The 72,089-nt window shown below is 39.4% G+C and overlaps 1 long non-coding RNA gene across 1 annotated transcript; it reads left to right on the plus strand.

The window, feature by feature from the left end:
* Positions 1–760: 760 nt before the first annotated feature.
* LOC308638627 lies at positions 761–48,041 on the plus strand. Its single transcript, XR_014019891.1, has 3 exons — positions 761–853; positions 44,356–44,482; positions 47,926–48,041. It is a non-coding gene; the product is annotated as an uncharacterized lncRNA (long non-coding RNA).
* Positions 48,042–72,089: the final 24,048 nt, after the last annotated feature.

Genomic DNA, 72,089 nt, shown 5'->3' on the forward strand with positions numbered 1-72,089 from the left:
GTAAAGTTTCTAAGCTGGAAACCTTGAATTGAAATGTAAAAGATTAGATACTATTAAGTTCCTCTGTTACACCCAGATTCCTGAGATAGTTAAGACAACGCCCTACTGGCCATTCAGCCTAGGGCCCTGTGCAGTTTGTCACAGGGCCCGAACCAATCGGTTTGAATGTGTACCCAGTTTAGAAGTGACCAATCACCCCTGCCCAGCCTGTTCCCGCCAATAAATGGACTAATCATGTCTCAGAGTTGTGTTCAATTTTCCCGCGCCTCATGATGATTTGTTCTGATGTATGCAAAGCCCCCCCCCCTCTCCAAAAAGTGTACTTAAGCTCTGCTTGACCTCTGCTCTGGGCTCTGGGCTCTGGGCTCTGGGCTGCTCTCCCTTCTTGAGTGAGCACAGAGTCCCAGCGCGCTGGACCGGATCCAATAAATCCCCCTTGCCATTGCATGAAGCTAGTCTCGTGGTCTCTTTCTCCGACGTTTCGCCGGACAAAAGGAAAAGAAGAAACCTGCAGCCCAACCCTGCCATTCTGGCCTCCTTCTTGCCTGGAGCGGATATCACCCCTGTCACTTAGAAAGAAGGCTCTCTGGGCTCAGGCTGGGGAGAGCGAGACTGACGGACGCCCTGTCCAATCAGAAGCCCCTGTGCTGAGCGCTGACCAATCCTGAGAGCAGCCAGCGAGCAGGGGGCGGGCTTCCGCGCGGAAGTGGGGATTTATTTCTCGGCTCCCCGGTTCCACTCAGCTTTCTGCAGCTGGACTCCAGGCTTCGCTCCTGCCCGGACCCCGGGTGGCCCCGCCATGCAGGGGCCGAAGCTCCCCAGGGCAGGCTTGGCCGCCGGGCACCAGGAGACGGTGAGTGTGCGGTGGCCCCTGGCGCCTGGACCGGGAGGCTCGGAGGGAGGGGCCGCGTCTGGCGGGACTGTCCGGCGCTCTCTGCGGCCCAGGCCTGCGCCCCTCGGGCACAGCGCCCCGCAGTCCCCCTGGCCAGCCGGGCGGGGAGCGTGACAGTGGCCGAGACCCTCGGCCTCCCCTTCCCCGGGCGCAGCCTCAGCCCCGGCTCGGGTTTTCCGCGGCCGGCAGCGCGGTGCCCGGCGTCTTCCGGGCTGTGGTGATTGACAGGTGGCAGCGCTGGAAAGATCCAGTCTCCCAGCCGCGCGGTGGCGCTCAGCTGGCGTCCCCCAGGCTGGGGCGGGGGCGCTGGCGGCCTCAGCAAGTTGGCGAGCCACTTGGAGACTCAGGGAGACCCTGCCTGGAAATGAAATGCAAAATAGGGCTGGGGGTGGGGCTCAGGGGTCCAGGGCCCCCGAGTTCAATGCCAGGTACCCCCCCCCCCCCAAAAAAAATCCAATCTCCAAACCCCGTTTTCCTGCAGGAGAGGAGAACAGGGACCTCGCTGATTCCTGAGCTAGTTTTGGAATTTATTGTTTTGTGTTTTGTTTTGTAGTTGACAGAAGGTGCTTTACCACTCGGCCATGTCCCTGGTAGTTTTTAGTTTTTATTTCTGAGCGCGGGTCTAGCCAAGTTGCTGAGGGTGGCCTGGTTAGGTTTGGATTGATAATGACTTTTCCGTTGCAATTAAGTGTGTGATTTTTACATCCACGTGGGCTCGTGGGTGGACTCTGTTCACGCACGACTTGATTCCTTGATGACAATTGTAACAGTACAGCTTCCCAATCCACATATTACATAATAACTTCTTTTTTTTTCTCTTATAATTCAAAAGTTTCTTGGTTAAGTTTACATATATTTAACTTTGTGGATGAATTTTAGGACTGGGTGCTTCCATTAAGAGTAAAGCATGCTGGATTGTTTATTAGTGCATCAGAGTTACACATAATACCACCTGCATATGGCACCCTGTAAAACTGACCCATGGTATTTCATACTATTTTTAAGCTGTTGTACCATGACTAGTAATGTATCATCCTGGTCCTATGAACTGTTTGCAGCAAGTCCCTGCGGTGGGGGACTCTCGTGTGTCTTTAATAGCAAAACAGTTCCCACAAATAGTTAAGAAGCAGTTAAACTCCTTGAGTTTATTAGAATTCTTTTGTTTCCTATCTTCATTGATGTATTTCATTTTCTCTCTGATAGGGTTTTAGTTTACATTTCTCAGGTTTCTAAAGTTGTTGGATTCTTTTTATTCTTCTTATTATTGAACACACGGGTATCTCCTGTGCAAATTGGCAGCTCAAGTCTCCTCCCTGAATTTCTTCTGTGGTGGATTTCAGAGTGTCATGACCGTGAGTATCACCAGTCCGTGGGCCCTTTTCCAACCCGAGGGGGCTGGGATCTGCAGGGGTCTCAGGTTTGTCTTCCCCCTGAGCTTTACTTTATTTTGGGGGGGCGCATGGGGGACATAGTGGATTGAATGCAGAGGTCCTTTCCCACTGAGCTACATCCTTTGTACTTTTTATCATTTATCTGGAGACAGAGCTGAGAGACTGAGTCTGGCCTTGAACTTGGGCCCCAGCCTCCCGAGTGGCTGGGATTACAGATGAGGCCCTCCTGCCTGGGTCCCCCTGAATGTTCTAAATGTCAGGGAAGCAAAGTGTCAGATCCAGAACCCCGTCTCCCAGACGAAAGCTGTACACCTGTATCCATGAATTCCTCAAATTCAAGTCCCCTGTCCCCATTTCCAGGAAATATATTTGTGTGAGTTTGTGTGTGTGTTTGTGTGTGTGTACTCTCCCTTTCTCTCCCAGGCCAGACACCTTGTCAGAATGTCTTTGGGCTGAGTGTCCCCCCTCTGGACTGCATGTCCCAGGGGTCTCATGCCCTCTGTGATATTTTCCTGGTCCTGGTTTGGTTCTGCCTGACACGAGGATCCCACACCTGGCTCATCTGAGGTCTCTTGAGCATCTGGTAAATCTCAGCCACCTGTTGACCTATGAGCAGGTGCATTTAGGGGAAGTAGTTTCTCAGGGGAGTAGGTGATGGCCCTGTGGCTGGGAGGAGTCTCCTTATCCAGAAGCCACTTCAGATGTTCCCTCGTCCTGGCTCCTGTGGATCCTGGAACAGCGATGGGCGTGCAGCCATTTATGAACACACTGGTTCAAGTTCCTTTGGAAATGCGTCCAGAGTGGTTGTTACTCTGTTAGCTTTTAAAGAACTCCATGCTATGTTTAAAAGTGTCTGAACTAAGCTTATATTCTAGCCCCGTGTGAGCGGGTCTTTCTCCATGTCCATGTCATTGGAGGACTGGTTCCTTCACCTGTTTGATAGGAGCCCTCCCCACAGCTGGACCCAGGCTGCTGTAGCTCTCCTACTTGGCTGGGGACTGAATTCCTGATGCAATTGGTTAGGACCCAGGCTGCCTGTGCTCACTGCAGGAAGGTGGTGTGAGCCTATTCTAGAAAGAAACAGGGAGCAGGGGTTTTGACCCCTTTTGCTTCACTCCTGGGGGGGGATTGTAGTTCCAGGGAAGTACTCACACAGCAATGTGAAGCCCCTCCTTGCTGATCCAGGGGGATTTGCACATGCACAGTTGCCGTTGCTCCCAGAGCTTGGTGGGTTAGGATGGAGTCCATGAGATGGGAAAAATGTTGGGACTCTGAGTGCCTGGACATGCTCCTTCCAGAAAGAACTGGTCAGGCCTGGAGTTATTACTGAGGTAGGGGGGAGAGGGCTCAGGCAGGGCTGCTGCGTGGACTGCATTTGTCCTGTCTACCCTCAGGGACTGGCTAGAGAGGAGCTCGACTGTTGGCAACCACAGTTTGCAGATCATGCTGCAAATCCCTTCTAGGGATGAACTGGGACCCTTGATCTCACTCCCCTTCTGCCCTGGTCCCATGGATAAAGCTCATGGCCCTCCACAGCCATAGAAAACCACCCCTTTTCTCTTGTCCTGATACTTGTGTTTATCCAGCTCACTCTTCAATGAGCAGAACACAAATTGCGTTTCCAGCGACAAGTCATTTAGTGTCCCATGTGCTTCATTTGTGGCCCCAATCAGTCTTCCTCTACTCTGGGTGACACTGGATGGGGGTATTCTGTCCCAATTATGTAGCACATCGCTCAAGGCAGGACTAATGCCCAAGTGTCCCCCAACTTTGCCTGTCCTTCGGACAGTAGAGATTTTCTCAGTGGTCCAATGCATAGGTCTCTCAGTCCATTATAACTTTATTAAAACAGAAGTAGGTGCTTATTGGGTGTATCCATGTGTGGAGAGAATCCAGGAGCCTCCTATTCTGGTGTAGTTTTGAAACATCATCCTCCTCTATTTGCTTCTTCAGGGTGCTGGAGTATAATCCAGTACCACGCACGTCCTGCCCCCAAGCCCTACCAGTGCTCTGCGCCTCCAGTTCCCACACCTCCCTTCACGTTGGGTTGTCTTGTTCATCCACATCAAATCCTCTGCTGGAGATGGCTGCATTTATCTAGGCCTTTTCATTGCACTTCATAATAATAATGACATTTACATACATGCGGAGTCATCTATGAAATTTCTGCATTGTGATTTTCTTGGTCCTCAATTTACTGCAATATGATAATTTTATAACATGCATTAGTGCCTGGTAATGATAGCTCCTGCTTTTGCTCTTAGAGTTCAGAATTCCTGGATAATTTCATATCGATTCAACCTTCCAGGAGAATTTTCAAACTGTTTGCATTGGTCCCTTCTTCACTGAAAAGGAAATCATGGTGACATTTTGATGGGGTGTTATCCTAGATGAACCTGAGGGACGCAGCCGTCTTTATAAGGAGGAATTTTATCTTTCAGTCTCTTGTGTGCTGATCTGTATCTGCATTTCTTCAAATTCTGCAGATGTACTATTTAAGTGTGCTTATATGTGAAATGTGACATTTATATGACATCGATATAAAACTGACAGTGTTTCATAGTATTTGTCAAACTGTATGTAATATGGCAAAGAAAATGTGGCTGATTGTCAGAAATGGTTATTTTCCATATTCTTATTTATCTATTCCCAAAATGGACATCCTCTGTCACCAGGCCCTGGGTCTCGGCTCTGGAGGAGCGTGCTGTGTCCCCATATGAACAGGTGCTGTAGGGTCCACACCTGTTTCTGGGGGCCTTCATGATAACCCCACATGTTCTTCAGCACTGTCTCAATTTGTGTACAATGTGACTTTATGGTACAGTCCCTCCTTTCTAAGGACGTTGATTGCTTTGTGATGAAGGGACGTTTAGATACCTGCTGTTTGAAGGGGCTGTTCACGGCTCTTGCCTGCGTTTCTCTTGCAGTCTCTGTTCTACTGTCTTCTGAGTTGGGTTCAAGGTGAGGCAATTGTCTTCTTTCATCTGTCACTTCTCCTTGTTCTCTTTAATGGAGTCATTTGACGAATAGAATCTTTGTTTTCAATACAATTTATAAATTCAAAACTATTTTTCCCCTGTAATTTTGGGGGAAAAAATGACTATTTTTCTCTTCTTGTTTTGCTTTTGTGAAACAGGGGATTGGAACCAGGGTGTCCTATTACTGCACGATACCCTCAGCCCTTTTAAAATTTTTATTTAAAAGATTTGAATTTTTAAATTTTGTCTTGATTTTTTTAAAATTACTGCTACCTAATTTTTTTTTTTTAATTTAGGCAGGTTTCACCCCGTTGCTGGGGTCAGCTTAACAATTGTGGTCCCCCTGCCTCAGCCTCCAGACCACTGGGTATGTCAGGTGTGTAGCACCACACGCATCCTGTCTCACAATTTCTCTTTCTTTCTTTCTCTTTCTTTCTTTCTCTTTCTGTCTTTCTCTCTTTCTGTGTCTGTCTGTGTCTGTGTCTCTGTCCCTCTTTTCTCTCTCTCTCTCCCTCCTCCCCTCTGTCTCTCCGTCTCTCTCTCCCTCTGTCTCTGTCTCTCTTGATATTTTTTAGGTAATGATTTTTTTTAAGTTTTTTATATATTGTTTTTATTATTTTTTTAAATACATGACAACAGAGGAATGCATGATAATCCTTATTACACACAGAGCACAATTTTTCATATCTCTGTATATAAAGTATTGTAAAGGTCGGGCGGGCGTCAGAGGAAGAGACCACCCAGAGACTGTCTCATGCAACAGCAAAGGGTTTCTTGGGGATCCAGCATGCTGGGGCTCAGAGCTCACTTTAATAGAGCAGAGAGAGCCCCGGGAACAGCTTGAGCAGAGCTTATGTACTTTCCTTGGAGAGGGCAGGGAGGGAAGTTCATTGACGCTCAGGGCGAGTGGGCGGTTTGCGTGCAACCGGGTGAGGGAGTCCATTCTGCAGTTTGGCAGCTGGGGACAGCACATTCTGGGAACAAGATGAGCAAACAGTTCTCAAGATTTCAACAGTGTTTTGTTCAGCATACAGAAAATCAGGGAGTGACAAGTACCTATTTTATTAACCTTTCATTATGTTCACATCAATTTATGCCATTATACAGGTACTGTTTTGCATTTCAATTCTTAATACACATATAGATCAATTTTTGTATCGCTGTATATAATGTATGTTGACACCCAATTCAAGTCTTCATACATGTACTTTGGTTGATGATGTCCATCACATTCCATGACCCTTGCTAATGCCCTGCCCCTCCCTTTCCCTCCCTCCCCTCTTCCCTACCTAGAGTTCATCTATTCCTCTCATGCTCCCCCTCCCTACCCTACTATAGTCAGCCTCCTTATATCAGAAAGCATTCGGCATTTGTTTTTTTCGGGGGGATTGGCTAACTTCACTTAGCATTATCTTCCCCAACGCCATCCATTTACCCGCAAATGCCATGATTTTGTTCTTTTTTAATGCTGAGTAATATTCCATTGTGTATATATGCCACATTTTCTTTATCCTCTCATCCACTGAAGGGCATCTAAGTTGGCTCCACAGTTTGGCTATTGTGAATTGTGCTGCTAAAAACACTGTGGCTGTGTCACTGTAGTGTGCTGTTTTTAAGTCCTTTGGGTATAGACTAGGGAGTGGGATAGCTGGGTCAAATGGTGGTTCCATTCGAAGTCACTTTGTCAATTTTTTTTTATTGGTTGTTCAAAACATTACATAGTTCTTGATATATCATATTTCACACTTTGATTCAAGTGGGTTATGAACTCCCATTTTTACCCCGTATACAGATTGCAGAATCACATCAGTTACACTTCCATTGATTTACATATTGCCATATTAGTGTCTGTTGTATTCTGCTGCCTTTTCTATCCTCTACTATCCCCCCTCCCCTCCCCTCCCCTCCCCTCTTCTCTCTCTACCCCCTCTACTGTAATTCATTTCTCCCCCTTGTATTCTTTTTCCCTTTCCCCTCACTTCCTCTTGTATGTAATTTTGTATAACCCTGAGGGTCTCCTTCCATTTCCAAGCAATTTCCCTTCTCTCTCCCTTTCCCTCCCACCTCTCATCCCTGTTTAATGTTAATCTTCTTCTCATGCTCTTCTTCCCTACTCTGTTCTTAGTTGCTCTCATTATATCAAAGAAGACATTTGGCATCTCTCATTATATCAAAGAAGACATTTGGCATTTGTTTTTTAGGGATTGGCTAGCTTCACTTAGCATAATCTGCTCTAATGCCATCCATTTCCCTCCAAATTCTATAATTTTGTCATTTTTTAATGCAGAGTAATACTCCATTGTGTATAAATGCCACATTTTTTTTTATCCATTCGTCTATTGAAGGGCATCTAGGTTGCTTCCACAGTCTTGCTATTGTGAATTGTGCTGCTATGAACATCGATGTGGCAGTGTCCCTGTAGCATGCTGTTTTTAGGTCTTTAGGGAATAGACCCAGAAGGGGAATAGCTGGATCAAATGGTGGTTCCATTCCCAGCTTTCCAAGAAATCTCCATACTGCTTTCCAAATTGGTTGCACCAATTTGCAGTCCCACCAGCAGTGTACAAGTGTACCCTTTTCCCCACTTCTTTGCCAGCACTTGTTGTTGTTTGACTTCATAGTGGCTGCCAATCTTACTGGAGTGAGATGGTATCTTAGGGTGGTTTTGATTTGCATTTCTCTGACTGCTAGCGATGGTGAGCATTTTTTCATGTACTTGTTGATTGATTGTATGTCCTCCTCTGAGAAGTGTCTGTTCAGGTCCTTGGCCCATCTGTTGATTGGGTTATTTGTTATCTTATTGTCTAATTTTTTGAGTTCTTTATATACTCTGGATATTAGGGCTCTATCTGAAGTGTGAGGGGTAAAAATTTGTTCCCATGATGTAGGCTCCCTATTTACCTCTCATTGTTTCTTTTGCTGAGAAAAAACTTTTTAGTTTGAGCAAGTCCCATTTGTTGATTCTAGATATTAATTCTCGTTCTATGGGTGTCCTATTGAGGAATTTGGAGCCCGACCCCACAATATGTAGATCGGAGCCAACTTTTTCTTCTATCAGATGCCTTGTCTCTGGTTTGATATCAAGCTCCTTGATCCATTTTGAGTTAACTTTTGTGCATGGCGAGAGAAAGGGATTCAGTTTCATTTTGTTGCATATGGATTTCCAGTTTTCCCAGCACCATTTGTTGAAGATGCTATCCTTCCTCCATTGCATGCTTTTAGCCCCTTTATCAAATATAAGATAGTTGTAGTTTTGTGGATTGGTTTCTGTGTCCTCTATTCTGTACCATTGGTCCACCCACCTGTTTTGGTACCAGTACCATGCTGTTTTTGTTACTATTGCTCTGTAGTATAGTTTGAAGTCTGGTATCGCTATACCTCCAGATTCACACATCCTGCTTAGCATTGTTTTTGCTGTTCTGGGTCTTTTATTTTTCCATATGAATTTCATGATTGCTTTCTCTATTTCTACAAGAAATACCATTGGGATTTTGATTGGCATTGCATTAAACCTATAGAGAACTTTTGGTAATATCGCCATTTTGATGATGTTAGTTCTGCCTATCCATGAACAGGGTATATTTTTCCATCTTCTAAGATCTTCTTCTACTTCTCTCTTTAGGGTTCTGTAGTTTTCATTGTATAAGTCTTTTACCTCTTTTGTTAGGTTGATTCCCAAGTATTTTATTATTTTTGAGGATATTGTGAATGGAGTGGTTGTCCTCATTTCCATTTCAGAGGGTTTGTCGCTAATATACAGGAATGCCTTTGATTTATGTGTGTTGATTTTATATCCTGCCACTTTGCTGAATTCATTTATTAGCTCTAATAGTTTCTTTGTAGACCCTTTTGGGTCTGCTAGGTATAGAATCATGTCATCTGCAAATAGTGATAATTTAAGTTCTTCTTTTCCTCTTTCGTCTGTCTAATTGCTCTGGTCAGTGTTTCGAGAACTATGTTGAACAGAAGTGGTGAGAGAGGGCATCCCTTTCTTGTTCCAGATTTTAGAGGGAATGCCTTCAATTTTTCTCCATTCAGAATGATGCTAGCCTGGGGCTTAGCGTAGATTGCTTTTACAATGTTGAGGTATGTTCCTGTTATCCCTATTTTTTTGAGAGTTTTGAACAAAAAGGGATGCTGTACTTTGTCGAATGCTTTTTCCGCATCTATCAAGATGATCATATGGTTCTTATTTTTAAGTCTATTGATGTGGTGGATAACATTTATTGATTTCTGTATATTGAACCAGCCTTGCATCCCAGGGATGAATCCTACTTGATCATGGTGTATAATTTTTTTGATATGTTTTTGAATCCGATTTGCCAGAATTTTATTGAGGATTTTTGCATCTAGGTTCATTAGAGATATTGGTCTGTAGTTTTCTTTCTTTGAAGTGTCTTTGTCTGGTTTAGGAATCAGGGTGATGTTGGCCTCATAGAATGAATTTGGAAGTTCTCCCTCTTTTTCTATTTCCTGAAATAGCTTGAAAAGTATTGGTATTAGTTCCTCTTTAAAGGTTTTGTAAAACTCTGCAGTATATCCATCCGGTCCTGGGCTTTTCTTAGTTGGTAGTCTTTTGATGGTTTCTTCTATTTCCTCTATTGTTATTGGTCTGTTTAGGCTGTCTATATCTTCCTGACTCAATCTGGGCAGATCATATGACTTAAGAAATTTATCGATGCCTTCACTATCTTCTATTTTATTGGAGTATAAGGATTCAAAATAATTTCTGATTATCTTCTGTATTTCTGAAGTGTCTGTTGTGATATTGCCTTTTTCATCCCGTATGCTAGTAATTTGAGTTCTCTCTCTTCTTCTCTTCATTAGCATGGCTAAGGGTCTGTCGATCTTATTTATTTTTTCAAAGAACCAACTTTTAGTTTTATCAATTTTTTCAATTGTTTCTTTTGTTTTGATTTCATTAATTTCAGCTCTGATTTTAATTATTTCTTGCCTTCTACTACTTTTGCTGTTATTTTGCTCTTCTTTTTCTAGGATTTTGAGATGAAGTATGAGATCATTTATTTGTTGGTTTTTTCTTTTTTTAAGGAATGAACTCCATGCAATGAATTTTCCTCTTAGAACTGCTTTCAATGTGTGCCATAGATTCTGTGTTTTCATTTATCTCTAAGAATTTTTTAATTTCCTCCTTAATGTCTTCTATAACCCATTGATCATTCAGTAAGCTATTGTTCATTCTCCAAGTGATGCATGATTTTTCCTTCCTTCTTTTATCGTTGATTTTTCAGTTTCATTCCATTATGGTCAGATAAGATGCATGGTATTATCTCTACTCCTTTATATTGTCTAAGAGTTGCCCTGTGACATAATATATGATCTATTTTTGAGAAGGATCCATGTGCTGCTGAGAAGAAAGTGTAACTGCTTGATGTTGGGTGGTATATTCTATATATGTCAATTAAGTCTAGGTTGTTAATTGTGTTATTGAGTTCTATAGTTTCCTTATTCAACTTTTGTTTGGAAGATCTGTCCAGTGGTGAGAGAGGTGTGTTGAAGTCTCGCATGATTATTGTATAGTGGTCTATTAGACTCTTCAACTTGAGAAGAGTTTGCTTGATGAACATAGCTGCACCATTGTTTGGGGCATATATATTTATGATTGTTATGTCTTGTTGGTGTATGGTTCCCTTGAGCAGTATGCAGTGTCCCTCTTTATCCCTTTTGATTAACTTTGGCTTGAAATCTATTTTATTTGATATGAGTATGGACACTCCTGCTTGTTTCCGAAGTCCATATGAGTGATATGATTTTTCCCAACCTTTCACCTTCAGTCTGTGTATGTCTTTTCCTATCAAATGCGTCTCCTGTAGGCAGCATATTGTTGGGTCATGTTTTGTGATCCATTCTACTAGCCTGTGTCTCTTAATTGGTGAGTTTAAGCCATTAACATTTAGGGTTATTATTGAGATATGGGTTATCCTTCCAGCCATATTTGTTTATTTATGTTACTGAATATGGTTTGTTTTCCTCTTTGATTATTTCCCCCCCTTTACTGTCCTTCCTCCCACTGTTGGTTTTCATTGTTATTTTCCATTTCCTCTTCCTGTAATGTTTTGTTGAGGATTTTTTGGAGAGATGGTTTTCTAGCTGCAAATTCTTTTAACTTTTGTTTATTGTGGAAGGTTTTAATTTCATCTTCCATCTTGAAGCTTAATTTTGCTGGATACACAATTCTTGGTTGGAACCCATTTTCTTTCAGTGTTTGAAATATGTTATTCCAGGATCTTCTAGCTTTCAAAGTCTGTGTTGAGAGATCAGCTGTTATCCTGATTGGTTTACCCTAAATGTAATCTGCTTCCTTTCTCTTGTAGCTTTTAAAATTCTCTCCTTATTCTGTATGTTGGGCATCTTCATTATAATGTGTCTAGGTGTGGATCTCTTATGATTTTGCACATTCGGCGTCCTGTAGGCTTCTACGATTTGGGATTCTGTCTCGTTCTTCAAGTCTGGGAAGTTTTCTCGAATTATTTCATTGAATAGATTTCTCATTCCTTTGGTTTGGAGCTCTGTGTCTTCCTGTATCCCAATGACTCTTAAGTTTGGTCTTTTAATGTTATCCCATATTTCTTGGATGTTCTGCTCATGGTTTCTTAACAGTCTTGCTGAGCTGTCTATGTTCTTTTCAAGTTGAAATACTTTGTCTTCATTGTCTGATGTTCTATCTTCTAAGTGTTCTATTCTGCTGGTAGTATTCTCAATTGAGTTTTTAAGTTGGTTTATTGCTTCCTGCCTTTCTAGGATTTCTGTTTGTTTGTTTTTTATAACCTCTATCTCCCTGTATAGTTGATCTTTTGCTTCCTGGATTTGTTTATGTATTTCATTGTTGAAGAGATCTTTCATTGTCTGATTTTGCTGTCTAGTGTCTTCCTTGAGACTCCAGATCATCTGAAGCATGTATCTCCTGAATTCTTTATCTGACATTCCATCTGCTGCAGATATTACCTCTTCTAACGTTGAGTTGACCTGCATTGCTTGTGGTCCTTTCTTTCCTTATCTCTTCATACTGTTTGCGTTTCTTTCTGCTTACTGAGACTGTTGTGTTGTTGAATTTTCCCCCTATATATTTGTATTACTCTTGTATAGTTGCAAAGTCTCCCGCGCAGGCGCGGGCAGGGGCTCTGCTCCTCCTCCAATTGGGGCACTGTGCCTACCACATCGGCAGGCCGCTGGGCCTGTTCTGCTGGTTGGTAGCAGGTGCGCCTACCTTGCAGGCTCGTGGGGCGGCTCTGCCACTCCCAGGTTGCTGGGCCTGACCTGCTGGTGGGTTGCAGGTCCGGCTACCTTGCAGGCGCGGGGGAGGGCGCACACCTATTTATATTTAGACAGTTATGAAATGGAGGACGTAATGCTTGGGATGAAAGTTTGGGGGAAGGGGAAGGTAGGTGCTCTTGAAAAGAAAGAACGAGAGGGAGATAGATAGCATAGAGGAGAATGGAAAGAGCAGTAAAACTTGGAAGGGGAGAGAGAGAGGGAAAAGGGAGAGAAAAAATTAAAATGAAATAGGAAATAAAATTAGGTCTTAGAGATCCATTTTCTTCTCTTCCAGTAGGCAAAGCTGTGCCCTCTGGGCTGAGTTTTGACCTCAATGTGTCAACAGCAATCCCTGTAAGGCCGTTCCTGGGAGTCTCTCAATCCTGTTGGTCCAGAGCCATTGCACTTCTATGGCCCCTCCTCCCCTTCCTCCTGCCAGCCAGCCAGGTCCTGCTCACCGGAGGCAGTTCCCCAAGGATTTGGTTACACTTTCAGCCCCACCGAGTGCTCTATTTCCCTAACTACTGAGCACTCTCGCTGTCATTCATCTAAGCCCCAGTGCTGTGGAGCTGTGGTCTGGGAGTCAATTGTTTAATTTTTCCGGACCCCTTTGGTGGGCACACCTTCGGAATCTGGCAGCTAAGACCATTGGTGTCGCTGCTGCTGGTAATAGGAGTTGGGGGTCAAGGATCCCCTCTACTTCCCTCAGCCCCTACAGTCACAACCACACTGCTGGAGGTAGGAGGAGTTGAGGGTCTGGAGTGTCCTCTGTTTCCCTCCACCCCTACAGTCACACCCTCTCAGTTCGCGGTTGGGGGAGTTGGAGGTGGGGAGTCTTCTCTGCTTCCCTCTGCCCCTACAGTCACACCCTCGTCACTGGCAGTAGGGGGAGTTGGGGCTCGAGAGTCCTTTGGCCCTTACGGTCTCGCCCACGGAGAGATTTTGAAGGTTCCCGGTTGTTTGTATCTGGTGTTGGTGGGAGTCACACAGCTGCTAAAGGAGATTCCGCTGGGAAGGAATCTCTTTGGCCAAACTTTGGTGACTTCCCCTCTCTGCTATGGTGGACCGCTGGCTCCTTGCCGGAGTGTCCGAAGGGAGGGGTTGAACTGGCTTGTCTCTGGTCTGAGACAATCTCTGGTTTTAGTTCCCAGTTCACTATTTCTTAAAGGGTTGGTTAGATTCCCTTCACGCTGTCTCGGGGGTGGGGGAGCCATTCGCTGGGTGGGCGGGGCTGTTAGTAGAGCCGGGAGGGCACGGGCTGTCTGCTGGGCCAGGCAGGGACACTTCTCGCTGCGCCGGGCCGCCGGGGGCTGCCTGTAGGGCTGGGCAGCTGCAGCCGCGTGGCTAAGATCCGGGTGGGCAGGGTGGCCGTTCACTGAGCGAGAGCGGGGCCTCCCGGGACGGTGAGATGGCGGGTGCGGGCGGGCCGCGCCGCGCCTGTCGGGGCCACCTGCCGCTTTCTGAAACGGCTGGTGGCCGCAGGATTGTACCTCTGCACCCGCCGGGGGGCCGCCTGTAGAGCCGGGAAGCTGTGGCCGCGTGGCTAAAGCCTGGCAGGCGTGGTGGCCGTTCGCAGAGCGAGAGCAGGGCCTCCCCAGGACGGCGGGATGGCGGGTGCCTGCCGTCTGCGGGTTCGGGCGGGCCACGCGGCTCTGGGCCGCCGGCCGCTTGCCGAAGCGGCTGGTGGCTGCGGGACTGTACCCCCGCGCCCGCGTGGCCGGCCAAGATCCACTTGTCTGGGACAAACTGACACTTCTAATAAACCTACCAATTCCCGGCAGGTCCCCTCTTAACGGAATTTTGCTAGAATTTCCTCAGTAGGTAGACTGCCGCTGTTCCAATGGGTCTTTCTGATCCCGTTAATGTGGAGACATTGGACTCGCTGCTTCCTCGCCGGCGCCCATGTTGGATCCCCACTTTGTCAATTTTTAATTGCTTTTTTTGTTTCAATTCCATTGATCTCAGCTCTGATTTTAATTGTTTTCTGTCCTTTACTGCTTTTGGTGTTGATTCATTTTTCCCTGGGCTTTGAGATGTCATTTTAGGTCATTTTTTTGACTTTTTCTTTTTTTAAGTGATGAACTCCATGCAATGAACATTCTTCTTAGTAATGCCTTCATAGTGTCCCAGAGATTTTGACATGTTGTATCTGTGTTCTCATTCATCTATAAGAATTTTTAAATCTCCTCTTTGATGTTTTCTGCAAACCTTTGTTCATTCTCCAGGTATAGGAGTAGCTTCTATTTTTATCATTGATATATGATTTCATTCCATTATGATCTGATAGAATGTAGGGTAGTATCTTTATTTTTCCGTTTTTGCTTAGAGTTGCTTTTTGCAATAATATAGGGTCTATTTTAGAGAAGGATCCATTTGCTGCTGAGAAGAAAGTGTCTTCGCCTGTTGAAGGATGAAATAGTCTATGTATGTCAGTTAGATCTAAGTTATTGATTGTATTATTGAGTTCTGTAGTTTTTGTTTGGCTTTTGTTTGGCAGATCTATCCAGTGGTAAAAGAGGTGTTTAAAGTCACCCAGAATTTTTGTCTTGTGGTCTGTTTGGCCCTTGAACTTGAGAAGAGACTGTTTGAACATAGATGCTCCATTGTTTGGGGCATAAATATTTTTAATTGTTCTGTCTTGTTGGTGTATGGTTCCCTTAAGCAGTATGAAAGGTCCTCCTTTATCCCTTCTGATTAACTTTCACTTGAAGTCCGCATTATTTGATATAAGGATGGAAACCCCTGCTTGCTTCCACAGTCCATGTGAGTGGTATGTTTTTTAATATTTATTTTTTGTAGATGGACACAATACTATCTATTTTTATGTGGTGCTGAGGATTGAACCCAGGGCCTCACACGTTCTAGGTGAGTGCTCTACCCCTGAGCCCCAGCCCGAGTGATATATTATTTTTCCAACTTGTCACCTTCACTCTGTGGGTGTCTTTTCTTATGAAATGAGTCTCTGGAAGGCAGCGTATTGTTGGGTCTTTTTTTTTTTTTATCCAATCTGGCAGTCTGTCTTTGATTGTGAGTTTTGGAAATTAACATTCGGGGTTACTATCGAGACGTGATTTGTATTCCCAGTTATTTTTGTTGGTTTTTGATATTTAACTTGACTTGGTTCCTCTTTGATAGGTTCTTCCTTTAGAGTGATACTTCCCTTTTCTGATTTTTTAATTGTTCGTTTCCTCCTCAAGGATGTGCTGTAGTGCAGGTTTCTAGTTGTAAATTGTTTTAACTTTTGTGTATCATGAAGTTTTTTATTTTCTCATAAAAATAACATCTAAATTGAAATCTAATTGCTAATCAGAATTTAATTTTACTGGGTATGATTCTTGGTTGGCATCTGTTTCTTTCAGGGCTTGGTGTATGTTGTTGCAGGATCTTGTAGCTTTCAGGGTCTCAGTTGAGAAATCAGAGATCCTGATTGGTTTCCCCCATATATAATCTGATTCCTTTCTCTTGTGTCTTTTAAAATACTCTGCTTCTCCTGCATGCTACGTGTTTTCATTATGATGTGCCTTGGTGTGGATCTGTTGTGATTTTGTTCATTTGACATCCTGTGAACTTTTCCAATTCAGTCTTCATGTTTGGAAATTTTTCTGATATTATTTCATTGAATAGATTGTCCATTTCAGTAGTTTGGACCTCTATGCCTTCCTCTGCCATAATAGTTGTTAAATTTGGTCTTTTCATGTTATCCCATAATTATTGAATCTTCTGCTCAATCTTTCTTACCATCTTCACTGGGGTCAACTTTATTTTTCAAGATTATATATTTTTCCTTCAATGTCGGAGGTTCTGTCTTCCATGTGATCTATTCTGTTGGAGATGCTTCCTATTGAGTTCTTAATTTGGTTTACTGTTTCCTTCGTTTCAAAAACCTGTTTGTTTTTTCAGAGTCTGTATCTCCTTATCTCTTTTGCTTTCTGTATTTGCTTATGTAGATCTTTATCAAAATGTTCCTTTGCTGCCTGTATTTGCTCTCTTACATCATCCTTTAATTCACAGAAAATTGTGTATCTCCTCCACTCCTTCTCTGTCGTTTCTTCTGCTGTTCTGTCCCTGGATTCTAATAATGTAGCATCATTGTTTGGGCCTATTCTTCTTGGTTTTTCATGTTGTTCATGCATCTTCCCTTCCATCTGTGTTTTCAAGGTGTAACAATTTTTACCCTGTAGGCCTATAGTGTCCACAAAGGGTTCCAATTCCTTTCTTTTTTAAAAAAAATTTACTTATTTTTTAAATATACAACAGTGGAATGCATTACAATCCTTATTACACACATAGAGCACAATTTTTCATATCTCTGTATATAAAGTATGTTCATGCTAATGTATGCCATTATACATGTACTCATTTCTTTCTACGTTACAACTCTTAATACACATATAACACAATTTTTCATATCTGTTTGTATATAAGGTATGTTGGTACCAAATTCAAATCTTCATACATATGTTCTTGAATAACGGTGTTGATCATATACTACCATGCTTGCTAATCCCCTTCTCCCTCCATTTTCCTCCCACCCCTCTTCCCTATCTAGAATTAATCTAATCCTCCCGTGCTCTCCCTCCTACCCCACTGTGAGTCACCCCCATATATCATAGAAAATATTTGGCATTTTTTGGGGGGGGATTGGCTAACTTCGCTTAACATAATATTCTCTGACTCCATCCATTTACTGGCAAATGCCAAGTTTTTATTCTCTTTTATTGCTGAATAATATTCCATTGTGTATATATGCCACATATTTTATCCATTCATCCATTGAAGGGCATCTAGGTTGGCTCCGCAATTTGGCTATTTTGAATTGTGCTGCTATAAACATTGACCTGGCTGTGTCACTGTAGTGTGCTGTTCTTAAGTCCTTTGGGTATAAACTGAGGCGAGGAATACCTTGGTCAAATGGTGGTTCCATTCCCAGTTTTCCAAGGAATCTTGATACTACTTTCCATATTGGCTGCACCAATTTGCAGTCCCACCAGCAGTGTACGAGTGTGTCTTTTCCCCCACATCCTCGCCAACACTGTTGTTTATATGCATAAAAGCTGCCATTCTGGCTGCAGTGAGATGAAATCTTAGTGTTGATTTGCATTTCTCTAATTGCTATGTTGAACTTTTTCATATATATTTGTTGCTCAATTGTATATCATATTCACTTCCTTGGCCCACTTATTGATTGGGTTTGTTTATTTATTTATTTATTTATTTAGTGTGTGTGTGTTAAGATTGAGCTCTTCATATACCCTAGAGATGAGTGCTGTATCTGACGTGTGTGTGGTAAGAATTTGCTCCCAGCATGTAGGCTGTCTCTTCACCTCACTGATTGTTTCTTTTGCTGAGAAGCTGTTCAGTTTGAATCCATCCACTTACTGATTCTTGGTTTTAATACTTATGCAGTAGAAGGATGTTGGGGCCTAATCCAACATGATGAAGATTTGGACCTACTTTTTCTTCTCTTAGGTGCAGGTCTCTGGTTTAATTCCTAGGTCTTTGATCCACTTTGAGTTGAGTGCATGGTGAGAGATAGGGACTTAATTTCATTTTGTTGCATATGGATTTCCAGTTTTCCCAGCTCCATTGTTGAAGAGGCTATCTTTTCTCCAATGTATGTTTTTGGTACCTTTGTCTAGTATGAGACAACTGTATTTATGTGGGTTTGTCTCAGTGTCCTCTATTCTGTACATTGGTCTGCATGTCTATTTTGGTGCCAGTGCCATGCTGTTTTGTTACTATAGCTCTGAAGTATACTTTAAGGTCTGGTATAGTGATGTCCCCTGCCTCCCTCTCCTTCTTAAGGATTGCTTTGGCTATTCTGGGTCTCTTTATTTTTTCCAGGATTAATTTCATGATCCCTTTTTCTATTTCCATGAGGAATGTCATTGATTGGAATTGCATTGAATCTGTATAGTGCTTTTGAAGTATGGTCATTTTGATAATATTAATTCTGCCTATCCAAGAACAAGAGAGCTGTTTTCATCTTCTAAGTCTCCTTTAATTTCTTTTTTAATGTTCTGTAGTTTTCATTGTAGAGGGCTTTCACCTCTTTCATTATGTTGATTCCCATTTTTTTTTTTTGAGGCTATTGTAAATGGGGTAGGTTTTCTAGTTTCCCTTTCAGAGGACTTGTCACTGATGTACAGATTCCCTTTGATTGACGGGTGTTGATTTTATATCCTGCTATTTTGCTGAATTCATTTACTAGTTCGTTTTCTGGTGGGATTTTTTTGATCTTCTAGGTATAGCATCATGTCATCAGCAAAGAGTGATAGTTTGAGTTCTTCTTTTCCTATCCATATCCTTTTAATTTATTTAATTGCTCTGGACAGCGTTTAAAGGTTTAAAGAACTATGCTGCATAGAAGTGGTGAGAGAGGGCCTCCCTGTGTTGTTCCAGTTTTTGGAGGGGATGCCTTTAATTTTTCTCCATTTAGAATGATGTTGGCCTGGGACTTATCATAGATAGCCTTTATGATGTTGAGATATGTTATTGTTATTCCTAGTTTTTCTAGTGTTTTGAACATGAAGGGTGCTGTATTTTGTTGAATGCTTTTTCTGCATCTATTGAGATGCTCATATGATTCTTTAAGTCTATTGATGTGATGAATCACCTTTATTGATTTCCACATGGGGAGCCTTGCATCCCTGGGACGAACCCCACTTAATCATGGTGACAATCTTTTTAATGTTTTGGTATTCAGTTTGCCAGAATTTTCTTCAGAATTTTTGCGTCTATGTTCATTAGAGAGATTGCTCTGAAGGTTTCTTTCTTTGATGTGTCTTTGTCTGATTTTAGAATCAGGGTGATTTGGGCCTCATAGAATGAGTTTGGAAGTGCTCCCTCTTTCTCTGTTTCATGAAAGAATTTAAGGAGTGTTGGTGTGAGTTCTTCTTTGAAGGTCTTGTATCCATCCAGTCCTGGGATTTTTTTGCTTGATAGGCTTTTGATGGTATCTTCTATTTCATTGCTTGAAAATGATCTGTGTAACTTGTGTGTGTCATCCTGACTCAGTTTGGGTAATTGTATATGATCCTAAACATTTGTTGATGTCTTCAGTATTTTCTGTTTTATTGGAGTACAAATTTTCAAAATAAGTTCTATTCTGTATTTCTGTAGTATTCATGGTGATATTCCTTTTTCATTGTGGATTTTAGTCATTTGAGTTTTTCTCTCCTTCTCTACATTAGCATGGATAAAGGTTTATCAAATGTATTTTTTCAAAGAGCCAACTTTTTATTTTGCAAGTTTTTTTGAAAAAAAATGATAATTTAAAAAATAAGTGGCAGCAGAATGTATGACACAATTTTTCATCTCTGTATATAAAGTAGGTTGACACCAATTCCTGTCTTCATACATGTACTTTGGATTACGATGCCTATTACATTCCACCATCCTTGATAATTCCCTGCCCCCTCCCTCCCCCTCCCACCCCTCTACTCCACTCTAGAATTCGTCTATTCCTCCCATGCCCCCACCCCACCCCACTATGAGTCAGCTTCCTTATATCAGAGAAGACATTCAGCATTTGTTTTTTGGGGGATTGACTGACTTCACTTAGCATTATCTTCTCCAATGCCATCCATTTACCTGCAAATGCCATGATTTTATTCTCTTTTATTGCGGAGTAATATTCCATTGTGTACAAATGCCACATTTTTTTATCCATTCATCTATTCAAGGGCATCTAGGTTGGCTCCACAGTTTAGCTATTGTGAATAATGGTGGTAAAACATTGATGTGGCTGTGTCCCTGTAGTGTGCTGGTTGTTTTTTTTTTTATGTCCTTTGGGTATAGTCTGAGGAGTAGGATGGTTGGGTCAAATGGTGGTTCCATTACCAGTCATTTTGTCAATTTTAAATTGGTTCTTTTGTTTTAGTTCCATTGGTTTCAGCTCTGATTTTAATTATTTTGTGTCCTTTACTGCTTTTGGTGTTGATTCATTTTCCCCCCTAGGGCTTTGAGATGTAATTTTAGGTCATTTGTTTGTTGACTTTTTCTTTTTCTTAAGCAATGAACTTTCCTCTTAGTAATGCCTTCACAGTGACCCAGAGATTTGATATGTTGGATCTGTGTTCTCATTCACTTCTAAGAATTTTTTAATCTCCTCTTTGATGTCTTCTGCAACCCATTGTTCATTCACTAGCATACTATTTAGTTTCCAGGTGTTGGAGTAGTTTCTATTTTTATCATTGATTTGTAATTTCATTCCATTATGATCTGATAGAATGCAGGGTAGTATCGGGAGTATCTGTACTCTTTTGTATTTGATAAGAGTTGCTTTGTGGCGTAATATATGGTCTATTTTAGAGACGAATCCATTTGCTGCTGAGGTGTCTTCACCTGTTGATGGATGAAATAGTCTATGTATGTCAGTTAAATCTAAGTTATTGATTGTATTATTGAGTTTTGTAGTTTCTGTTTGGCTTTTCTTTGGAAGATTTATCCGGGGGTGAAAGAGGGGTGTTAAAGTCACCCAGAATTATTGTCTTGTGGTCTACTTGGCCCTTGAACTTGAGAAGAGTTTGTTTGAACATAGATGCTCCATTGTTTGGGGCATAAATATTTGTAATTGTTATGCCTTGTTGGTGTGTGGTTCCCTTAAGCAGTATGAAATGTTGTTGTTTATCCCTTCTGATTAACTTTCACTTGAAGTCCACATTATTTCACATAAGGATGGAAACCCCTGCTTGCTTCCACAGTCCAGGTGAGTGGTAAGATTTTTCCCAACCTTTCACCTTCAGTCTGTGGATGTCTTTTCCTGTGAGATGAGTCTCTGGAAGGCAGCATATTGTTGGGTCTTCTTTTTTTCATTCAATCTGCCAGTCTGTCTTTTGATTGCTGAGTTTTAGAAATTAGCATTCCCAGTCATTTTTGGTTTCTCATTGATAGGTTTTTCCTTTAGAGTGATACCTCCCTTTTCTGACTTTCATTGTTTTTCTTTTCCTCTTCATGGAATAGTTTGCCAAGGATGTTCTGTAGTGCAGGTTTTCTAGCTGTAAATTCTTTTAACTTCTGTGTATTGTGGAAGTTTTTTTTTTTTAATTTTGTCATTAGATTTTAATTTAGATGTTATTCTTAAGTTTAATTTAGCTGGATATGATTCTTGGTTGGCATCCATTTTCTTATAGAGCTTTGTATATCTTGTTGCAGAATCTTGTAGCTTTCAGGGTCTCAGTTGAGAAGTCGGCACACATCCTAATTGGTTTTCCTCATAAGTAATCTGATTCCTTTCTCTCGTGGCTTTAAAAATTCTCTATTATTCTGTATGCTAGTCATTTTCAGTGTAATGTGCCTTGGTGTAGATCTGTTGTGATGTACCTCCTCCACTCCTTCTCTGTAACTTCTTCTGTTCTGACCGTGGATTCTAATAATGTAGTATCTTTGTTTGAGGCACATTCTTCCCTTGGATTTTCATGTTGTTCATGCATCTTACCTTGAAAACAGAGCTAGAAGGGGTTATAGTTTTTACCCTGGAGGCTTATAGTGTCCCTGCAGGATTCCGATACCTCTCCTTTAAGGGGGAGATCAATACACACAGAATCCAATACACACAATATGAAGACTTAAAACAAATTGCTCCTATTAAGGTGTTTATGGCTTTGTCACAAGATACAGAAAAGGCGAGCTCAATCATTATCCACAATATAAACAGTAGGTTTGCAAAAGGGTCTGCAGTTTCTAGTGTGGACAAAGGGAGAACCACGAATAGGGTGTAGGATGAGATGTTGAGGGAGTAAGAGTTAAGGATATAGAGTTATTAGATCTGAGGAAGGGTGAAACAGAAATCAAATGAAGTTGGATAGTAGTACAAGAAAAGAGAGAAAGTGATTTGAGGAGACATGTAGGTGGAAAGACAGTAGAGAGAACAAAAAACAAGCATAAAAATTTTAAAAATGTAGAAATAGGAGATAAAAGAATATACAACACAACTGTAGTATACTATTCAGACCTCCCAGACCTCAGTAGCCTAATCCATGAGAATTTCTTGGTTTTAAAAATGTTGGGGATATGAGGTTGGAAGAAGAGGGAGAGAGAAAAGAGAAAAAGAATATCAAAGGAAGATACGAGGACTGTTTTTGATGTGTAAGTTAACAAGAAACAAAAACAACCCACCTCACCAAAAAATAAAAAACCTTTAATAACCTAATTTAAATATGGTAAAATACTTAGATTCTGCCCTAAAAATTAAACAAGTGTGTGAAGACATATAAAAGCAACTCAAGGTCACTTACTAGGCTAAATAAAATGATAATTTAGCTTTTCTTTTTCTTTTGTCTCACAGTATTATGGCTGCACACTCTCCAACATGCACAGGGCATCCTGAGACCTTGGTCAATTCACAAAATGCCAGGTTCTCATTTCCCCACATTGTGCTTGCTCATCACTCCATCTTAATTGCCAAGAAAGTCTCGAGCCTGGAAAACAACCAAATATAGATAAATTGCTAGATAATCACGAACTTTGAAAATTACCTCAGGAATCAAGAGAATACATTAGTAGACCCAGATGTGAAGAAATATAAACTAAACCAACAAATCAACATTTAACTTAATTGCAAATATTTTTGAGAAGTTGAAAAGCTGATATGGGAGCCATGCCACTAGTCCCAGCTACCTGTGAGGCTACAGCAGGAGGAGGATTTGGGCTAAGGAATGTGAGCCCAACCTGGCAAAAACCAAGCTCCCAAAATCAACCCACCAAAAATCCAAACAGCAATCATATTTTAAAAAGACGCCTTCACAGTTCATTTCTACCAAACATGTAATAAGGAATCAGTAACAGTAATTCATGATGACATCTAAAAATAGAAGAAAATGCACTAATTCTTTCTGTGAGGCCAGAATTACCAGATAACACAGCATAAGAATGGAAATGGCAGACCATCTTCCTATAGATGTTGACCCAGATATTCAAACCCCTAGAAAACTGAGAATAACAACAATAAAGATGGGACTTCATGACCAAGAGGGACAATATGTAAGTTTCCAAAAATCATTTTGATAGAGAAAAGTTTTTGGCAGATCACTTACCAAATTACTGTAAAACCTATGGCCAATTAAGACCAGAGAAAAATTCTTTTTCCATCCACTAAAGGGCAGCTATGAACTGTTTTCATATTTAATAGTGAGAACCTAAGTGTTTCACAATTTAGTTTTAGAAAAAAAGTATTGTTTTCTGACTTCTAAATATTGTTCTGAGAACATTGAATAGGATTTTACACATCAACAGTCAGCATATGCAGATGATTCTATTATTTATATGTTTCTAAGCAATTTCCATGCACTAAAGAAACATAAGACATAAATTGGTTCAATGGTCAACATTAACTCATGTAAATTATATACACTAGCAATGGGCAGTGTGAAAATCTAGGCATAAGTCCACTCACAAATATAGGAAAAATACTTTAAAACGAAAGTATTAAGAACTGTTCACTGCAACGTAAAGGTGAAAATAAAGTACCAAAAAAAAAAAAAAAAGGAAACAAAATTGGAAAACAGCTAATATCCAATGATCAAAAGTTTGATTTTGTTAAAACCACAATATTTCACAGTGGGTCTGCAGATTCAATATAATTAAGCCAAAATCCAAAATTCATTTTGTAAAAATTACCCAGCTTACTCTAAAAAAATCATAAAAATGCAAAAAAATAACTCAATATTAAAGTAAAAAAAGTGGTCTTTTAAATAAAAAATGTACATTGTAAGCAAAATACATTGTGTAGGATATTAAATTTGGGTAAATATTTCTTGTTGGGAGTCTCCCTGGCTCCAAAGACTAACTTCCCCATCCTCCTAGAAGAGCCGTCCAATGGTGAGCCCTGCTGGGCTCACATGATCCTTACCCACCAATCAGACTAGCCCTGCTGGCTCACATGATCCTTACCCACCAATCAGAAAGCACCCCATGCCAACTGTCAAGCCGCTCAACCATTAAACTGTCATAACTGTCAAACCACCCCCAGCTCTATAAATATGCAGAGCTGTTCCTCAATAAATGGACATTTTCTCCAATGATGAGCTTTGATCATTCTTTCATTTCTTAAACTGCTGATGAGCAGTATTCCCCATGCATGAAGTGAGGGTCTGTGTTGACCTAGGAAGAATTGGGCTGGGATTGACATTTGTCATCACAGCTGCTACCTGCTGAGCTTGAGAATGTCGATTGCTTTCATGATAACTTTCTTCCTCCCAGATTTTCTGCACCTTTCCTACCATCAATGTTCTGTCTCATATTTCACCCAAATATATCCCAGTAGGTATCATTATTGAAATTCACATATATTCCTGCTCTTCCTGCAGCTGACCTCTAGAACAAAAATGCAATTTAATGTCTTGGTGAGTGGTTGAAAAGATTCTTCCTTGATCCTCACGCAGGCTGAAGTGTATGTATTTTATTTTTATTGATTTTTTTAAATCACAGCAGAATGCATTACAATTCTTATTACTGTATACAGCAAAATTTTTAATATCTATGGTTATATAAATGTATGTTGTCACCAATTCATGTCTTCATACATGTACTTTGGATGATGATGATGATGTCCATCATATTCCACCATCCTTGCTAACCCCCTGCCCCCTCTTTTTCCCTCCCACCCCTGTTCCCTATCTAGAATTTGTCTATTCCTCCCGTGTTCCCCCTCCCTACCCCACTTTGAATCAGCCTCCTCATGTCAGAAAATATTTGGTATTTGTTTTTTTTTTTTTTTGGGGGGGGTGGCTAACTTCATTTAGCATTATCTTCTCCAATGCCATCCATTTAACTGCAAATGCCATGATTTTATTCTCTTTTATCAGTGAGTAAAATTCTGAGATACATATAAAATATATTAATTTTTAATCCATTCATCCACTGAATGGCATGTAGGTTGGCTCCACAGTTTATCTATTGTGAATTGTGCTGCTGTAAACATTGAGGTGGCTGTGTCCCTGTGGTATGCTGTTTTTAAGACTTTGGGGTATAAACTGAGGAGTGGGATAGCTGGGTCAAGTGGTGGTTCCATTCCTGGTTTTCCAAGGAATCTCCATACTGCTTTCCATAATGGCTGCACTAATTTGACGTCCCATCAGTGTACCTTTTCCCCCACATCCTCACCAACACTTATTGTTGTTTGTCTTCATAATAGCTGCCATTCCTACTGGAGTGAGATGATATCTTAAGAGTAGTTTTGATTTGCATTTCTCTAGTTGCTAGAGATGATAAACATTTTTCCATATATTTGTTGATTGATTGTAAATCCCCTTCTGAGACGTGTCTGTTCAGGTCCTTGGCTCATTTTTTTAATTGGGTTATTTTGTTTGTTTGTTTTTTGGTTTTGGTTTTGTTTTTTGGTGCTTGGCTTTTTTAGTTCTTTATAGATTAGTGCTCTGATGTGTGAGGGATAAAAATTGGCTCCCAGGATGTAGGCTCTTTGTTCACCTCTCTGATTGTTTCTTTTGCTGAGAAGAAACTTTTTAGTAGGATTCCATCCCATTTGTCAATTCTTGGTTTTAATTCTTGTGCTATAGGAGTCTTATTAAGAAAGCTGGGGCCTAATCTCACATGATGGAGATTTGGGCCTACTTTTTCTTGTATTAGATGCAGAGTCTGTGGTTTCATTCCTAGGTCCTTGATCCACTTTGAGTTTTGTGCATGGTGAGAGATAGGAGTTTAATTTCATTTTTTTTTTTTTTTTGCATATGGATTTCCAGTTTTCCCAGCACCAATTGTTGAAGATGCTATTCTTTCTCCAGTGCATGTTTTTGGCACCTTTGTCTAATATAAGATAATTGTAATTTTGTGGGTTTGTCTCTGTGTACTCTGTGCTATACCATTGGTCTACCAGTCTGTTTTGGTACCAATACCATGCTGTTTTTGTTACTATTGCTCTGTAGTATCGTTTAAGTTCTGGTATACTGATGCCACCTGCTTCGAATTGCTTTAGCTATTCTAGGCCTCTTATTTTTTTTTTCAGATGAATTTCACGATTGGTTTTTCTATTTCTATGAGGAATGCCATTGGTATTTTGATCAGAATTGCATTGAACCTGTATAGTGCTTTTGGTAGTATGGTCATTTTACTAATAGTAATTCTGCCTATCCAAGAACAAGGTAGATCTTTCCATCTTCTAAGTTCTTCTTTGATTTCTCTCTTTAGGTTTCTGTAGTTTCCATTGAATAGATCTTTCACCTCTTAAGTTGATTCCTAACTATTTTTTTGAGATTATTGTAAACGGGGTAGTTTTCCTCACTTTCTTGTCAGAGGATTTGTCACTGATATACAGAAATGACTTTGATTTATGGGTGTTGATTTTATAACCTGCTACTTTGATGAATTCATTTATTAGTTCTAGAAGTTTTCTGGTGGAGTTTTCTGGGTCTTCTAGGTATAGAATCATGTGGTTGGCAAATAGTGCTAGTTTAAGTTCTTCTTTTCTATATTGTATCCCTTTAATTTCTTTCATCTGTCTAATTGCTCTGGCCAGTGTTTCAATAACTATGTTGAAAGAAGTGGTGAAAGAGGGCAGCCCTGTCTTGTCCAGTTTTTAGAGGGAATGCCTTTAATTTTTCTCCATTTAGAATTATGTTGGCTGAGCTTAGCATAGATATCCTTTATGATGTTGAGATAGGTTCCTGTTATCCCTAGGTTTTCTAGTGTTTTGAACATAAAAGGGTGCTGTATTTTGTCAAATGCTTTTCCTGCATTTATTGAGATGATCATATGATTCTTATTTTTTAAGTCTATTGATGTGATGAATTACATTTATTGATTTCTGTATTTTGAACCAACCTTGCATCACTGGGATGAATCCCACTTGATCATCATGCACAATCTTTTTGATAAGTTTTTTTATTCTATTTGCCAGAATTTTGTTGAGAATTTTTGCATATACATTCATTAGAGATATTGGTCTAAAGTTTTCTTTGTGTCCTTGTGTGGTTTTGGGATCAGGGTGATATTGGCTTCATAGAATGAGTTTAGAAGGCTCCCTCATTTTCTATTTTCTGAAATAAACTGAAGCGTATTGGTATTAGTTCTTCTTTAAAGAACTTGTAGAACTCGGCTGTGTATCCATCTGGCCCTGGGATTTTCTTGGTTGGTAAGTTTCTGATGGCTTCTTCTGTTTCGTCATTTGATATTGGTCTGTTTAAATTGTGTATATCTTCCTGATTCAGTCTGGGAAATCATATGAATTAAGAAATTTGTCAATGCCTTCAATATCTTCTATTTTATTGGAGTATACGTTTTCAAAATAATTTGTAATTATCCTCTGTTTCTGTAGTGTCTGTTGTGATATTGCCTTTTTCATCATGTATGCTAGTAATTTGGGCTCTCTCTCTCCTTCTCCTTATTAGCAAGGCTAAGAGCCTGTCAATTTTATTTATTTTTTCAAAGAATCAACTTATTATTGTCAATTTTCAATTGTTTTGTTTTGATTTCATTGATTTCAGTGCTGATTTTAATTATTTCTTGCCTTTTACTGCTTTTGCTGTTGGTTTGTTCTTTTTCTAGCACTTTGAGATGAAGTATGAGATCATTTATTTGTTGACTTTTTCTTCTTTTAAGGAATGAACTCCATGCAATGAATTTTCCTCTTAATACAGCTGTCATAGTGTCCGAAAGATTTTGCTATGTTGTGTCTGTGTTCTTGTTTACCTCTAAGGATTTTGTAATCTCCTCCTTGTGTCTTCTGTAACCCATTGTTCATTCAGTAGCATATTGTTTGTTTTTTTTTTAGTCTCTAGGTGTTGGCAAAATTTTTATTTTTAATTTTGCCATTTCCAATTTCATCCCATTATGGTCTGTTAAAATGCACGGCAGAATCTCTACTTTCTTTGTATTTGCTAAGAGTTGCCCTGTGGCATTTTTGGGGGGATTATTGTAAATGGGGTAGTTTTCCTCACTTACTTGTCAGAGGCTTTGTCACTGATATACAGAAATGACTTTGATTTATGGGTGTTGATTTTATAACCTGCTACTTTGCTGAATTCATTTATTAGTTCTAGAAGTTTTCTGGTGGAGCTTTTTGGGAATAGTGTATGGTCTATTTTTGAGAAGGATCCATGTGCTGCTGAGAAGAATGTGTATGTGCTTGATACAGGTTGAAATATTCTATATATGTCAGTTAAGTCTAAGTTATTGATTGTGTTATTGAGCTCTATAGTTTCTGTATTCAACTTTTGTTTGAAATATCTGTCCAATGGTGAGAGAGGTGTGTTAAAGTAACCCAAGATTGTTGTGTTGTGGTCGATTTGACTCTTGAACTTGAAGAGTTTGTTTGAACATAGCTGCACCATTTGGGGCACTTATATTTATGATTGTTATGTCTTGTTGGTGTATGGTTCCCTTGAGCAGTATGTAGTGTCCTTCTTTATCCCTTTTGATTAATTTTGGCTTGAAGTCTGAGTATGGACACCCCTGCTTGCTTCCGCAGTCCATGTGAGTGGCATGATTTTTCCCAACCTTTCACCTTCAGTCTGTGTATATCTTTTCCTGTCAGATGAGTCTCCTGTAGGCAGCATATTGTTGGGTCTCTTTTTAATCCAGTCTGCTTGCCTATGTCTTTTGTTTGGTGAGTTTAAGCCATTAGCATTCAGGGTTATTACTGAGACATGGTTTGTATTTCCAGACATATTTCTGTATTTTTGTTTAACTCGACTTGATTTTTCTTTGATTAGTTTTTCCTTTAGGGTACTACGTCCCTCAGCTGATTTTCATTGTTGTTTTTCATTTCCTCTTCATGGAATATTTTGTGAAGGATGTTTTTTTAGTGCCAATTTTCTAGCTATAAGTTCTTTTAACATCTGTTTATCGTGGAAGGTTTTTATTTCATATTCAAATCTGAAGGTTAGCTTTGCTGGATAAAAGATTCTTGGTTGGCACCAATTATCTTTCAGAGCTTGATATACATTGTTTCAGGATTTTTTTATCTTTCAGGGTCTGTGTTGAAAAATCTGTTATCCTAATTGGTTTTCCCCTATATGTAATATTCCTTTCTCTTGGAGCTTTTAAAATTCTCTCCTTATTCTGCATGTTGGGCATTTTTATTTTAATGTGCCTTGGTGTGGGTCTGTTGTGATTTCGTTCCTTTGGTGTCCTGTAAGCTCCTTGAATTTGGATTTCCAATTCTTCATGTTTGGAAAGATTTCTGGTATCTTTTCTTTGAATAGATTGTTCATTCCTTTGGTTTGGACTCTATGCCTTCCTCTATCCTGATAACTCTTAACTTTGTTCTTTTTATGCTATCCCATATTTGTTGAGTGTTCTGCTTGTGGTTTCTTGCCATGATCACTGTGTGGTCCATGTTCTCTTCAAGGTTATTTATTTTATCTTCATTGTCTGATGTTGTGTCTTCCAAGTGGTCTACTCTGTTGGTAATGCTTTAATTTGAGCTTTTAATTTGTTGTTTGTTTCATTTCAAGGATCTCTGTTTGGTTTGATTCTAGAACCTCTATCTCCCTGCCAGTTGGGCAGCTGTTCAGTGTGGCCAGGGCACACCCACCTGGTGTGAGCCTGGCTGTGAGAGGTCCCACAGTGGGGAACTGCTAAGTGAGAGGGGATGGGAATAAAGTTTGGAGCCCTACAGAGAGATCAGGAGCTGGGAATTCTCCAGGCAAAAGAGGGAGACAATACTGGGTGCTCAAGTCAGACGAGCAGTCCCAAAAAGAGACCCGTGAGGTGCAATCTCTCTGCAGGAACTGGCGGGTAGCACTACTCGCTTCCAGACACCCTATACCAGGAAAAGACTTCCCACCCCGATTACGTACACAATCCAGAGACACCAGCTTAAAACAGACAACCTCATCTATTGGATGAGAAGACAAACAGAAAAGAAATGGATCTCTAAAGCTAGCAACAACCCTGGTTTCTTATTTTTGTTTTTTGTTCTGCCCCTCTATTCTCCTACCTCACATCCACAACATATGTGAAACCAGGAACTTTGCATGAAATAGGAGGACTGAGTCATCTGTATAATATAATATAGAGGTATTGCATAGCCCTTTTGTTTTTTCTTCTTTTTCTTCCCCCCCTCAAATTTGACTATTTAACATCCTATATTTTAACTACTATTATATTTAGATAATAATTGAATCCAACATTTTTGTACATTGAGACTAAACTGTAAATGTCTTAATAACAATAATTTTTTCATAGGCATTATATTGTTGATATTGGGATCCGTTAATATTGGAGGGATCTTGGAACCCTACAAGAGCACTACAAACCTATAGAGTAACAACACCCCAGACCCACGAGCGGAAGTGTATTTTAAACAGTGTTTTGTGCATTAAAGTTTTAGGGTTTTTGGTGGGAATTGGAAGTTTGCAGGGATCCAGGCAGTGGCCTTATTCTCACATCCTCGCCTATAGGGAGTTTTCTCCAAGTGTCATTTGGCCTACGTTTGGTGCCATTTCTTTGCAGGTAAGGATTTTTTTTTTTTTATGCTGTCGGAAATATGTGAGAGATTACTCCAGAGATCTAGCAGTCAGTAGTGGTCTTAACATCAGCACCACGTTGGAGACATTCTTAAAGTATCACCCCATTTTTCTTGACACATGTTCTGTGAATCCTGAGGAAGAGCATGGGTGGTCGTGGGGAACATCCACACGCTGGGCTCAATGACTTCAGTTTTACTCACCCAGACATGTATATATTTCTGGACTGGCTCAAAAATATTGATATAATTTACTAGATTATATAGTTTTCAGGGAGAAATCAAAGAGATGTAGCCTATTTTTCAAAAAATCCTTTATGTTCAAAATGCCAGGTTGTCTTGTGATATCATTCCTCTGATGGGCTAAGAAAAAATATTTTTCATTTATTTACATTTTTTAATCATTTTTAAGTTTCATGTGTAGTTGAATTTTTTTTTGGAAATTCTCTACCACTACAAAACTCAGAATCTGACCACTATTTTTAAGTGTACATTTTCCTCCACTATACTGTGGAAGTTATATTTTAGGTCCTCATTAGTCATTCTCCCTAAACTAGTTTCTACTAAAGATTTTCCAGTTTGTATCCTATTTTTTCTCCATTTTGAAACATGATTTGTTTCTTTGTTAATATAATTTACTACATCCCTCAGGAAGCCAGATTCGCCCTTTAAATTTATTTCACTAATTAAATAAATAGTTACTTACTCAAAACCCCTGCTTTGAGGTAGCTTTGAATCACTGTGACCAAAGAAACTGAGAAGAACAACTTGGAGGAAAATTTTATTTTGGCTCATCATGGTTTTAGAGGTTCATTCCAGTCACTAACACCATAGCTTTGGGTCATAGCTGAGGCAGAGTATCAGGATGGAAGGGTGTGACAAAGGAAATCAGTTCAGAACATGATTGCCACAGAGCCAAGAGAGGATGCCGTTAAACAGGGACGTTACATAAACTCCAAAGGCAGACCCCAGGAAACTACTTCCTCCAGACACAACCCATCTTCCTAATTATAACTCCCAGTTGATGCGTATCAGTGGATTTGTTTGTTGTGCTCATAATCTAACCATTTCACCTCTGAGCAGTCTTGCACAATTTCATACATGAACCTTTGGGGGAAACCTCATGTCTTACCCATAATACCATCTCGTTTAATTGCACTTTATGGAACTGGACAGGAAAAGTAAAATTGATATTTTCTAGCATCAGAAAAGTCCAGTACCTTGGTTCTTTAGTCCATCTGTCAAGTTTTTGTGCCTTTCAATTTTGCATTACCACCTGGAAATAGAAATCACAAATGAGGCAAAAGCCACAGTAGTCAGTGGAATGCATAAACATGGGTCCATTTCCTGTTAATTATGCAATGTGGTTCTTTCCATTGCAGCATGTTCTTAGAAGAACATTACATTGAGATCAATTTCACTCCTCAGTATCTCCTGGCCCTCACTGATTCCCTTCCTTTATCTTAATGTTTTATCTTCTATTTTCAAAAGATGCCTTTTTTCTTTTCCATGCATTCCACCTATGAGATTAAACACACAACACTAATTGTTGTAGGTCTGGCTTATTGGAGTTAACATACTGCTCCCAAATTGCATCCATTTTCTTGCCAACAGTTGACTTTACTCTTTGTGGTTGAATAAATCCCCAGTGTGTATGGACATCACATTTTCTTTATCCCTTCATCAGTTAATGCACACCTGGCCAGATCTCATAACTTAGCCATTGTAAATCGTGTGGGGGTGAACATGGGAATGGTTTGTGTGTGGTGTCTTTAATTCTTTGAAATATATACTGAGGAGTGATCTCATAGATTAGCTGTATCATCTAACTCCAGTTTCTAGTTTTCTAAGGAAATCACATAATGATTTCCGTCCTGGCTGTACCAGTTCACTCCCACCCACATTAGATAAGGGTTTCCTTTTCCCTACATTCTTCCCAGCACTGGTGGTGGTTTTGACTCTAGATGATGGCTCTTCTGACTACAGTGAGGCAAAATCTCAGGAGACAGTTGACTTGCATTTCTGAGATGCCTAAAGATGTTGAAATGTTCCCACAAAATTGTTGGCCATTTTAACTTCTTTGGAAGCTTCTGGGTTTTTTTGTTGTTGTTGTTGTTGTTGTTTGTTTGTTTTGTTTTTTTTTTTGGTAAAAGTTGAATGGGTTAGTTTGTATTTTATTTTCATGTTGATTTCTTAAATATATATAGACATTTCAGAGTGTGTGAGTTAGAGTGTGAGTCAGTGTGTGTGAGTGTGTGTCAGAGATTTGAAAGAGATTTGAGACAGACAGAGACAGAGAATGCCGCAGTCTGGCTGGGCACAATTCAGGAGCCACTTGTCAAAAGAAACGAACTTTATTTTTAGAACCACACACGCCAAACAAAACAGCTCCTCAGGAAAACCTTCAGAGCCCAACTGCCACCACCGGCTTCCCACAATCCTCCTGCTCTTGAGGCCAATTGGCTGGGTCGCGTGGGCGGAGCCAAAAAAGTCCCCCAATGAGCAGCTCTGTGGTCTGAAAGGGCAGGGAAACAGCCCAATGAGCATCACTGCAGAGGAGCCAATCAGCTAGATGTTGCTGGGGCCGCTGTGAGCCAATCATCAGCCGGCAGCTGGAAGTTTGCTGGGGCCCCTTCGGCTGTGGCTCTCAACATCTCCCCCTCTCTGTTTAAACAACAAGCATGTGGCTTCGGGACCGTGCCTGCCTTAGGTTGTCCAATACTACATATGGTCCTTACCCGTCTTCGGATGAGCTGACCTCAAGGCGTCAGCCTCCTGTCTTAGGTTGGTACCATTGCAATTGGATCTTACCCGTCATTGACTACCGGTCCAGTATACAGCCACACCTCTGGATAGGTCTTTGTACCAGCGGGGGCGGGTGAGGTTCTTTGCCTCACCTCTGTTGGCCCCCAAATTTTAGCTGAACGATCATGACAAGCAGAAGGGAAGAAGATACACCAAGCCAATTGATGGCTCCTTTTGGAAAAATTGTACCACTGATGACATCATCAGCAAAAATACCCCAACGCTACCCACTGCACCAACAGATAGTTCACAATGCATACAAGTGGTACATAGTCCAGGCAAGTTCTGCAAGCAGTTCAGTGATGGCTATTGCAGAAGCTGTAGATTGGTTTTATCTTTGTCTTCACCGGCACTGGGATGAAGATAGGAATTCTGGCAATAATGGCTGAAGAAAAAATTATGTAACATTCCAGAAGGCACTAAAAGAAAACAATTTTCTTAACAATTTACATTATCTTGAAGAGAATTATTAAATATAATGAAAAGGAAAGGTGAAAGTAAACAAACAGATCTGTTAACCTCCTTTTTTGTTCACATATTAAAACAATCCTCAACAGCTATTTACCCAATTTAAATTAAACCATTTAAATCACGTGAAAAAAAATTTTGGATCCATTTTTTCATGAGCGCTCATCATATATGATATGGACATATGTACATTCAAACACAAAACACAAGTGTGCACACATAATATAATACATACAACACATAGTAAAGGCCTTATAACTTTTTACAGGTGAAATCTCCATTGCAATGTTTAAAAACTCTATAGTCAGAACTGATCAGAAAAACATTAACCTAGGTCTGTATGAGCTCAAAAAAACAACATAGAACTTCATGATGTGGGAAAGGGCAATAATAAAATAGATATTGAAAAAAGCATCCTGGTTCTGTCGCAGATGTAAGGGTAGTCAAACTGGAGTTTTGGATATCAGCTGTTATGGATGTGAGCCAAATCATCATCTTTTTGGTCTGTAGAAATCACTTTAGTTAATCTTTCTGGAATCCAAATCGGCTGCTGTTCTTCCTGTGGAAATACACAAACAGACCCCCAACTCCAGACAATCACTGGGTCAGGACTTTAGTTAATCTCTCCGGAATCCAAATCGGCTGCTGTTCTTCCTGTGGAAACACACAAACAGACCCCCGACTCCAGACAATTACTGGGTCAGGACCTTTCCATTGTCCTGTTAGAATATCTTTCCAAAGTACCTTGGGCTTATGTACATTTTTTGGACACACATGTCTTTCTGCAGCACTAAGCCCTGATGAATCCAAATTTAAAAAGTTTAGAGTAAAAAGGGTTATTTTAAGTTTATCTTTGGGGAATATATATCCCTTCCCAATTCCTTCTTTTTGCTTTAATAAGTACATTTTAACAGTTTGATGAGCTCTTTCAACTATGCCTTGTCCCTGTGGATTGTATGGGATTCCTGTTATATGAGTAATGCCAAATGATGAGCAAAATTGTTTAAAAGAGGTAGAAGTATAACCAGGGGCATTATCTGTTTTTAACTGTTTTGGAACGCCCACAGTGGCAAAATTTTGTAAGCAATGAGCTGTAACATCTTTAGTTTTTTCTCCAGCATGAAGGGAGCCCATCAAAAATCCAGAAGTATCAACTGTAACATGCAAATTTTTTAATTTTCCAAATTCTGTGATATCCATCTGCCAAATATGGTTAGGTATCAGTCCTCTAGGATTGACTCCAAGATTAACTTGTGGTAAAAAGGTCACACAATTTTGACATTGTTTTATTATTTGTCTAGCTTGTTCCTTAGTTATTTTAAAATGCTTTTGTAAAGTATTAGCATTGACATGGAACTTTTAATGAAAATTTGTAGCTTCTTCTAATGTAGGAAAACTATGTACGTCATGTGTAGTTTTATCTGCTAAATCATTGCCCAAACTAAGCGCTCCAGGCAATCCTGTATGTGCCCTATAAAGAATGGATCTTTTCTGTCCCAGATTAGACTTTGTATAGTGGAAAGCAAAGAGAAAACAGTAGAGGAAGGGGAAATCCTACCTGCATCTTCAAGGGATATAATAGCATTAACTATATACTGACTATTGGAAAATAAATTAAAGAATCTTTAAACATCACAAAAGCTTGTAATACTGCATTAAGCTCTACCTTTTGAGCTGATTGTTTGGGTACTAAAAATGTAAAAGTTTGATCAGGGGTAACTACTGCTGCTGTACCATTGTTTGACCCATCAGTGAATATATTTGGAGCATTCATGATAGGTGTTTTTCTTGTCAATTTTGGAAAAATTACAGGATGCAATGACCAAAAAGACAACAAAGGATTCGATGGTAAGTGGTTATCAAATGAAACATTAGATTTGCACATGATTATTGCCCAAGTATTTAACTCATTAGCTAACTCATCAATTTGATCCATAGTATATGGAGTAATAATTTTATTGGGAGAAATTCCAAACACTCCCTTTGCTGCTTTTATTCCTTTGAGTATTAATTGTCCTACAGCCTCAGGATACCTAGTACATTTCGGAGAGACAGAGACAGAGTGAGAGACATTTCAGAGAGACTGAGAGAGATATTTCAGAGAGGGAGACACTTCAGAGAGAGACATGCAAGACATATTTCAGAGACAGACCAAGAGATATTTCAGAGAGGGAGATTGGAGAGACAGATGCATTTCAGAGAGAGACAGAGATGGAGACAGAGGGAGAAATTTCAGAGACAGAGTGACAGACATTTCAGAGACAGACACAGAGACAGATACTGAAAGAGACATTTCAGAGAGACTGAGGGAGAGATTTCAGAGAGATTTGAGACAGATGGAGACAAAGGGAGACATTTCAGAGTGAGACAGAGAGTGACAGACATTTCAGAGACATTTCAGAGAAAGAGATATTTCAGAGAGAGAGAGAGTGATTTGAGACAGAGGGCCAGAGAGAGATTTGAGAGAGAGACAGATTTCAGAGGGAGACAGAGAGACACAGACATTTCAGAGGGAGATGAGACGAGACAGAGAGACATTTCAGAGAGAGACAGAGACAGACATTTCAGAGATCTCAATGAGATTTCAGAGAGACAGACATTTCAGACAGAGATTTCAGAGAGAGCTCTCTGAAATATATATATGAAATATATAGTATATTTCAGATATTAATCATTTGTTAGAGTAGTAAATGGCAAAATTTTCTTTCAGTATGTTGTCTCTTTATGCTGTTATTCTCCCCTTTACTGTGCATAGCCATAACCAGTATTGGTCCTTGATATTATTTGCTGTGCTCGGAGTATGTTTTAGAGTCACTGCCTCTCACCACGGCCCTCACAGGCAATGGCAGCTGGGATCCCCTGCGTGGAGTGAGGTGGCTGTAAAATAAAGCTAAGCAAAGGAAGGCATCAATGCCACATGACACAGGAAGTAACTGTAGAAAGTGGAGATGGGATGGCTCTTAGGGGTCGAGCTTCCACACTGGAAGGGGAGCATGAGAGCCCAGGTTTGGTTTATTCACATTGGGGAACAGCAAAGGTTTTGCCATAGAATGTTCTTTGGCCACTTAAGGTAGGAGGTGGGCTGTCCAGGCCCAATGGGTGATGCCCAACTCCAGGGCCACCAGAGCAGCCTCCCTGGCCCAGCAAAGACTGAGGTCCCTGCTCTGCATAATCCATTAAGTGGGAGGAGCCACGAAATCGCTTGCAAACCCAAACCAGAATCCCCTGGGCTCAGGGTAGCTCCCCACACCTGCCTACTCCAGTGCTTCCCTGAGGTTTTATTTTATCAATTTTAAAGTTCTGGGGTGTATTCTCTGGTCTTCAGTCCAGTTGACATTGACCTGTGAATATTCCGTTTTCCCAGCATAACTTGTTAACGAGGATTTCTTCTCTCCATACTTTGGAGCCTTTGTCAATAATCAACTGAAGTAAATTCTGTAGGTCTCTGTAGCTTGTATCGTCTCCCTGGTCTCTGTGTCTCCTCCCAGAAGGACTGTTTCTCTCCCTATGGTGCGGTCATAGAATTTGAAGTCGGGAATAGTGAGGGCTCTGGGTTGACGATCTACAGAATTTACAGGGTTCCAGAACTACTGCTTCCTTTTCTGGGGTTTTATTATTTTTGTAAATTTGCTTGTAGTGCTATTTCTTATCTTTGCTAAGACTTGTAATGAATCATTTTAAGTTATTTGAAATAGAATGAATTTTCTGATGTATTTCTCAATAGATTTATTATTTTGGCCAAAGGTTTTGATTATTTATTTATTCTGCAACTTTTCTGAATTTGTTCATCAGCTCTAAAATTCTTCTGGTGAAAACTGTACAATTTTCTAAAGTTTAAATCATAATTTGCAAACAGAGATAATTTGTCTTTTTAAATTATTTAGTTGCAGATGAACTTTATTTTTATGTGGTGCTGAGGATTGAACCCAGTGCCTCACTCATGCAAGGCAAGCCCTTTACCACTGAGCTACAGCCCCAACCCCTTTCTTTACTATTTGTAACATTTTATATCTGCTTCTCTATAGAATAATTTGAGAAGCATTATGTTAATTCCTTCTTAATGATCCAGTATTTAGTATTAAATTCCTGTTGTATAGAACTGGTTTATTTTTTTGAAGGTTTCATATTACTGCTGCAATTGCATTCTTTTTTAAAAAATTTTTTTGAGGACCTTTATTATTTCTTTTATACATGACAATAGTGAAATGCATTATATTCATAATTATCCATTCACACTACAGTTCTTCATAACTCTGTATATAAAGTACGTTCATAGCAAATTATGCCATTATACATGAGCTCTTGATTTTTTTTGCATTACAATTTTTAATACACCTTTATAATACAATTTATCATCTGTTTTTATATAAGGTATGCCGACACCAAATTCAAATCTTCATATGTGAATTTTGTATAATGATGAGCATATCCTTCCACCATCCTTGCTATTCCCCTTCTCCCTCCCTTTCCCTCCCACCCCTATTCCCTACCTAGAGGTAATCTTCCTCCCCACCCAACTTTGAGTTACCCCCTTATATCAGAGAAAACATGTGGCATTTGTTTGGGATTGGCTAACTTCACTTACCATTATCTTCTCCAACAGCATCCATTTACCTGCAAATGCCATGATTTTGTTCTTTTTTAGTGCTAAGTAATATTCCATTGTGTATAAATGCCACATTTTTTAATCCATTCATCCACTGAAGGACATCTAGGTAGGTTCTATAGTTTAGCTGTTGTGAATTGTGCTGTGTCCCTGTAGTATGCTGTTTTTAGGTCCATTGGGTATAGTTCAAGAAGACGGATAGCTGGATCAAATGGTGGTTCCATTCCCAGCTTTCCAAGGAATCTCCATACTGCTTTCCAAATTTGTCACACTAGTTTGCAGTCCCACCAGTAATGTATGAGTGTACCTTTTCCTCACCAACACTTATTGTTTGTCTTCATAATAGCTGCCATTCTGACTGGAGTGAGATGGTATCTTAGAGTAGTTTTGGTTTGCATTTCTCTGACTGCTAGAGATGATGAGAATTTTTTCAGATATTGATTGATTGTATATCCTCTTAGAAATGTCTGTTCAGGTCCTTGGCCCAATTATTGATTGGATTATTTGGTTGTTTGGTACTTATCTTGTTGAGTTCTTTATATATACTAGAGATTAGAGCTCTGATGTGTGAGAGGTAAAAAAAAAAAAAAAATACTGTTCCCAGGATGTAGGTTCCCTGTTCACCTCAGATTATTTCTTTTGCTGAGAAAAAAACTTTAGTATGAATCTATCCCATTTGTTGATTCTTGGTTTTTAATTCTTGTGCTATAGGTGAAAGACCTTTATTATTTTTTAAATTCATTTTTTAATGTGGTGCTGAGGATTAAACCCAAGGCCTCATATATGCTAGGCAAGTGCTCTACCACTGAGCCATAACCCCAGTCCTGCTTTTTATTTTTATTTTGGGTTTTTCAATCTACCTGCTTCAATTTTGGTAGATTATATACACTTATGCATTTAATCGTTTCTTCTAGATTTTCCAATGTACTTCAATATTCCAGTAGTCCCTGATAATCCTCTGAATTACATTGGTTTCTTTAGGAAGAGCTCCACTTTCCTGATTTTAAGAATTAAATCTTCTTTTGATTTGCTTTGAAATGAAATGAAAAAAAAAAAAACCTTTAGACAAAGAACCAATTGTTTCTTCACCAGTCATTTGTATTATTCTTTCATTCTCCATTTTCTTAATTTTATTTCTGATTTTTATTCTTCCCTTGTACTAATTTATGGAATAGTTTACCTTTGTGTTTTTAATAAGGATGAGGTTTTTTTGTAGTATTTTGCATTTTTCTTGCTGTTGCTTTCTTATTTCAGGCTATAATGGCCTGATAACATACAAGGCGTGAAGTCTCCATGTTCATATTTGTTAGATTGTATCTAAGGTCATAAATGACTTCCTATTTTGGAGACAGTTTCATCAACAGGTGGCAATAAAATGTAATTAGCTATTGTTAAAGTATCTCATAGATATTTGTTATGTCCATTTTTTGTATACTGTGCTTTAACTACAGGTCAGTTTTTTTCTTCTAAAATGAGGGCTGATTTTGTAGCAGAAAGGTAAATGTGGGCACGTATAATCAGTTTCACATGATTTCAGGAATTTAGATTAAAAAATGGTGGCAAATCTGTTGGCACTGGATTTTGAGAGGGTGGAGTTGGTAATACAATGATCAAACTGAAAGGTGATAACTGGGTTTGATGACTCACACCTGTGATTCCAGGGAGGCAGGAGGATTGCGAGTTCAAAGCCAGCCTCAGCAGTCAAGTGGTGTCCTAAACAACTTGACAAGATCCTGTGTCCAAGTAAAATATGTTTTAAAAAGCTGGGGTTGTGCCTAAGTGGAGAAGTGCTGGGTTCAATTCCTGGTCCAAAAAATTACAATGATTGTGTAAATTGGAATTTTTCATAAGCACAAATGTGCGTTATTCTTAAAGGCAATCTGAAAATAGCACGTCAGGTTTCTCTATGTGCCACTTATGTGCCAGGATTTGGTTTGCTCCTATAGATGGGCATCCTTACTCTTGTCTCACACAGCTTACTGTCCTTGGGTTGTTTCTGTTTTGTCTTCCCGGCCCGATCTTGTATCTAGGTGTGGTAGGTACAAATGCGGGGATGAGGGAGATCCACTCTGGGCTAATGCAAGAACAAGGAGACTAGAAAGCCCCTGGGACCGAATGCCTTCCGAGATTGAGGACACTGATCAGCAGAGAAATGAGGTTTGGGTTTGACACACAGGCAAATCTACAAAAAGTAGGTGTAAAACAGGATAAGGTTGTGGTCGACCACTTGGTGTTCTTAGCTTGTGTCAAGAAACTAATAATAATAGTATAGTGTTACTTAAGATAGGAGAAAATATCATTTTAATAATAATAAATGGTATAAAACAATGGATATGAGGAGTGACAAACAATGGACATGAAGGAGGGACATAAGAAAGTCTTTTAAAAAGAAATAACCAATATTAGTGAGGTACATTTGTGCTAGGGCTGTGGCTCAGTGGTACAGAAGTTGCCTTGCTTGTGCAAGTACCCGGTTTTAATCTTCAATTTTTTAATGGGGATTAAAAAATACGTTTTTTAAATTTTATTTATTCTAATTTGATATATCAGGCAGAATGCAATTCAGCTAATATTATACTAATAGAGCACATTTTTTTCATGTCTCTGGTAGTACACAAAGTAGAGTCACATCATCTGTTTTAATAAATGTATGAAAGATAATGATATCCATCTCATTCCACAGTCTTTCCTACTTCCTTATCTCCTCTGCCCTATCTAAAGTTCGTCTATTTCTCCCATGCTCCCTTCCATCCCCACTATGAATTAGCCTTTTTATATCAGAGAAAAGTTTCAGTATTTGTCTTATTGGGATTGGCTAACTTCACTTAGCATTATCTTCTCTAACTCCATCCATTTACCTGCAAGTGTCATGATTTTATTCTTTTATTGCTGTGTAATATTCCATTGTGTATATGTAACACATTTTCTTTATAGATGCATCCACTGAAGGGCATCTAGGTTGGCTTTGCAGTTTATTGTGAATTGTACTGCTGTAAACATTGATGTGGCTGTGTCTCTGTAGTATGCTATTTTTAAGTCTTTTGGGTATAATCCTAGAAGAGGGACAGCTGGGTCAAATGGTTGTTCCATTTCTAACTTCCCAAGGAATCTTACTGCTTTCCATATTGGCTGCACCAATTTGCAGTCCCACCAGCAATGTATGAGTGTACCTTTTCCCCACATCCTCGCCAACAGTATTGTTGTTTGTCTTCATAATAGCTGCCCTTCTGACTGGAGTGAGATGATATCTTAGTTGTAAGTTCTGTGTCTAATTCATTTCTTTGCATACAGATGCCAAGGTGTTCATGTTGTGAACAACCAATAAAAAAAAATCATATCATCTCCAGTGAAGTCCTGACTTCTCTTGTGTTTTTTGAGTTTATTTCTAGGTTTTCATTCCACTAATCTCACCTTGCCACATCTCACCTTTTGAGTTACTGTAAGTTCATAGTAAATCTCAGCATCAGATATTTCAGTCCTGTAACCTTATTCTACAGAATTGTTGACCACTCTGTTTGCCTGCCTTCTCCATATAGCCTTTGGAAGCAATTTTTTAATATTTGTGCAACAGGTTGTTAGGATTTTATCATGGTTGTGTTTAATTCATTTATTAGAGTTGTAGATAACTAATATATTAATATTGAATGCTCCTTTCTATGTTTGGTAGTTGTAGGGTCCCCCAATTTACAGGAAGTTGATCAGCAGTATAAATGACATTCTGGGACTTATAAGTGGCATCAGAATTAGGTGAAAGACTCCAAGTTTGAGACATGAACTAGTGACATTTGTGCCAACCAGTGCAAACAATGTTCTTTTTTAAAAATTTTTTAGTTGTTGATGTACTTTTATTCTTTATTTATATGTGGTGCTGAGGATCAGACCTGGTGCCTCACACATGCTAGGCAAGTGCTCTGCCACTGAGCCACAGCTCCAATTTGATTTTCTGCAAATTCACACATTTTCTTCTAGAAAAATAAATTTTAAAGGACATTGTAGGTGAGGACCTTAAACTGACTGCAGCTGTGTGTCTTTTAACTGGTGAGAATTGTGACTCTGGAAGACTAAGTATTTCCTTTCTTTGCAAAAGGGATCTGAGGTATGTGGACTTAACTTTTAGCTGCCCAGAATTGCCTCCCTCACTGCTTAGGAATGAGTCACAGAAGGCCACAGTATTACAGTGAGGGTGCTCCACAGTGTGGAAAATACATTTATTCTAACATGTCAGGATTTTTTTTTTTTTTTTTGCATTTTGTGAACAGTGACTCTAATCATCTACTAACCTGATTTGTCTCATTCCTTTCATGAAATCTTGATACCATGCAATTCCAATTGGCTCAAGTACTTAAATACTTTGCTATTGAAGATTTTTAATTGGTTATTTGTGTAGATGGGGTGATTATGCTCTGATGTCAAGGTAATTCTTCCAATAAAGTAGCTATGTTTAAGTAACTAGGATCCATCCACACGTGGAGTTCCCACATGGAAAACCCGTGTGGACACTTCTGGTGTCTTACTGATCTCATCTTCCTTTTGCACACAGAAATGATGACAGTCCTGTGCCTGTTTTACGAGTAATAATTTTATTATGTATTTCTCAAAGCCATAATTTTCCTTGGTTATATTTCCTTAGTTGTATGAATTTTAAGTAACTTATTGTTACCATTATTTTTCCATTACAATTATATTAAAAGGTCTTTTTTCTTTTATTAACCATTACTTTGCCTCAGTCTTTTGTTTTTTTTTTTTTTTTAAGACAGAGAGAGAATTTTAATATTTATTTTTTAGTTCTCGGCAGACACAACATCTTTGTTTGTATGTGGTGCTGAGGATCGAACCCCGGGCCGCACGCATGCCAGGCAAGCGCGCTACCGCTTGAGCCACATCCCCAGCCCTGCCTCAGTCTTTTGAACACATACATGCTGCTGTCTGGGCCTCTATTGAACCAACTTTATTCACTCGTTGAACTGCTTGTAGAACTTGAAATATTTCAAGTCTGTCTATTCACGAAGTGGAAGAGTCACTTTACATGTCTCCAAATGTTAATATTTTATGAATATTTTACACATTGGGAATGTGTCATAGATCATACTTGATACTAATTCTATTCAGGAGCTCAATCTATCTCACGGATACAAAGCAGAGAGAATTAGCTACCAGACTGTTTTCAAAAGCTTTTTTACCACTCTTTTTGTCTCCCTTGTGCACAATCCCCTCATGAGAATATCTTTGACAAGTCTGATTTGCATCTGGAATGTCCCCCAAATTTCATTGACTGATGGCAGAAGAGTTAGGAGTTGGGCTTTTAATCAGTTCTTGGATTATGGTATATATCCTTCACTTCATTCTGATATGAAATACAATGTTTTTGGACTTCTGTATTTTCCTCTGAATTAGAAAGTATCTTATTACATAATTAAGGTCACTCTCCTACATGACAGTCAGTTCTAACTCTTAATTCAAACTAAAAACTGAATAACAGTTTTGTCCGTGTGCTATTAATCTACCAATTTGTATTTCAGGAGCCATTGACATTCGGGGATGTGGCTATTGATTTCTCTGAGGAGGAATGGGAATGCCTGGATCCTGCTCAGCAGAATTTATATAGAGAAGTGATGTTGGAGAACTACAGCAACCTGGTCTTTGTGGGTGAGCATAAATTTTTTTTTCACTAAAACTTCCTCAGAGTTCTTTCTGAATACGTGTAATGGATTTTCTGTGAAGTTATCTGCCATGGAATGAAAGTCAAGATGGAAAAAGACTGCTCTTTTGAGAGTTGGTGTAAGTTGTAGTTGAATAAGAGGATTTGTAAAATAATACATCAATGGATATTTACAGTTTGGTTTTTTTCTTTATTTTTTCATTGTGTACAGTAGGATCCATGTTATAGACTGGGATTCCTCATATCAGTTAATTGCTTCACAAATTAAGTTATGCATGATTCTTGTTTGTATTGCCAATAATGTTATATGTGCTTTTGCTTGGATAAATATTAAGCCTCTTTTGTCGATGACTTTTGTATTTTATCTTGATTGGCTTTTCATTCTGCCCATGTACATGCAAATTGAAGTTTCCTATATGTAAATGTAAAGGGGATTAATGGCAGTGATACTCCAATGCTGAACTACACCCTAAGCTCCTTTTCACTCATTGTTGGAGAGAGGTTCTCACTAAGTTATTAAGGATGTCTTGAATTTGCAATTCTCCTGCCTCAGACGTCCTAGTAGCTGAGATTACACGCATGCCCATCATTTGTATGTGGATGAGTTTGTTCTTATTTATAGCATAAAGACCACATTATTTTAAATGTAGCTTTGAGAAATGTTGCAGTTCTCTTTATCTTAACTTTCATTGTAGTCAAAACCACACAATAAAACTTACTGTCTCCAAAATTTTAAATATTCAGTAACATTAATTCAAATTGTTATGCAATGTATCTCTAAAAAGTTTACATCTCAAAAAAAATCAATTCTTAGGAAGCAAGGGCTCATTTCTGTCTCCCCATCACAAAAACATTCTTTTTTTCAGAAAGCTTCATTTTTAGTTTAGAGATGTTATATTCATATAATTCTGCAGTATTCTTTCTGTGACATATTTCAGTTAACCAAGTGTACATACATTTTGTAAGATATATAGTTAGAATAAATTCTTTCACTTCAAAGTTCTATAGTTTAATATTCTAAATTGGCTCATCTGTTTATTTCAAGGGATATTTGGTTTGCATCCCCCATGATGGCTCTGTTGAATAACATTGTACAACACTGGTGTTCAATGTTTTTAATTTGCTATTGATGTCAGGGCTTATTACCACACTCACTCAGAACTCTGTCTACCTGACTCCATGTCTGCATTTACAATTGAATGCTGTAACTTTTAGTATTTTTTTTTAGCAGAAAAATATTCTTCTAATTTTATTTGCATTTTGGGGGATATTCATACAATTTAATTTTTCTCTCTGTAAAAGAAAATTTAACGGGAGTTTGATGAATATTACCTGGAGCCTCTAGATAAAATTGAAAGATGTTTATACTAAAAGTTACTAAAAGTTATCTTTCAATTCTTTAACAACAGCATGCCCAAGAGTGTTCAATCAACTGACACATATTTAGGGATTTTTGAACATTCCTATTGACTTCAAATTTTTATTCCATGTTGGTTACAAAGTAACTATCACTTAAATATTTATTAACCTTTAATACATAAAATTTGTCTATCCATCATAATATCCCATTTGTGATTAAGAACAGGGATTCTATTAGTCTACAATAGTTTGAAAATATTTTCAAAGTCTTATGCTTTGCAATTACCATTTTGCTTCACTTTATTTCCCTTTTCACTAAGTGGGGATTGGTGTCTCCTAGGATGACGGTGATTCTTGGTTTTCATTCAACTCTCTCAATGTTTTCTTTGTGTGTGGGGGAAGTAGGATGTTCATTGTGAACGTATTTACTCTTAATTCAGAACCTAGGGAAAGGTTCCTTTTCTCTATTTTGCCTCTTAGAAGATGTTTTACAATTTAAAAAACCTTTATGTCCTGTAACTGTCTTAAACTATGTTTTGTGTACTATAGTTTAGACAGCCCAGGTTTTCTTCAGTCACTTTTGTATGTGTCATTCTTATATCCCTTTGCTTTCAGCATGTGTGTGTACTTAGACTATCCTGTGGAATACACCTACAGTTGTAATTTTTAGAATTCAGATAGCCAAGGTTTGTTTTGATCAGAATTTTGTAATCTTGCATTTGCCAACAACAAAAAAAAAAACCCTAAAAATGAAGAATCTCCTACTCATACTTTGAGTACCAACTTGACTTCACTTTATTTAAAAAATGAATATATTTATGTGTCCTTTCAAAAATTATTATTGTTACAGGTATATATGCCTATCAACAGTTTTCTTTTTATGCTTTTGTCTTTCAAATTCTATTGCAAAATTACATGTTTTGAGACCCATCATTACAATAAAATAGAATTGTTTGTGCCAAGAAATGTTTAGAGTTTCATATGACTTATGTTGCTGTACACACTTACATTTTAGTATGAAGGATTACCTTTTGTACTTTGTGGAGAACAGATCTAGTGTTGAGTAGTGTGTGCATTTTTATGTATTTAAAGTCTTCATTTTCCTTCTCTTTTGAAAGATAGTAGCTGTGAATATTATGTCTTGGTTGAAAATTTTATTCTTTCATCCCTAGAAAATAGCCCTGAATTCCTTTGTGTGTTGTGAAGTTTCAACTAAGAATTTCACAATTATGTAGTTACGTTTCTAGGTGACCCATCTTTTTCTCTTGGATGCTCTCAATAGTCTGAGTTTTAAAACTTGGATTAAAACCTGCAACTTGGAGATAATTGAGCTACTTGGATGTTTTATTTTTCTTGTTTTCTGCAATGTGTTTACTAGTACCAGAAAGAGAACTTCAGGGTGATTTAGCACTTTGCATTTTTTACTTTGAATGGCCTTGAAATTTGGATCCTCTGGCTCAACCTCCTATGTTGCTGTGTACAACCACCCCTGACTCTTTCAGACATTTTCTAAAGAAAGACTTTAAACACACATTGTCTGCTTATTACTATTAACAATTCATGACCAAACTTTATTTTTGTGTGTGTTGGTTTAGTTCAGTAAACTTCTTTTAAATGATAATTTACTATTCCCTTTGAGTAATTCATAACTTAAAGTTGATTTAGCCATCTGTTGGTAAGCAGGAATCCCTTTTTGAACAGTCCCCAAATATTTGCATGTTTCATATTTTTCTTTTTTTTAATGAAACAGAAGAAAGTTGGTAGATTTTTAAAATATATTGTGAAGGAGGAAAGGCTGTGAAACACAATTTATCTTCCACTACTATATTACTCTACATAGGAATGTACTCATCTTGGATACTGTGAACATTAAGATGGTTTGGAAAGTTCTCAAAGTAATTTCCTGCGTACATTTTTATTTGATTTATATATTTCTGCAGTAACGATGGACTTGGATTTAATAATCCACTCCCCTGCTAATATTCCTTTATTGCTGTAATTTCCTATGTTTGCAAAATATGCTCAGTCTCATACAGTAAGTAAACAAGATGGTTATTTTTATTTTTTTCAGCCATGACTTCTCATCATCCTCATGAAATTTTACCAGAGCAAGGAATAAAAGAGAGAGGGGGAAGATATGGAAAGAGTGACCTTGTCTATTTACAACTAAGAAAACAATGGGAAAATATAGGTGAGAGTAAAGTTCAAAAATCATATTATAAGAGACAAAACCAATTAGTAGTCCCTATTTATGATAAAAATTATATTGTCAAAACACACCAGGAACAATTAATATCTGAAAAAAAAATCAATTTATTCCACTTACTTTTGAGGCGCTTTATATGTCTTTAAGAATATACCACAGCCATTTTAAAGACTATATTTCCTCTGAAAGTAAATGTGGAAAATTTGAAAAGAAATATGGTCCATGGATCAGTTTTTATCTTGGCCAATTATAAGTTAAACTTCCAGTCAAACATTCGCACAGAGAAGATATTTAAGACAAATTTCTTAAAGTGATACTTTGGAGAGTTTCTTTACAAAATGTCCATTTTTCTGCAACAAAACAGTTATTTCTCCTTGTGCCCAAGTAGACAATATTAAGAAAGGTTCCTACTTCCCCACTATTGCTCAATGACAATTCTGATACAGATTTCTGGAAAGTGCACTATATAGATAATGCTATAAAGTAACACCATTAGCCATGTCTCTACCCTGAGTAATTACCAGGATATTTACATTGCTGATAAAAATTACGAATATAGAGAAACTCCTAGTCATTTTCTAAAGGAAATTTACCAAAATGAAAAATGTGGGAAAGTCTTGCTTCAGTGCTCAGAAGCTATTACTCATCCAAATATTCATAGTCAGGACAAAACGTGCAAGTGTAAGGCATGTGAAAGGGCTCTTAATCACAGTGCAGAGCTTGCTCAATACAAGAGAATTTATAGAGAAGGAGAGCACTATAAGTTTAGAAGATGTTGAGCAAGCCGATACTTTCATATATTCTTTAAACACAGCAGATACTTTGACAGTGATAAACCCTACAAATTTAAAAGAAAGCAGAATAACCTTTAGTGAAAGGTTACAACTTGTTAAAGTTCAGGAGATTTATACTGAAGACATGTAAATGTAAAAAGTCTAGCAAAGCTGTAAAAGATTGTTCAACTCTTACTCAACACCAAAAAATTTATTCTGCAGCAAAGACCTACCAATGTGAAGAATGCAACACACTGAAGAACTTCATTCAACATCACAGTGTTCATACAGGAGATATGCCATGTAAAGAATGTGAAAAAACTTCAAATAAAAGCTCCAATCTTATTTGTCACCAGTGGACATACACTGGAGAGATGCCCCACATATGTAAACAATTTTGCGAAGCTTTCAGTCAAAAACCAAGCCTTAAAAATCACCAGAGAATCCACACTGGAGAGAAGCCCTACAAATGTAAAGTGTGTGGCAAGAGTTTTAATAGCATCTCACATCTTAGTTGCCACAAGAGGATTCATACTGGAGAGAAGCTCTACAAATGTAAGTTGTGTGACAAGACTTTTAGTCAAAAACCAACACTTACTCAGCACCAGCGAATCCACACTGGAGAGAAGCCCTACAACAGTAAAGAATGTGGCAAAGCTTTTAATAGCATCTCACAACTTAACTGTCATAAAAGGATTCATACTGGAGAGAAGCCTTACAAATGTAGAGAATGTGGCAAAGCTTTTAATACATTTTCACTTCTTAGTCGCCACAAGAGGATTCATACTGGAGAGAAGCCCTACAAATGTGAAGAGTGTGGCAAAACTTTTAGTATAAAAACATCACTTACTCAGCACCAGCGAATCCACACTGGAGAGAAGCCCTACAACTGTAAAGAATGTGGCAAAGCTTTTAATACATTTTCACATCTTAGTCGCCACAAGAGGATTCATACTGGAGAGAAGCCCTACAAGTGTGAAGAGTGTGGCAAAACTTTTAGTGATAAAACATCACTTACTCAGCACCAGCGAATCCACACTGGAGAGAAGCCCTACAAATGTGAAGAGTGTGGGAAAGCTTTTAATACCGTCTCATACCGTAATTCTCACAAAATGATTCATACTGGAGAGAAGCCTTACAAATGTACAGAATGTGGCAAAGCTTTTAATACATTTTCACGTCTTAGTTGCCACAAGAGGATCCACACTGGAGAGAAGCCCTACAAATGTGAAGAGTGTGGCAAAGCTTTTAGTATAAAAACATCACTTACTGAGCACCAGCGAATCCACACTGGAGAGAAGCCCTACAACTGTAAAGAATGTGGCAAAGCTTTTAGTACATTTTCACATCTTAGTCGCCACAAGAGGATTCATACTGGAGAGAAGCCCTACAAATGTGAAGAGTGTGGCAAAACTTTTAGTGATAAAACATCACTTACTCAGCACCAGCGAATCCACACTGGAGAGAAGCCCTACAAATGTGAAGAGTGTGGGAAAGCTTTTAATACCGTCTCATACCGTAATTCTCACAAAATGATTCATACTGGAGAGAAGCCTTACAAATGTACAGAATGTGGCAAAGCTTTTAATACATTTTCATATCTTAGTTGCCACAAGAGGATTCACACTGGAGAGAAACCCTACAAATGTGAAGAGTGTGGGAAAGCTTTTAGTACCGTCTCATCCCATAAGTATCACAAAATGATTCATACTGGAGAGAAGCCTTACAAATGTACAGAATGTGGCAAAGCTTTTAGTAACTTTCCAAATCTTAGTGGCCACAAGAGGATTCATACTGGAGAGAAGCCCTACAAATGTGAAGAGTGTGGCAAAACTTTTAGTATAAAAACATCACTTACTCGGCACCAGCGAATCCACACTGGAGAGAAGCCCTACAAATGTGAAGAGTGTGGCAAAGCTTTTAATAACATCTCACATCTTAGTTGCCACAAGAGGATTCATACTGGAGAGAAGCCCTACAAATGTAAGTTGTGTGACAAGAGTTTTAATCACTCATCATCACTTACTCAGCACCAGCGAATCCACACTGGAGAGAAGCCCTACAACTGTAAAGAATGTGGCAAAGCTTTTAATAGCATCTCACACCTTAACTGTCATAAAAGGATTCATACTGGAGAGAAGCCTTACAAATGTAGAGAATGTGGCAAAGCTTTTAATCGCATCTCACCTCTTAGTCGCCACAAGATGATTCATACTGGAGAGAAGCCCTACAAATGTGAAGAGTGTGGCAAAACATTTAGTATAAAAACATCACTTACTCAGCACCAGCGAATCCACACTGGAGAGAAGCCCTACAAATGTGAAGAGTGTGGGAAAGCTTTTAAAAACATCTCACGTCTTAGTTGCCACAAGAGGATTCATACTGGTAAGAAGCCGTACGAATGTGAAGAATGTGGCAGGGATTTTAATCATCAATCATCACTTACTCGACACCAGAAAACCCATCCTAGAGAGAAGTCCTAGAGAGAAATGCAAATCAAAACTACTCTAAGATTCATCTCACTCCAGTCAGAATGGCAGATATTATGGAGACACACAACAAGTGTTGGCAAGAATGTGGGGAAAACGGAACACTCATACACTGCTGGTGGGACTGCAAATTGGTGCAGCTAATTTGGAAAGCAGTGTGGAGATTCTCTGGAAAGCTGGGAATGGAACCACCACTTGACCCACCTATTTCTTTTCTTGGACTATACCCAAAGGACTTAAAAACAGCATATTACAGGGACACAGCCACATCAATGTTTATAGCAGCACAATTCACAATAGTTAAACTGGGCCAACCTTGCTATCCTTCAGTGGATAGATAAAAAAAACTGGCATTTATATATAATAGAATATTACTCAGAATAAAAAAGAATAAAATCATGGCATTTGCAGGTAAATGGATGGCCTTGGAAAAGATAATGCTAAGTGACATTAGCCAATCCCAAAAAAACAAATGCTGAATATTTTCTCTGATATAAGGGGGTGACTCACATTGGGGTAGAAAGGGAGAGCATGGGAGGATTAGATTAATTCTAGATAGGGAAGAGGGGTGGGGAGGGAAAGGGAGGGGGAAGGCGATTAGCAAGGATGGTGGAATATGCTAGACATCATTATACAAAATACATGTATGAAGATTTGAATTTGGTGACAACATACCTTTCATAGAGATATGAAAAATTGGTATATGTGTATTAAGAATTGTAATGCAAAAAAGAGTACTTGTTTAATGGCATTAATTAGCGTGAACATAATTTATATACAGAGATATGAGAAATTGTGCTCTATATGTATAATAAGGATTGTAATGCATTCCACTGTTGCCACGTATTAAAAAAATAAATAAATTTACAAAAAAGAAAGGTATTGGAACTCCTTGGGGACACTATAAGCCTACAGGGTAAAAACTGTAACACCTTGAAAACACAGAGCTGGAAGGGAAGATGCATGAACAACATGAAAAACCAAGCAAGAATGTGCCCCAAACAAAGATGCTACATTATTAGAACCCATGGTCAGAACAGCAGGAGAAATGACAGAAGGAGTGTCATAATTTTCTGTGAGGAGGTACATAATTTTCTGTGAATTAAAGGATGATATAAGAGAGCAAATATAGGCAGCAAAGATAATTTTGATAAAGAGATAAGCAAATACAGAAAGCAAAAGATTCCTTTAATAAGGAGATAGAGATTCTAAAAAGAACAAACACAAATCCTTGAAATGAAGGAAACAGTAAACCAATTTAAAAACTCAATAGGAGGGCTGGGGATGTGGCTCAAGTGGTAACGCGCTTGCCTGGCATGTGCAAAGCACTGGGTTCGATCCTCAGCACAACATAAAAATAAAGATGTTGTGTCAACCGAAAAATGAAAAATAAATAAAAACAATTTAAAAACTCAATAGGAAGCATCTCCAACTGAATAGATCACTTTGGAAGACAGGACCTCAGACATTGAAGGCAAAATATATAACCAAAAAAAAAAAAAGTTGACCATAGTGAAGATGGTAAGAAACCATGAGCAGAGGATTCATGAATTATGGGGTAATATGAAAAGTCCAAATTTAAAAATTATTGGGATAGAGGAAGGCATAGAGGTCCAAACCAAAGGAATGAACAATCTATTCACTGAAATAATATCAGAAAAAATTCCCAACATGAAGAATGAATTGGAAAATCAAATAAGAGAAGCCTACAGGATGTCGAATGTACAAAATCGCAACAGATCCACACCAAGGCATGTCATAATGAAAATGCCCAACATAGAGAATAAGAATTTTAAAAGCTACAAGAGAAAGGAACCAGATTACATATAGGGGGAAACCAATTAGGATCTCTGGTTTCTCAATGGAGACCTTGAAACCTACAAGATCCTGCAACAAGATATACCAAGCTCTGAAAGAAATGGATGGCATCCAAGAATCATCCAGCAAAACTAAATTTTGATTACAAATTATATTTTGATTTTGATATGTTATCTTTAAGACAAAATAAAAACCTTACATGATATATATAAAAAAATTACAACTAGAAAGCCTGCACTACAGAACATCCTTGGCAAAATATTCCATGAGGAGAAAATGAAAAACAACAATGAAAGTCAGAAGAGGGAGGTATTACACTAAAGGAAAAACCTACAAAGAGAAACCAAGTCAAGATAAATGCAAAAAACAGACAAAAATAACTGGGAATACCAATCATGTCTCAATAGTAACCCTGAATGTTAATTTCCAAAACTCCGCAATCAAAAGACAGACTGGCAGACTGGATTAAAAAAAAGACCCAACAATATGCTGCCTTCCAGAGATTCGTGTCATAGGAAAAGACATCCACAGAGTGAAGGTGGCAGGTTGGGAAAAAAACATATCACTTGGGAGCTGGGGTTGTGGCTCAGTGGGAGTACACTAGCCGAGCATGTGCAAGGCCCTGGGTTCGATTCTCAGCACCACATAAAAATAATAAAATAAAGGTATTGTGTCCAACTAAAAAAATAAACAGTAAAAAAAAAAAACATTAATTGGTCTGGGGCTGAGGGGTAGAGTGCTCACCTAGCACATGTCAGGCCCTGGGTTTGATCCTCAGCACCACATAAAAATAAATAAATGTATTGTGTCCATCTACAACTAAAAAATAAATATTAAAAAACATACTACTCAGACTGTGGAAGCAAGCAGAGGTTTCCATCCTTATCAAGTAATGTAGACTTCAAGTGAAAATTAATCAGAAGGGACAAACAATAATATTTCATACTCCTCAAGGGAACCATACACCAACAAGAGATAACAATTATAAATATCATCCCCTAAACAATGGAGCATCTATGTTCATCATACAAACTCTTCACAATTTCAATAGTCAAATAGATCACAATACAATAATTCTAGGTGACTTTAAACATCTCTTTTACCCCTGCATAGATCTTCCAAACTAAAACTTACAGAGAAACTATAGAACTCAATAAGACAATTAATATCTTAGATTTAACATACATAGAATATTTCATCCTTCAACAAGCGAATGCACATTCTTCTCAGCAGCACATGGATCCTTCTCTAAAATAGACCATATACTATGCCATAGGGCAACTCTTAGCAAATAAAAAGGAGTAGAGATACTACCCTGCATTCTATCAGATCATAATGGAATGAAAATAGAAATCAATGATAAGAATAGAAGTTATTCCAAAAGATGGAGACTAAATAATATTCTACTGAATGAACAATGGATTGTAGAAGACATCAAGGAGAAGATTTAAAAATTCTTAGACGTGAGAACACAGACACAACATATCAAAATCCCGGGGACACTATGAGAGCAGTACTAAGAGGAAAATTTATTGCATGGAGTTCATTCCTTAAGAAAAACCCAACAAATAAATTACCTCACACTACATCTCAAAACCCTAGAAAACAAAGAGCAAATCAGCCGAAAAAGCAGTAGAAGGCAAGAAATTATTAAAATCAGAGTCGAGATCAATGAAAATGAAACAAACAAAAGAAACAATTGAAAAATTGACAAAACTAGAAGTTGGTTTGTTTGAAAAAATAAATAAAATTGACAGACCCTTAGCCATGCAAACGAAGAAAAGGAGAGAACTCAAATTACCAGCATCATAATGAAAAAGGCAATATCACACAGACACTAGAGAAATACAGAGGATAATTAGAAATCATCTTGAAACCTTGTACTCTAATAAAATAGAGGACAGTGAAGGCATCAATAAATTCCTAAAGTCATATGGCCTGCCCAGATTGAGTCAGGAAGACACACACAACTTCAACAGACCAATAGCAAGTGAGGAAATAGAAGAAGCCATCAGATTACTAACCAAGAAAAGCCCAGGACCAGAGGGATATACACCTGAATTTTACAAGACCTATAAAGAGGAACTAATACTAATGCTCTTCAATTTAATTCAGGAAACAGAAAAAGAGGGAGTACTTCCAAACTCATTCTATGAGTCCATATCACCCTGAATCCAAAACCAGACAAAGACACCTCAAAGAAGGAAACTACAGACCAATATCCCTAATGAACGTAGATGCAAAAATCCTCAATAAAATTCTGGCAAATCAAATACAAAAACGTATCAAAACCATTGTGCACCATGATCAAGTGGGATTCATCCCCAGGATGCAAGGTTGGTTGAACATACAGAAATCAATAAGTGTAATTCATCACATCAATAGACTTAAAGATAAGAATCACATGATCATCTCAACAGATGCAGGAAAAGCATTTGACAAAATACAGCACCCTTCATGTTCAAAACACTAGAAAAACTCGGGATAACAGGACATATCAACATCATAAAGGCTATCTACGCTAAGCCCCAGGCCAACATCATTCTAAATGGAGAAAAACTGAAGGCATTCCCTCTGAAATCTGAACAAGAGAGGCATGCCCTCTCTCACACTTCTATTCAACATAGTTCTTGAAACACTGGCCAGGGAAATTAGATGAAAGAAATTAAAGGAATAACCATAGGAAAAGAAGAACTTAAACTAGCACTATTTGCTGATGATATGATTCTATACCTAGGAGACCCAAGAAACTACACCCGAAAATTTCTAGAACTAGTAAGTGAATTCAGCAAAGTAGCAGGATATAAAATCAACACCAATAAATCAAAGGAATTTCTGTATATCAGTGACAAAGCCTCTGAGAAGGATATGAGGTAAACTACACCATTCACAATATCCTCAAAAAAAAAAATAAGATACTTGGGAATCAACAAAAGCAGTGAAAGATCTATACAATGAAAACTACAAAACCCTCAAGAGAAATCAAAGAAGATGGGAAGGTCTCCCTTGCTCATGGATAGGCAGAACTAATATTATTAAAAATGACCACACTACCAGAAGCACTACACAGATTTAATGCAATTCTGATCAAAATCCCAATGGCATTCCTCATAGAAATAGAAAAGTCAATCATGAAATTCATCTGGAAAAATAAGAGACCCAGAATTGCTAAAGCAATCCTCAACAGGAAGAATGAAACAGGTGGCATCACTACACCAGACCTTAATCTATACCACAGAGCAATAGCATGGTACTGGCACCAAAACAGGCTGGTAGACCAAAGGTAGAGAATAGAGAACACAGAGACTAACCCACAAAATTACAACTACCTTATATTAAACAAAGATGCCAAAAGCATGCACTGGAGAAAGGATAGCATCTTCAACAAATGGTGCTGGGAGAACTGGAAATCGATATGCAACAAAATAATTGAATCCCTTTCTCTCATCCTGCAAAAAAAAAGTTAACTCAAAATGGATCAAGAACCTAGGGATTAAACCAGAGACTCTGCAGCAAATAGAAGGAAAAGTAGGCCCTAATCTTCATCACGTGAGGCTAGCCCCCAACTTCCTTAATAAGATGCCTATAGCACAAGAATTAAGACCAAGAATCAACAAAAGGGATGGATTCAAACTAAAAAGTTTTTTCTCAGCAAAGAAATCAATGTGTGAGGTGAACAGAGAGCCCACACTCTGGGAGCAAATTTTTACCCCTCACACTTCAGATAGAGCTCTAATCTCTAGGGTATATAAAGACTCAAAAAGCCAAGCACCAAAAAAACAAATAACCGAATCAACAAATGGTGTAAGATCTAAACAGACACTTCTCAGAAAAGGATATACAACCAACAAATATATGAATAATGCTCATCATCTCTAGCAATCAGAGAAATGCAAGTCAAAACTACTGTAAGACACTACCTCACTCCAGTGGCAGCTATTATGAAGACAAACAACAAGTGCTGGCAAGGATGTGGGGAAAAAGGAACACTCATACACTGGGACTGTAAATTAGTGCAGCCAATTTGGAAAGCAGTATGGAGATTCCTTGGAAAGCTGGGAATGGAACCAACATTGGACCCAGCTATTCCTCTTCTCAGACTATACCCAAAGAACCTCAAAAGAGCATACTACAGGGACACAGCCACATCAATGTTTATAGAAGCACAATTCACAATAGCTAAACTGTAGAGACAATCTAGATGCCCTTCAGTGAACGAATGGATTAAAAAGCTGGCATTTATACAAAATGGAATATTACTCAGCACTAAAAAAGAATAAGATCAGGGCATTTGCGGGGAAATGGATGACATTAAAGATTATGCTAAGTGAAGTTAGGCAATCCCCCAAAAAATCAAATGCCGAATATTTTCTCTGATATAAGGGGGGGTGACTCAAAGTGGGGTAGGGAGGGAGAGCATGGGAGGAAGATTACCTCTAGATAGAGAAGAGGGGTAGGAGGGAAAGGGAAGGAGAAGATGAATAGAAAGGATGGTGGAAGGTGATGTTCATCATCATACAAAATACATGTATGGAGATGTGAATTTGGTGTCAACAAAGATATGATAAATTGGGGTATTATGGTGTATTAAGAATTGTAATGCAAAATAAAAGAGCTCATGTATAATGGCATAATTTGGTGTGAACATAGTTTATATAGAGAATTATGAAAGATTGTGCTGTGAATGGATGATTATGAATGTAATGCATTCCACTGTTGTCATGTATGAAATAAACTTTTTTTAAAAAGGAGGAGAATGGGTAGAGCACCAAGGCCAGACGGTCAACGTCGTCACCACCCATCATATAATGCAAACTCGTTTCTAGTCTGGTTCCCAGTGGGAATGGAACAGTACTGGAGACGTCAGTAAGTCGCATACAGGGGCACGAAACCATTGCTACCATTTGCATCACCTCCTCATTATAGTCACAATCATCTGCCATTGTCGATGAGCCACTGTCAAGCGGTCCCCAAGTTGCAAAGTGATCACCCCTGCGGCTGCCCCACTGGCATGGAGGAGAGGACTAGCCCAGGTGGATTCCAGCACGTTATTACCAACACGAGCAGCAAAGATGAGCCACATGTCAACCCCCAGACACCTGGTCCCACGGGGTGACACCACCTGTGGCCGCAGGTGCTGGGGGCTCTGCTGCCAGGGAGCCAACTCTGTGCTACAGCCAAGTAGGTCCATGAACTCACAGGAAGCTGAAGAGAGCGTTGGTGACAACTCGTCTTCCTGTTGGAGAAAGTTCCTGTGGAGTTTCTTTCAGTTTTCCCTGTGGCTCCGTCAATGACACATTTCATGGTATGTCACATCTGCAAACAGCCTGCGCCTCCCTTCTCCCACAGTCCCGTCCACAGAGGTTCCCCTGGGAGCTACCCAATGCACCCCAAGGCCCTCGGGGACCACTCTGCTCATTTCCTGTCACCCCCCAACGGGCGGCAGAGCCCCTCAGGCATCCTGTGGGGATGGCCTGGGGTTGGGTGCTCGGTTCCCTCTTTGGTGTCCTTGGCTAAAGCCATAAGGAAGCTCTGAATTTAAACTCCATCAGCCCCAAATGTCTGTGTGGTGAGGATGGAGCTGCTGGGAGGTGGGGGACCAGTAAGGGGGGGACCTGGGAGCTGAGGACATGGCTCAGGGTTGAGCACTTGCTGAGCTCATGCAAGGGCCTGCTACTCCATCCCGAGTGTCACAGAGGGAAGGAATGATGGGCCCAGCAGGTCACTGGGAGCAAACCCTGGTGGGATTCGGGGACCCTGCCCCCTGCTCTCTGTCATTCTCTGGGTTTTGCTCCCTGCCCTCTCACACCATGACGTGATTTGTATTTAATAGAAAAAAAATCTCATTAACTTAAGTTACGCCACACTGACCCCTGGTCCCTGTCTGCTTCCTTTCTTGGTGACTCCACTTGCTGAGGATGATGGGGGATTCCCCCTCGAGCCCTGGACATGACTAAGAGGACCACCAGAGTTGTGCCCGCCACAGGAAGAGACTGAGGGAAGCTTCTAGCAACCCTTGGAAGCCCCAGAGGAACGCAGGAAGGCGCTACCCCTCCCCTTGGGGTCCTTGTTGGCCTGCAAGGCCCCATGAGTCCTGGGGGACCCCCTCGGTCTTAAGCTCCCTGATCTCTTTGGCTTGGGGGGGGCATGGGTCACTTTGTGCTACAAGGAGACACATGTCCTGGCTTGTTGAGGTTGCAAGTCACCAGCAAGAACCCCAATTGTAACCTTAAATGTTAATGGCCTAAACTCACCAATCAAGAGACATAGGCTACTAACCTGGATCAAAAAAACAAATCCAACAATATGCTGCCTTCAGGAGACTCATATGATAGGAAAAGACATACACAGGCTGAAGGTGAAAGGTTGGGAAAAATCATACCACTCACATGGCCCTCGGAAGCAAGCAGGAGTGGCCATACTCATATCGAATAAAATCAACTTCAAACCTAAGTTAATCGAGAAGGATAAAGAAGGGCACTATATACTGTTAAAAGGAACCATCCACCAACAAGACATAACAATCACCAATTTGTATGCACCAAATAATGGAGCTGCAACGTTCATAAAACAAACTCTCCTCAAGTTCAAGAGTCAAATAGACCACAACACAATAATTATGGGTGACTTCAACACACCGCTCTCACCATTAGACAGATCCTCTAGACAAAAGCTGAATAAAGAAACTATAGAACTCAACAGCACAATCAATAACCTAGACTTAACCGACATATATAGAATATATCAACCATCATCAAGTGGATACACGTTCTTCTCAGCAGCACATGGATCCTACTCAAAGATAGACCATATATTATGCCATAAGGCAACTCTTAGTAAATATAAAGGCGTGGAGATAATACCATGCACCATATCTGATCATAATGGAATGAAATTGGAAGTCAATGATAAAAGAAGGAAGGAAAAATCCTACATCACTTGGAAAATGAACAATATGTTATTGAATGATCAATGGGTTATAGAAGACATAAAGGAGGAGATGAAAAAATTCTTAGAGTCAAATGACAATACAGACACAACATACCGGAGTCTACGGGACACAATGAAAGCAGTTTTAAGAGGGAAATTCATTTCTTGGTTTTTTTCTTTTTTTGAGGTAAGAACTCCAACAAATAAATGAACTCACACAACACCTCAAAAACCTAGAAAAGGAAGAGCAAAACAACAGGAAATGTAGTAGAAGACAAGAAATAATTAAAATTAGAGCAGAAATCAACAAAACTGAAACAAAAGAAACCATTGAAAAAATTGATAAAACTAAAAGTTGGTTCTTTGAAAAAATAAATAAGATAGACAAGACTTAGCCATGCTAACGAAAAGAAGAAGAGAGAGAACTCAAATTACTAACATACGGGATGAAAAAGGCAATATCACAACAGACACTACAGATATACAGAAGATAATTAGAAACTATTTTGAAACCCTATATTCCAATAAAATAGAAGATAGTGAAGATATCGATAAATTTCTTAAGGCATATGATTTGCCCAGATTGAGACAGGAAGACACACACAATTTAAACAGACCAATAACAAAGGAAGAAATAGAAGAAGCCATCAAAAGACTACCAACCAAGAAAAGCCCTGGACCGGATGGGTATACAGCGGAGTTCTACAAAACCTTCAAAGAAGAATTAATACCAATACTTTTCAAGCTATTTCAAGAAATAGAAAAAGAAGGAGCTCTTCCAAATTCATTCTATGAGGCCAACATCACCCTGATCCCGAAACCAGACAAAGATACTTCAAAGAAAGAAAACTACAGACCAATATCTCTAATGAACTTGGATGCAAAAATTCTCAATAAAATTCTGGCGAATCGGATTCAAAAACATATCAAAAAAATTATACACCACAATCAAGTAGAATTCATCCCTGGGATGTAAGGCTGGTTCAATATACGGAAGTCAATAAATGCTACTCACCACATCAATAGACTTAAAGACAAGAACCATATGATCATCTCGATAGATGCAGAAAAAGCGTTCAACAAAGTACAGCATCCCTTTATGTTCAAAACACTAGAAAAACTAGGGATAACAGGAACTTACCTCAACATTGTAAAAGCTATATATGCTAAACCTCAGGCTAGCATCATCCTAAATGGAGAAAAACTGAAGGCATTCCCTCTGAAATCTGGAACAAGACAGGGATGCCCTCTATCACCACTTCTATTCAATTTAGTTCTCGAAGTACTAGCCAGAGCAATTAGACAAAAGAAATTAAAGGCATAAAAATAGGAAAAGAAGAAATTAAATTATCGCTATTTGCGGATGACATGATAATATACTTAACAGACCCAAAAGGGTCTACAAAGAAGCTGCTAGAGTTAATAAATGAATTCAGCAAAGTGGCAGGTTATAAAATCAACATGCATAAATCAAAGGCATTCCTGTATATCAGCAACAAAACCTCTGAAATGGAAATGAGGAAAACCACTCCATTTACAATATCCTCAAAGAAAATAAGATACTTGGGAATCAACCTAACAAAAGAGGTGAAAGACTTATACAACTACAGAACCCTAAAGAGAGAGAGAGAAGATGATCTCAGAAGATGGAAAAGTGTACCCTGTTCATGGATAGGCAGAAGTAACATCATCAAAATGGCGATATTACCCAAAGTTCTCTACAGGTTTAATGCGATGCCAATCAAAATCCCAACGGCATTTCTTGTAGAAATAGACAAAGCAATCGTGAAATTCATATGGAAAAACAAAAGACCCAGAATAGCAAAAGCAATTCTAAGCAGGAAGTGTGAATCTGGAGGTATAGCGATACCAGAGGTCAAACTGTACTACAAAGCAATAGTAACAAAAACAGTGTAGTACTGGTACCAAAACAGGCAGGTGGACCAATGGTACAGAATAGAGGACACAGAGACTAATCCACAAAGTTACAACTATCTTATATTTGATAAAGGGGCTAAAAACATGCAATGGAGGAAGGATAGCATCTTCAACAAATGGTGCTGGGAAAATTGGAAATCCATATGCAACAAAATGAAACTGAATCCCTTTCTCTCGCCATCCACAAAAATTAACTCAAAATGTATCAAGGAGCTAGATATTAAATCAGAGACACTGCGTCTGATAGAAGAAAAAGTTGGCTACGATCTACATATTGTGGGGTCGGGCTCCAAATTCCTTAATAGGACACCCATAGCCCAAGAGTTAATAACAAGAATAAACAAATGGGACTTACTTAAACTAAAAAGTTTTTTCTCAGCAAGAGAAACAATAAAAGAGGTAAATAGAGAGCCTACATCCTGGGAACAAATTTTTACCCCCCACACCTCAGATAGAGCCCTAATATCCAGAATGTACAAAGAACTCAAAAAATTAAACAATAAGATAACAAATAACCCAATCAACAAATGGGCCAAGGACCTGAACAGACACTTCTCAGAGGAGGGCATACAATCAATCAACAAGTACGTGAAAAAATGCTCTCCATCTCTAGCAGTCAGAGAAATGCAAATCAAAACCACCCTAAGATACCATCTCACTCCAGTAAGACTGGCAGCCATTATGAAGTCAAACAATAATAAGTGTTGGCGGTGATGTGGGGAAAAGGGTACACTTGTACACTGCTGGTGGGGCTACAAATTGGTGAGGCCAATTTGGAAAGCAGTATGGAGATTCCTGGGAAAGCTGGGAATGGATCCACCATTCAACCCAGCTATCGCACTTCTCGGACTATTCCCTGAGGACCTTAAAAGAGCGCACTATAGGGATACGGCTGCATCAATGATTATAGTGGCACAATTCACAATAGCTAGACTGTGGAACCAACCTAGATGCTCCTCAATAGATGAATGGATAAAAAAAATGTGGCATCTATACACAATGGAGTATTATGCAGCCATAAGAAATGACAAAATCATAGAATTTGCAGGGAAATGGATGGCAGTAGAGCAGATTATGCTAAGTGAAGCTAGCCAAGCCCTAAAAAACAAATGCCAAATGTCTGCTTTGATATAAAGAGAGCAACTAAGAACAGAACAGGAAGGAAGAGCATGAGGAAAAGAGTACAGTAAACAAAGACAAATGGGGGGAGAGAAAGGGAGAGAGAAGGGAAAGCATATGGAAATGGTAGGAGACCTTCAATGATACATAAAATTATAAGAGGTTATGAGGGGCAAGGGGGAGGGAAAAAAGGGAGAGAATTGAACAACAGCAGAGGAGGTAGAGAGGGAAGATGGGAGGGGAGGGGAGGGGAGGGGAGGGGAGATAGTAGGGGATAGGAAAGGTAGCAGAATACAACAGTCACTAATATGCCATTATGTAAAAATGTGAATATGTAACAGATGTGATTCTGCAATCTGTATTTGGGGTGAAAATGGGAGTTCAAAACCCAATTTGAGTCAAATGTATGAAAGATGATATATCATGAGCTCTGTAATGTTTTGAACAATCAATAAAAAAAAGAGATGAGCTGATAAACACGTGGGCACATAAACGCACTGCAAGGGAAACAGCTGGTGTAAAATGTCACATTGCTTTGGCTCCAACTGTATGACTCCAATAAAATGGGTAAACAGTCGACCATGGAAACATTAAGGTTGCTGGGGATTCTGGGAAAGGGGGAGAGGGACATCTGTAGAGGGGGACGCCTGGCCTGGTGGACCTACTCCCTAAGCTACTCATGGCGGCTACTCAATGCTGTGCTTTTGTCACTATTTATAGAAATACAAAACAAAGAGCTTAATTAATGATGATCTATCCACATCAATATTAGTATATTGGCCCAGTAATTGTGACAAATGTCACAGAAGTGCAAGATGTAAGTAATAAGGTGGATAGGCGTATGGGGACTCTAGAGTATGTCTGCGTTTTTCTGTCCAGTATCTCATTACAAAAAATAAAGTCGATTAAGTGCAACATACAGAATATGCTCAGGGACTTCTGTGGACTCAGCATCCCATCTGCAGAACGAGCCTCACCCAGGGCACAGAGACGCCTTTGTACCCGAGTTAATTATGCACAGCACCCAGCCTCATGTTTACTGAATTTGCCTTTGAGGTTTTGCTGGTCCTTTTATACCAGTAGGTCCTACAAATTAAAAAAGAATGAAAATATAAAAATTAAAGAGAAACCTGAAGAAAAGTCCCTAGGAAGGACACCAGTTCCTTAGGTACCTCAAAATTTTTACACACGCTTCTGTCACCCAAGAGTGATTACTAATTTTCCAGTAATGTACCTAGTAATTCCTTAACTATGGAGGAGAATGTGTTCCAGGCTTGAGGAGAAGATGATGTGGGGTGGCTCTAGAAGAATGGCCCAGCTGAGGGGCTGCAGGGTGGCACCTTTAATGCCAGCAGCTCAAGAGGCTGAGGCAGGAGGATTCCGAGTTTGAGGCCATCCTCAGCAACTTAGTGAGACCCTAAGCACATTAGAGAGGCCCTGGCTCAAAATAAAAAGTAAATAAAAATCACTGGGGAGCGGCCTCAGTAGTTAGGCACCTCAACGTTCAGCCTCAGTCCCAACAATGTACACAGCGAGATGCAAGGTGGCGGGTTCTGTGAAGCAGGGTTTCTCGGAGCTCACCTGCCTGGGACTCCAGCAGTGAAAATCCTGCTTCTCCCCAAGGTGGATGAAAAAGGGATTGAACTAGTACTCAATAGAGGACAAAGAGCCCAAGAAAAATACATGATAGTTTGAGTGCATTAATTGAGGAGAAAGGGGGAAAAAAACAGAGAAAGTTGTTTGCAGGAGGCGTAGGAATACCACACAGCCCAGGAAAAGCTGAGAACCTCTAGAAACAGGCTTAGTGCAGGAGACCCCGAGACTGAAGGCCGCCTAGCCTGGCCAATAGGGGGGCTGTGGGACTCAGTAAACGGGCCCAGGGAAGATGCCCTGAGCTTACCAAGCACCAGCCAGGAGCCGAGACAGGTGCCATCAGGGATTAATGCGCACCTGCCTGAAGGCAGCTGGGGAGTCAGATCCTGGGGTCTGTGAGGAATCACGTGATTTTATCTGAGACTAGGGAAGACTCCACTGAGCCCAGCAAGCCCAGAGAAAGTCAGACCTGCCTCTGTCCCACCATGCAGTCCGGTGGCTTGCAGGGGCTCCAGGGCCCAGCAACAGCACACAGGAATTTAAGAGGTGGGTGCAAGGGTGCTCTTGACTCGGCCCACTGCTGCTCAGCCTCCACTCAGCTTGAGGCTCGACACTCAACTAGGCCTGTGGCTGGGCGCTCAGCCCAGTAGGCTCACTCAGCAACTGACCCCAGGAGGCCAGAAAGGGCAGCATCCATGAGCAAATGAAACGGCAGTTGATTCCAAAAGTTTTAACACAATACTGGCACATCCAAATGTCTTCTCTGATAAGCAGATGCTGATCCGTAAGGGAAGGCGGAGAATGGAGGGACTGTGGATTACACAGAAGGGACTGAAGGAGGGGGCCTGGGGATGGGAAGGACAGTGGAATGAGATGGACATTGTCACCTTATATACATGGATGACCACACCACTGGTGTGACTCTGAACCATGTTCAGTCAGAGGAAGAAGTTGTGCTCTGTCTGTGTACAATGTGTCAAAGTGCCTGTACAATTAACTAAAACAAAGTTAAAACGACTGGCCTGTCGCATACAAAAACATTACAATGATAATGGACCACGATCAAGTGGGGTTCATCCCAGGGGTGGCAGGTTAGTTCAGCATCTGGAAATGAATGAATATGATTCATCCCATGGACAGACTCAAAGACAAAACCCATCGTTATTTCAATATGTGCAGAAAAAGCATTTGACAAGACACAGCATCCATTCCTGCCCCAATCACTAGAAAAATCAGGGATAGCAGGAATAAAACTCAACATGAGAAAAGGTATATATGCTACACCCCAAGCCAACATCATTCTCCATGGATAAAACTGAAATCAGTCCCTCCCCAGTAGGAATAAGACAGGGAAGCCCTCTTTCACCACCTCTAGTCAACATAGTCCTTTTAGGTCCCTCCGGAGATCCAGGCTGACTGATCCGCGCAGCCCGCCCCGCGGCTACAGACGGCAGGGCACCACCGGGAAGCGACCAGCAAGCAGGGAGAAACGTAGCTGTGGATTCTGTGGAATCCTGCCGGCTGAGCCCCCACTGAGCCCTGGGCCGAGTTCGGGATTTCAGACGGGGAAGGAAGCAGGACAGTTCTATCCCCCACAACGGAAACTCCACCAAGGAAACCAGCGGCCACCATCTTGGAGAGCTGAAGTAACCACTGCCAGTCTCCAACGGATTGCAACAATAAAACAGGTGTGTTACCCAGCTCATCTCCCATACAGCGGGGGAATTCGCATAAAATCTCTCCTAGGCTTTCTGGGGGAGGGATTATCAGATCGAGCCTGCCTAAAGACACGGGGAAAACTAGAGACACCTGACCTTCAACTCCCCCTCCCATTAGCAGGGGAAACGAAACCTGTATTGGCAGCGCGGGGGGAGGGGCAAGCAGGAAAAATCAAAACAATAGAGTGCCGGGGGGTTCTCAATAGCTACCCTCCACACCAAACAAACGGCAGGCCCAGAGTACAGTCTGAACTGCCGAGAGGCATAACTCAGGGGAAATCTGGTCTAGCAGGAGAAACCAGGACTAACAGGAGAAACCAGGACTAACAGGAGAAACCAGGACTAACAGGAGAAACCAGGGGACTAGAGGCCAGGCCCTCACGACTGGGTGGCTGGAGACCGCCTGCCCACCGGCGAAAGCCCATCTGCTGCCCGCGCGACTGGGCGGCTGGAGACCGCCTGCCCGCCAGCGACCGGGAGCTGAAACCAAACAGAGAGAGTCCAGTCCCACCCCCCATTCGGACACCCCGGCAAGGAGCCTGGGGCCAGCCATAGCAGAGAGGTGACGTCACTGGAGCTCGGCCATCGGAATTCCTTCCCAGCGGAATCCACTTTAGCAAGCATAGTCTACCAACACAAAGGAGAGACAACAGAGATATACAAAACCAAAACAAATCAGAAGACAGCAGAAACACAGCAATCAAATAGAGCTTGAAAGTAACGTGAACATCATGAAAAAACAAGGGTAAAAAGGAGTACAAACAATGCAGGACAACTTAACTCTACAGGAGGACCTAGAAGCATCAGAAACAGGGATAGGGAAAGAACTCAAGGCATACCTAACTCAGATGGAAAGGAATATCAGAGAAGACATGAGACAGCAAGTCCAAGCAATAAAAGTATATTTTGAAAATGAATTAAACAAACAAATTCAAATGGCAAAGAACGAGCTTTACCAGGAGATAGAGATCTTTAAAAAAATGTATCAAACAATAATCCTAGAAATGCAGGAAACTATAAACCAAATTAAAAACTCAAACAAGAATATTACAAATAGAGTTGATCAAGTAGAAGTCATAACATCAGATAATGAAGACAAAGTTTATCAACTTGAAAAGAATATAGTCAACACAGAAAAGATGCTTAAATCCCACGAGCAATCTATTCAAGAGATATGGGATGTCATAAAAAAACAAATTTGAGAGTCATTGGGATAGAAGAAGGCACAGAGATTCAAACCAAAGGAATGGACAACCTATTAAATGAAATAATTTGTGAAAACTTCCCAGAGATGAAAGATGGAATGGATTGCCAAATCCTGGAAGCCTACAGGACCCCAAACATTCAAAACCATAATAGACCAACTCCAAGACATATAATTATGAAGATAGCCAACGTATAGAACAAGGAGAGAATATTAAAAGCTACGAGAGAAAAGAGGCAGATTACATTCAGGGGTAAACCAATTAGGTTAACGACTTATTTTTTATCACAGACTTTGAAAGCGAGAAGATCCTGGAACAATGTATTTCAAATGCTGAAAAATAATGGATTCCAACCAAGAATACTGTATCCAGCAAATTAAGCTTCAGATTTGACAATGAAATTAAAATCTTTCATGATAAACAAAAGCTAAAAGAATTCGCAGCCAGAAAACCAGCACTGCAAAGCATTTTGAGCAAAATACTACAAGAAGAGGAAGTGAAAAATAGTGCCCAAAACTAACAGCGGGAGGTATCTCAGTAAAGGGGGAGGAAAATAACCAAAAAGTAAAACTAGCCAAACTAAAATAAATAAATAAAGAAGCATGACTGGAAGTACAAATCATATCTCAATCGTAACCTTAAATGTTAATGGCCTAAATTCACCAATCAAGAGACATAGGCTAGTAACCTGGATCAAAAAAACAAATCCAACAATATGCTGCCTTCAGGAGACTCATATGATAGGAAAAGACATACACAGGCTGAAGGTAAAAGGTTGGGAAAAATCATACCACTCACGTGGCTCTCGGAAGCAAGCAGGAGTGGCCATACTTGTACCGAATAAAATCAACTTCAAACCCAAGTTAATCAAAAGGGATAAAGAAGGACACTATATCCTGTTAAAAGGAACCATCCACCATCAAGACATAACAATTATCAATTTGTATGCACCAAACAATGGAGCTGCAAGGTTCATAAAACAAACTCTCCTCAAGTTCAAGAGTCAAATAGACCACAACACAATAATTATGGGTGACTTCAACACACCGCTCTCACCATTAGACAGATCCTCTAGACAAAAGCTGAATAAAGAAACTATAGAACTCAACAGCACAATCAATAACCTAGACTTAACCAACATATATAGAATGTATCAACCATCATCAAGTGGATACACGTTCTTCTCAGCAGCACATGGATCCTACTCAAAGATAGACCATATATTATGCCATAGGGCAACCCTCAGTAAATATAAAGGGGTGGAGATAATACCTTGCATTTTATCTGATCATAATGGAATGAAACTGGAAATCAATGATAAAAGAAGGAAGGAAAAATCCTACATCACATGGAAAATGAACGATATGCTACTAAATGATCAATGGGTTACAGAAGACATAAAGGAGGAGATAAAAAAAATTCTTAGAGACAAATGACAATACAGACACAACATACCGGAATCTATGGGACACAATGAAAGCAGTTTTAAGAGGGAAATTCATTTCTTTGAGTTCTTTCCTCAAAAAAAGAAAAAAAAACAACAAATAAATGAACTCACACTACACCTCAAAAACCTAGAAAAGGAAGAGCAAAACAGCAAATGTAGTAGAAGAAATAATTAAAATCAGAGCAGAAATCAACGAAATTGAAAGAAAAAAAACATTGAAAAATTTGATAAAACTAAAAGTTGGTTCTTTGAAAAAATAAATAAGATCAACAGGCCCTTAGCCATGCTAACAAAGAGAAGAAGAGAGAGAACTCAAATTACTAACATATGGGATGAAAAAGGCAATATCACAACAGACACAACAGAAATACAGAAGGTAATTAGAAAGTATTTTGAAACCCTATATTCCAATAAAATAGAAGATAGTGAAGACATCGATAAATTTCTCAAGTCATATGATTTTACCCACACAATTTGAACAGACCAATATCAATGGATGAAATTGAAGAAGCCATCAAAAGACTACCAACCAAAAAAAGACCTGGACCGGATGGGTATACAGCGGAGTTCTACAAAACCTTCAAAGAAGAATTAATACCAATACTTTTCAAGCTATTTCAAGAAATAGAAAAAGAAGGAGCTCTTCCAAATTCATTCTATGAGGCCAACATCACCCTGATCCCGAAACCAGACAAAGACACTTCAAAGAAAGAAAACTACAGACCAATATCTCTAATGAACTTGGATGCAAAAATTCTCAATAAAATCCTGGTGAATCGAATACAAAAGCATATCAAAAAAATTGTGCACCATGATCAAGTAGGATTCATCCCTGGGATGCAAGGCTGGTTCAATATACGGAAATCAATAAATGTTATTCACCACATCAATAGACTTAAAGAACCATATGATCATCTCGATAGATGCAGAAAAAGTGTTCGACAAAGTACAGCATCCCTTTATTTTCAAAACACTAGAAAAACTAGGGATAACAGGAACATACCTCAACATTGTAAAAGCTATCTATGCTAAACCTCAGGCTAGCATCATCCTAAATGGAGAAAAACTGAAGGCATTCCCTCTAAAATCTGGAACAAGACAGGGATGCCCTCTATCACCACTTCTATTCAATTTAGTTTTTGAAATACTAGCCAGAGCAATTAGACAGACAAAAGAAATTAAAGGCATAAAAATAGGAAAAGAAGAACTTAAATTATCACTATTTGCGGATGACACGATAATATATTTAACAGACCCAAAAGGGTCTACAAAGAAACTGCTAGAGTTAATTAATGAATTCAGCAAAGTGGCAGGATATAAAGTCAACACGCATAAATCAAAGGCATTCCTGTATATCAGCAACAAAACTTATGAAATGGAAATGAGGAAAACCACTCCATTTACAATATCCTCAAAGAAAATAAGATACTTGGGAATCAACCTAACAAAAGAGGTGAAAGATTTATATAATGAAAACTACAGAACCCTAAAGAGAGAGAGAGAAGATGATCTCAGAAGATGGAAAAATGTACCCTGTTCATGGATAGGCAGAACCAACATCATCAAAATGGCGATATTACCCAAAGTTCTCTACAGGTTTAATGCGATGCCAATCAAAATCCCAACGGCATTTCTTGTAGAAATAGACAAAGCAATCGTGAAATTCATATGGAAAAACAAAAGACCCAGAATAGCAAAAGCAATTCTAAGCAGGAAGTGTGAATCTGGAGGTATAGCGATACCAGAGGTCAAACTGTACTACAGAGCAATAGTAACAAAAACAGTGTAGTACTGGTACCAAAACAGGCAGGTGGACCAATGGTACAGAATAGAGGACACAGAGACCAATCCACAAAATTACAACTTTCTTATATTTGATAAAGGGGCTAAAAACATGCAATGGAGGAAGGATAGCATCTTCAACAAATGGTGCTGGGAAAATTGGAAATCCATATGCAACAAAATGAAACTGAATCCCTTTCTCTCACCATGCACAAAAGTTAACTCAAAATGGATCAAGGAGCTTGATATCAAATCAGAGACACAGCGTCTGATAGAAGAAAAAGTTGGTTACGTCCTACATACTGTGGGGTTGGGCTCCAAATTCCTTAATAGGACGCTCATAGCCCAAGAGTTAATAACAAGAATCAACAAATGGGACTTACTTAAACTAAAAAGTTTTTTTCTCAACAAGAGAAACAATAAGAGAGGTAAATAGAGAGCCTACATCCTGGGAACAAATTTTTACCCCTCACACTTCAGATAGAGCCCTAATATCCAGAATATACAAAGAACTCAAAAAATTAGACAAGATAACAAATAACCCAATCAACAAATGGGCCAAGGACCTGAACAGACACTTCTCAGAGGAGGACATACAATCAATCAACAAGTACATGAAAAAATGCTCACCATCTTTAGCAGTCAGAGAAATGCAAATCAAAACCACCCTAAGATACCATCTCACTCCAGTAAGATTGGCAGCCACTATGAAGTCAAACAACAATAAGTGTTGGCGGGGATGTGGGGAAAAGGGTACACTTGTACACTGCTGGTGGGGCTGCAAATTGGTGAGGCCAATTTGGAAAGCAGTATGGAGATTCCTGGGAAAGCTGGGAATGGATCCACCATTTGACCCAGCTATCGCCCTTCTCGGACTATTCCCTGAGGATTTTAAAAGAGCATACTGTAGGGATACGGCTGCATCAATGATTATAGCGGCACAATTCACAATAGCTAGACTGTGGAACCAACCTAGATGCCCCTCAATAGATGAATGGATAAAAAAAATGTGGCATCTATACAAAATGGAGTATTACGCAGCACTAAAAAATGTCAAAATCATAGAATTTGCAGGGAAATGGATGGCATTAGAGCAGATTAAGCTAAGCGAAGCTAGCCAATCCTTAAAAAACAAATGCCAAATGTCTTCTTTGATATAAAGAGAGCAACTAAAAACAGAACAGGAAGGAAGAGCATGAGGAAAAGACTAATATTAA

The sequence above is a fragment of the Spermophilus citellus genome, assembly GCF_964194105.1.
Source record: "Spermophilus citellus genome assembly, chromosome: 19".
Taxonomy (NCBI): Eukaryota; Metazoa; Chordata; class Mammalia; order Rodentia; family Sciuridae; genus Spermophilus; species Spermophilus citellus.